Source organism: Pseudophryne corroboree, chromosome 1 (assembly GCF_028390025.1).
Source record: "Pseudophryne corroboree isolate aPseCor3 chromosome 1, aPseCor3.hap2, whole genome shotgun sequence".
Lineage (NCBI taxonomy): Eukaryota > Metazoa > Chordata > Amphibia > Anura > Myobatrachidae > Pseudophryne > Pseudophryne corroboree.
The window spans coordinates 68,998,818-69,070,906 of record NC_086444.1 but is presented as its reverse complement, the minus strand read 5'-3'; the positions used below and the strand labels follow the sequence as shown (position 1 = coordinate 69,070,906).

Sequence of the window (72,089 nt, the reverse complement as noted above, 5' to 3'; positions counted from 1 at the left end):
TTTATACGGCAGTACCAGTAGACATATACGGCAGTATCAATGGACATATACGGCAGTATCACTGGACATATACGGCAGTATTGCTGGATTTATATGGCAGTACCACTGGACATATATGGCAGTATCACTGGACTGGATTTATTCGCCAGTACCACTGGACTTATACGCCAGTATAACTGGAATTATAAGGCAGTGTAACTGGAATTATACGGCAGTACCACTGACATACAGTATATGGCAGTATCACTGAACTGGATTTATACGACAGTACCGCTGGATTTATACGGCAGTACCACTGGACATATATGGCAGTAGCATTGAATTTATACACCAGTACCACTGGACATATACAGCAGTATCACTGGACTGGATTTATAGGCCAGTACCACTGGAATTATATGGCAGTACCACTGGATTTATACGGCAGTATCACTGGACATATACGGCAGTACCACTGGACATATACGGCAGCACAGGGACATCACCACTGGACTGATGCAGGATAACACAGCACCACTGCAATGGACTGTACTTATACAGCAGCACTGGACATATGGCAGCAGAGGACACCAGCACTGTGACTGGACTGATGCAGCACAAGACACTACCACTGAACTGATGCAGGACACTGAGGACGGAGACCCTTTCCACCCTCCAATGTCGGAGTGAAAATGGCGGCAACGCGCGGCTCCGTATATGGAATCCAAACCCCGCGAGAATCCGACAGCGGGATGATGACGTTTTCCCTCGTTCTGGTTTCCGAGTCGGGCGGGAAAAGTGAAGTTCGGGGGAATTAATTTCTCAGGGAACCGAACCCGCTCATCTCTAATTTTTGTCCAAATGTAAGAAAAAAATATTTTGGTATATTTTTAGAATGCATTTATTTATACAATAAAACATGTTTCTCTATCAGTTTAAGTATCACCACCAGTGGCGTAAGTTCGTCCCAGTTGCCCGGAGGCAAGATAAATATTGGTGCCCCCCTATTTACTATATTAAGATTAATATATGTATGTAGATGTGCATGTATATATATATATATATATATATATATATATATATATTTACACGTATGTGTGTGTGTGTGTGTGTGTGTGTGTGTGTGTGTGTGTGTGTGTGTAGTGTTCTGAAAAAAATGTATAGACTGTATTTATACATTTAATTGCCTTTTATTTTAAATCACACATTTCTTAGCAGTCATACCCAGGATTAGAACCCATGACCTGTTACACTAACAGCAGACACTTTACTGATGGAGTTCTTTGCTCCTGTAGAGGAAGCATGAGAATTCTAACTATATGAAGTTACATGTAATTGTCAGAGAAGTATCTTCATATAGTTAGAATTCTCATATTTCCTATACAGGAGCAAACAGCTTCATCAGTAAGGTGTCTGCTTCCAGTGTAATAGGTTGTGGTTTGTATGACACTTGTAAAATGTGTATATTCAGTATAATAAAGAGGGTGTGATTTGTAAGGTGCAGGGACTAGTGAGGAAGTCGGCCACTGAAAAGACAGTGGCAGCTATCAATTAACTTAATTCAATGGTGTCACAGAATGGGAGGAGAGGTGCCCCCCTTCAGAGCAGGAGCCCAGCGGCAGATGACTCCGTTGCCTCCCAGACTTCTGCCTCTGATCACCACTATGTACTAATAGCCTAATGCAGGAACTTTCACAGAAATGTTCTGCAGATGGCTAATTAGCGCTTCAGATTGCAGTCACCCTTATTGTCAAGGGGAACTACAGCCTGACCCCTATGTACCAAGTTTAGTCGTGTTGGTTTCATCCTCAGATGGCATAAACTGCTTTATGCCTCTGGAAGCAATATTACAGGAGAGGGATCTTACACTTCCTCTCATTCAGCCTCCGCCCAGATCCCGAATCTGGCACTGTGTGCATGCGCCAATGTGAAAGATTCCTCCCCTATCCCCATGGATGTACATCGCAGGGACTTTGGTTGTCGCTGCTGCTGTCCCTGCAAGTTACATTTAGCACATGTAAAAAATTATTATCTTAACTGTCCTGATTTTTGCTGGACAGTCCCAAACTGAGGCATTGTCCCGTTTGGTTGGACAGTTGGGAGGTAAGTATTTTCAGGTTGAATAGGTGTCCGTTATCAAAAAGTAGAGAATAGGTGTTAGCAATGCATGTCAGAAGTGTGTCAGAAGTATTGGCCACGCATCAATGATCAAGTCTGCTTATCATGGCAGTACACACCACATTGCCCTGGTTCATCTGGACAGCATGTTGGGAGGAATGGTGCTGCATTAAACAAATTGTGTTACCACCTTGATGATTGAAAATTAGTTACTCCCAATCGGGTTACTTAAGGAGGGGCTTTAATCGTGGGCGAATGCTTGGCGCATACCATCCAGGCTAAAATTTGCCAGCCAGACCCTGACTGGGTGGCTGCTGGAAGAGCATCTTCAAACAGCAGCCACTCTTAGAGGGACTTCCCGGCCCCTCTGCTTCCTTTTTCCCTCCTCCAGTGCCTGCCTGCAACCGATCACTGCTGATCAGTCAGCCCAATGGCCAGTGTCAGACTGGGAAGTGAAGGGACCACCAGGGGAATGCAGTGGTAGAAGCCCATATTTAGGGGTGTGGCCAGTTTACAGAGGGGGAGTGTCCAAATACCACATTGGTTTGCCTAGCCATTAGAGAGTGCATGTGCTGGACCCACTGATAGCTATATATAGTAAATACTGCTAGGGCATGCATGATAACGTACCAGATTAATAACAGGAATGCACTGTAGAAACATATATATATATATATATATATATATATATGTGTGTGTATATATATATAATTCCAGTATGTGACTTGATCCCTAGAGAAGGGGGCCCCTTGGCAAGTGGGGCCCCCCTGTACCCCTGTGGGCCAGTCCAACCCTGCTGGTGGCACCCCCTCACCTTGCGGCTGCAGAGAGGAGCAGCTGACAGGGAAATGTAAATGAAATGGCTCTTACCTTCCCTGTGTACACCCCACTGGGGAAAAACAAATTATTTGCTGTGTAAGGTTTTTTTTTTTTTTTTGTGGTCCCTAAACTACATTTAATGGACATTCAAAGATCACAGAAAAGGGTTGTTTTAGATAAAGCCACCTGGGGGAGCATCGTCTCATTCCAAACCAAACTGCAGTTTTACATAAAAATTTTATATTATTAATTTATTTCTAAGATACATTTAATAGTGTACACAAGCATGTAATGTAAAGAAGCATGACATACACCAGAGAGAATAGTGATAGTGTCTTGACGATTCTTAAAATATGTCAAAATGTAAAATGTTATAATATAAAATGTAATGAAATACAAACACCCCCGCATCTATTGTTTACCAGTTTAAACATCCAGTATAGGCAGCTGTGATTCCATGTAACCTAGCCGCCATGCTAGCACATGCTAATAAATGCCAACAAATGTAGTACTGTCAGCTGGAGAGATCAATAGTTAGTTAGCCAATCAGAAGCAGCTACAGTAGGTGGCGCTGCTGAGTGGCATCATTTAATTGCGTATTGCTGCACCACCAGTAGCTAAAAACACAGGCTGCTGTGGAGGGATCCAAAGTTCTGTAGCCTACAGTCAGTGTAACTGGGAAGGGGGTAGTGGATAGTACTGTAATTACCCGTGCCCGAGCCTGACGGATGGGCCCGGGTCCATAGTCCAACTCACTGCTTGGTGAGATCACATATGATGCGTTAATAAAAGCCACATGACAATATTTGCTGGAGAGGCAAATGTGCACTGTAGTCAGATGTGGCTACTCAGTATGAGTTGCTGATAGTCATCATCAACTCGTATATTTGCACCAGCCCTCCAGTAGTGGGGAGGCAAGAGGTGGCGAAACTGTGTTGTTCGGTTTAGGTACCACCCGGGGAGGGGGGAGGGGTTAGGGTTAACATTGATTCCTTTTTCCGCATCTATACGGCTTTGATTTTATATTTTATATGTTATATTTTTGGTGTGTTTTTTATTGTGTGTTTTGTGTTATTCTATGTCTAGGTGATTTATTCACCATATTGCCATATTGATTGTTTAGTATTAAAATTTGCTGAACTGAACAGCGCTCCCAATACTTTTTCTTGGGGTTAGGGTTAGGCTGTGTCGGGGGAGTAAGGGGTAAGGCTGTGAGAAGGGGGAAGATGGGGGAAGTTAGAGCTAGGCACCACTGGGGGGAGATTACAGGAGATTGAGGGGGACATGTACAAGCAGTGATAAAAGTGGAGAAGTGAGCCAGTGGAGAAGTTGCCTATGGCAACCAATTAGCATTGACGTAACATTTATAATTTGCATACTATAAACATATACAGAGCAGCTGATTGGTTGCCATGGGCAACTTCTCCACTGGCTCACTTCTGCACTTTTATCACTGCTTAGTACATGTCCCCCATAAGGAGATAAACAGGAGAGAAACAGAAGGACAGCAGACTATCTTCCCCACCTCTACAAAAGACCTGCAATCAACATACTACAGTGAGTTACCAAATCCACTACCACCACTTTTATCACTGCTTAGTACATGTCCCCCTTAGGCACTGAGGCGGGAGGGTTAGGATTAGGCTGCGGGGAAGGGAGGTTTGTGTTTAGGCACCACCTTGGGAAGTTTTAGTTCAGGCACTAAGGGGGGAAGTTAGGGTTAGGCTGCTGGAAGGGAGGGTTAGGGGGAGGGGAGAGGGGGGAACACTCTTACATCCCCTTGTCGGAATTTCAACTATTGGGATGCCGGCATCGGTATTCTGACCACCGGCATCCTATGCACTGGCAAATCATACTGAACCCTCTTCAGATGGCACAAGTATTCATAATGGTGCAATGGTTGCAACCCCATACTTAACCAGCACTTGTGACATACATACTCTGCCTCTTGGAAGGTGCATCTGCATCCACATTTAATTGATTCACAATTAGATGAACCCGCGGTGGAACTTGTGAGTAGTGGGCCCGGGTGCAAAAATATAATTAGGGCCTCCTCCTTCACCCCAACTCAAGTTCACAATATGCCACACGGCAGTGGGTGGCTGGGAGAGGGTGAGCGTAAGGCAGGAGGAGGCAGAGGGTGACAGGGGGACCCTTGCAGCTTCTAAAACAGGTATTAAAAATGTCAGGGCAGCTTGAGGTAAAAAAATAACTGCAGGTTGAGTATCCCATATCCAAATATTCCGAAATATGGAATTTCCGAAATACAGAATATTTTGAGTGAGACTGAGATAGTGAAACATTTGTTTTCTGATGGCTAAATGTACACAAACTTTGTTTAATTCACAAAGTTATTAAAAATATTGTATTAAATGACCTTCAAACTGTGTGTATAAGGTGTATATGAAACATAAATGAATTGTGTGTATGTACACAAACTTTGTTTAATGCAACAGTTGTTAAAAATATTGTCTAAAATTATATTCAGGCTGTGTGTATAAGGTGTATATGAAACATAAATGCATTATGTGCTTAGATTTAGGTCCCATCACCATGATATCTCATTATGGTATGCAATTATTCCAAAATACGGATAAATCCGATATCCAAAATACTTCTGGTCCCAAGCATTTTGGATATGGGATACTACTCAACCTGTATTTATTAAATATGAGTACTATTTAATGTATACTGCTTGGTGGGAAATAGGACTTTATCAAATTAGAATACTATGGTTCCCATTTATTAACAAACGTGAATACCAGTGGCATATATCGTTTAGTATCACTGTGATACTAATAAATATGCTGTTGGTATGTGCATGACAGTTTCACCTGGCAAGGACCTATCAATGCCCGGAAAGGTTTCACTGAAGATGTAAAGGCAGTGCTGGGTCCCCATTGCCGGCAAACAGCGGTGAACGTAGTTTACCACGGTTTTATTAATACTGAAACAAGGACATAACTCCGATGGTGAGTGCTAAAGGGGTTATGTATTGTTGATAAATTTGACCCTATTCACTTTTTACGACAAGTTAGGTTGCGCGGGGGGCGGGGGTTATTGATTTAACAGCAAGTATGATTTGGGGAAGGGGAGGCCTAATGTGTTTTCTCATTGCTACCCTTTCCATATGTACTTATTATTTTCCCAAAAAGAGCTCCACCAGAATCCATCCAAGCAGCACTTAACACACAACTGGCAATCAAGCCTGTATCCCTGTTCGCATGTATATTTAATCAGTACATATTTGGCTGCAAGCCTCTTGGCTGCAAAGCATCTTAGCTGTTAAGTATGTTAGTGCAAAGTATGCAGATATGGATTTTGTAGATTGAGGGGGACATGTACTAAGCAGTGATAAAAGTGGAGAAGTGAGCCAGTGGAGAAGTTGCCTATGGCAACCAATCAGCATTGACAAAACATTTATAATTTGCATACTATAAACATATACAGAGCAGCTGGTTGGTTGCCATGGGCAGCTTCTCCACTGGCTCACTTCTGCACTTTTATCACTGCTTAGTACATGTCCCCCATAAGGAGATAAACAGGAGAGAAACAGAAGGACAGCAGACTATCTTCCCCACCTCTACAAAAGACCTGCAATCAACATACTACAGTGAGTTACCAAATCCACTACCACCAACGCCTGCAGACTGCACAGCCTAGCACTGAACTACCTGTCTGATTAAGTAACAACCCTACTGCTCAGTGTCAGATTAAGGTCCTGATGGGCCTGGAGCTGAAATTAATAAAGGGCCTATTATGCGCCGCCTCAGGGGATGTAACCAGCATGGTGGGGGGGTGACTACTGATATGGGGGTGTCGTCTATGCCATGGGGTGTGGTTAGCACCATGGAGGGCATACCTACCAGTTCACCCACCTCAATCTCCCTCCCCTCATTGCTTATATGAAGCATACACCACCTATTATATTATAAACCACTGAATAAAACCCCCCCCCCCCACAAACTATGGTTTATTAATAAAATTAATGTTATTGAGGTTAGTAGTACTCTAGGAACAAAAAAAGGCCCAATTTATGTGATTGCAGCTTTTTTGACAATTTTTGTAGAAAATGCAAAACCAAAAGTCATGGTGTTTTCGCATAACCAAACCCAGACGACAAATGAGAAAACCAAAACCAGGAAAAATGGTCCGATGCACACCTCTAATCCATACATATATACATGCACACACACATATATATATATATATATATAGTGGTCAAAGTGGAAATTTTGAAGTGGGGATATGGAAAAGTGAAGGTAGTAATTATGCGTGCGCGCACAGTCCAAAAAAGGGGGCATGGTCCCTGAAAAGGGGGTATGGCCTTCCGGTTAGTTTACCAGCCCTTATACACATTTTGCACAACAACAGTAGGACCCCATACTACACGGTTTTAGCCGAAATTCACATTAGAGCATACAGAATGAGCCGAAATTCACATTATAGCACACGGTATGAGCTGAAATTCACATTATAGCACACGGTATGAGCCGAAATGCACATTAGAGCACACGGCATGAGCCGAAATTCACATTATAGCATACTGTAGGAGCCGACATTCACATTAAAGCACACAATAGTGGCCGAAATTCTCATTAGAGCACACAGTATGAGCTGAAATTCGCATTAAAGAACACCGTATGAGCCGAAATTCACATTATAGCACACGGAATGAGCCGAAATTCACATTAGAGCATTAGAGCACACCGTATGAGCCGAAATTCACATTATAGCACACAGAATGAGCCGAAATTCACATTAGAGCACACCGTACGAGCCAAAATTCACATTATAGCATACAGAATGAGCCGAAATTCACATTATAGCACAGTTTTAGACAAAATTCAGATTAGAGCACACCGTATGAGCCGAAATTCACATTATGACACATGGAATGAGCCGAAATTCACATTATGCCACACACATAGCCACATATATACATAATCACAGCCACATACAGTATACACACACAAACATATATACAAATGCACACATATACACACACACATTTACACATAAAGCCACATATACTGTATACACACATACACACACTGTCCCCACCATGACACTCTATTCTATAAGTTCCCCTCTGCTCACCAGTTGCCAGAGTATCACCATACGAGAGCCGGGCAGCTGCGCTGTGGAGCGGGAGCCGGCCTCTTGAGTTGTCATCTGGAGAAAGCCGGAGCTGTCAGGGAGGCGGGAGCTGGAGCCTTAGCGTAATCATGCCTCACACCGGGGAGCCGAACATTGCAGCCGCACTTGTCATGGGGGCCCAGGGACGGGGGACGGGCACTGTACTATTTCAAATCTGCCGCAGACCAGCAGCCGGTCAGCGGCAGATTTGAAATAGTAGCACCGCTGTCAGCTTCATGCAGCGGCGGCCCGGACGCAAAATATGCAAGGAAGGCCGCATTTGGGTACAATCAGGCCCAATTAAGAGGGATCGTATTCGTACCCCCCTCAGCTGACCCTACCCCCACATCAGACCGCACCCCCATTAGGGCTGGTTCAATGAATTTCCCGGGCTGGTTTTCCATCTCGATCCGCCCCTGTATTTATATCTATCAGACAGAAGTAACTACAGACACAGGTGGATAGCCCTGATGCCGGATCCTTATCCCCCGCCACTCTTCGGCAAGATGCTTTGCGAAGCATAATCCGGAAATGTAGCAGCAAAAACACGTGTTATCACGCGATTGCCAGTATAATTTCGGCCATTAAAAAATGGCCTCAGAAAGTTGTAACAATCAAAATCACATATGGGCTAATAGAGCACCCCCCACAGTCTTTTCTACTGCCAACATTTCTTTAAAAAAAGGGATTAGGTCCCTGAAACGTTGGCAATATAAAAGACTGTGCCTGATTTTACTTCTGCCTGAGATACTCTAAGTGACGCCACCATTTCCCCATTTCCATATGCTATATCAATTATATATATAATATGTATATATATATATATATAGGTTGGGTATGCAATCCCGGATGTTGGGACGCTGCTGGTCAGGAGACCAATAGCGGCATCTCGATAGTCGAAATCCTGACAAGACCTGTTAAGTATTCTAACCCCCCCCTACCCTACCCTAATCCTTTTAGATGTTTCACCCTAACCCTCCCCCCCTTCTTTCGCAGCCTAACCCTAACCCCCCCTCTCTAAACCTAGCCCTCTCCCCCACTCTTCCCCATACATACACACCTGCACCATAACCCTAAGTCCCCATAGGGGTCACCACCTAAAACTATCCCCCCACCCTCTGCATAGTATTTACCCGCCGCACTCTTTTGACGATCGGGAACCTGGAGGTCGGGATTCCGAAGTTGGTGTCCTGGCCCCTTTCGGGATTCTGGCGTCGGCATTCCGATGGTGTGTTGGCATTCCGGCGCCGGAATCTCATGCATCGGGATTCTGACTGCGCTGGGATTTTAACCACATCATATATATATATATATATATATATATATATATATATACAGTATCAGTGGTGCAAGTGGAAAAAAAAGTTTTACAGATACTGTGTGATCGCGCCAAAAAAATGGGTGTGGCCAAATGCCACATGTGGCATGGCCAATGAAAATGGGGGTGTAATACACATATGGGGGGGCGTAATACACATATAGGGGGGCGTAATACACATATGACCTCAATAAAGACAGAGACACGTTGCCCCACAGTGCCAGATATACATTGCCCCAGAGTGCCAGATACACAAATGCCCCCACAGTGCCAGATACTGAAATGCCTCCACAGTGCCAGACACATATTGCCCCACAGTGCCAGATATACATTGCCCCACAGTGCCAGATGTATATTGCCCCAGAGTGCCAAATACACATTGCCCCAGAGAGCCAGATACTCAAATACCCCCACAGTGCCAGACACACATTGCCCCAGTGTCAGATACACAAATGCCCCCACAGTGCCAGATACTCAAATACCCCCACAGTGCCAGATACACATTGCCCCAGTGTCAGATACGCATTGCCCCCCAGTGTCAGGTACACATTGCCCCAGTGTCAGATACACATTGCCCCAGGGTCAGATATACATTGCCCCACAGTGCCAGATACACAAATGCCCCCATAGTGCCAGACATACATTGCCCCAGTGTCAGATACACATTGCCCCAGAGTGCTAGATACACAAATGCCCCCACAGTGCCAGATACACAAATGCCCCCACAGTGCCAGATACACATTGCCCCACAGTGCGATACACATTGCCCCACAGTGCCAGATACACAAATGCCCCAGTGTCAGATACACAGTGCCCCAGTGTCAGATATACATTGCCCCAGAGTGCGCCCCCCCTGCTCACCGCTGCCTCTGTTGTTGCTGTGTGAGGGTAGGAGAGCACAGCGCAGCACCTCTCCTGCCCCTCAATGCTTGTAAAGTCCAGTCTCCGGCAGGGGGTATCTCAAATGAGGCACCAGTTTGTTAGCGAATCAGAGCTCGCGGACCGACAGCCAATCAGGAGCCGCGGCTGCCGGTCCGCGAGGTGTGATTGGCTAGCAAAGTGGTGCCTTATTGAGATTCACCCCGCCGCCACACATCACAGAGAATTGAGGGGCAGGTGAGGCGCTGTGCTACGCTCTCCTCCCCTCACACAGCACACATCTGTATTATCTGCCCATGATATGGAAAAGTCTAGAATCCTGCAAGATCATAACTCATGTGAACAATGTAATTTTTGTCATGTCATGTAAATAATATAAGATGCATTATGCATCATAACTGTTGTGTAATTCCTGTCAGCAGTGGGAACCTGAAAGGAGGGGGCATTTGCTGGCCCAAGAGTTAAAGGGAAAAAGGACACAAATTAAACATGAGAACTCACTAATACTTGTGTGCAGCATCTGCAGCAGCAACAGAATATCCAAGCGCAGAAAGTGCCACTGCACTGATGGGAACAGCCTGGTGCAGGGTGCTTTGTGGCATTAGGTCCAGCCCATTTTGACGCGATTCGCGGGTCACGAAATGGGCGTGGCCAAGCGTGGATGGGGGCGGGGCTTAAAACAAGGACCGCGGTGGGGGCTCCAATACAAGAAAAAAAAACAAGAAGGTGATCTGGCAGTGTCGTGCTCCACTTGAGGGAGAGGTGGGGGTCGGAGAGTTGTTGATGCCGGAGGGGGCGGGGCTAAGGACGCTGTAGGCTGCAGTAGCAGGAATTTCTTTTTTCCTGTCTACAGCAGCTGCATGGACATATGCAGATGGTGTGGGCCTGTTTTAGAGGGTGGGTCTGGAGCTGCAGCTCCATCAGCCTCATTGTTAATCCGGCCCTGCTACTGCTGTCACACATTGCTCACACTCCTCAGTTACACAATCTACAACCACTGTGTATCCATCTCAGCCTTTCCGTTCCTTCCATTATTTCTTAAAATCCTGTTTGCACTGTATTTGCCTTCACTACACTCCACCTTCTACTTGTTCATTCTATATTACACCCACACCATTCTATTCCTCAGAACAACACTACTGTACTGGAATTATGGCTCCTCGATCCTGTCCCATACCAATCCTCACTGCCAGGTCTCACCCCCTAAATTCCAAATCACCCACATGCACTCAGAACCCAGCCAACCTTATCCCTATCTCCCCTGTCCCCTCCCTTCCTTTCTCCTGTGCACTCTGGAATGCTAGATCAATCTGCAACAAGCTGCCAACTATCCACTACCTCTTTATCTCCCACTCTTTTAACCTTTTCGCCATCACTGAAAACTGGCTTTCCTCCTCTGACTCCACCTCCCCTGCTGCCCTCTCCTACGGAGGCCTCTCCTTCACGCACACGTAGACCTGATGACTGCCAGGGTGGAGGCGTGGGCATCCTTCTCTCCACAAACTGCACCTTTTGTGTCATCCTACCTGAGCCCTCCCTCACCTTCTCCTCCTTTGAGGTCCACACTATCCACCTCTTCTACCCATTCACCTCCTTGTGGCAGTGATCTACCGCCCCCCTGGCCACTGTTCATCTTTCCTTGACAACTTTGCTGCCTGGCTTCCCCATTTTCTTTCCTCCGACCTCCCCTCTGTCATCCTCGGTGACTTTAACATTCCTATTGACATCACTAATGCTGCTTCCACTAATCTTCTCACCCGTTCCACCTCCTTTGGACTTTCTCAATGGACCTCCACCCCTACTCATAATCTCGGCCACTCCCTCGACTTTATCTTCACCCACCGATGTGATCTCTCTGATTTCTCAAACTCTTCCTTCCCTCTCTCTGACCACCATCTGCTTTCTTTCACCCTCTCATCCTCCTTCCTCCTCTCCATGCCCAGACCCACCACCACCAGACGCAATCTTGGGTCTCTCGACTTCACTTTCATGTCCTCGCTCGAGACTTTCCTATCTCCTCTTTCAACTATGACCTGTCCCAACCAGGCAGCCTCCTTCTATAACTCTTCCCTAACCGCTGCTCTTGACTCTGTGGCCCCCCTCTCCTCTGTCTTCCTCCGCCGCTCCAAACCCCAACCCTGGCACACCAAACTAACACGTTTCTTATAAAAATGCTCACGCTCCACTGAACGCTCCTGGAGGAAATCTCACTATCTGCCAGACTTCCTCCATTTCAAGTTTATTCTCTCCTCCTACAGCTCTGCTCTTTCCCTCGCCAAGCAATCCTTTTTCCAAGTACTCATCTCTTCTCAGTCCTCCTGTCCACGCCGTCTCTTTGAAACTTTCAACACTCTCCTTCGCCCCCCTCCTCCTCCCCTGCCATCCTCCCACACTGCCATTGACTTTGCCTCCTTCTTCATCTCCAAAATTGAGGACATCCATCACGACATCTCCCACCATCACCCCCTCTGTTACCCCCCAGCCCTCATCATTCCTCCCCTCCATCTATCCCACCCTGTCCTCCTTCTGTCCCACTTCAGACAAGGATGTCCACTCCCTCATCTTATTCTCTCCTCTACCCCCTCCACCTAACCCCCTGGACCCCCCTCCCTCCCATCTTCTCTACTCCCTCTCCCCCACTGCCTGCTCCCACCTTGCTCACCTCTTTAATCTATCGCTCTCTACCGGCATTTTCCCCTCACCATTCAAACATGCTCTGGTCTCACCTATCCTCAAAAAACCCAACCTCGACCCTTCATCACCCACTAACTACAGCCCCATCTCTCTCTTCTCCCTGTCACCTCCAAATTACTTGAACGACTGGTCTACAGCCATCTCACAAGCCACCTCTCTGACAACTCCATCCTTAATCCACTACAATCTGGCTTTCGCCCACTCCACTCCACTGAGACTGCCCTGGTGAAAGTCACCAATGACCTGCTTTCGGCCAAATCCAGGGGCCACTTCTCTCTGCTCATCCTTTTGGACCTCTCTGCTGCCTTTGACACCATGGATCATCCTCTTCTCCTCCGCACACTCCAAAACGCTGGCCTCTGTAGCACTGTCCTTGACTGGTTTTCTTCTTACCTTACTAACTGCTCCTTCTCTGTGTCTAACTCCGGCACCACCTCACACCCTTCCATCCTTCCTGTTGGTGTCCCTCAGGGTTCTGTCCTTGGCCCCCTTCTGTTCTCCCTGTACACCTCTTTCCTGGGTGCGCTCATTAACTCCTTTGGCCTTCAATACCACCTCTATGCTGATGACACACAACTCTACCTCTCCTCTCCTGATCTGTCCCTCTCTATCCTCTCTCAGGTTTCCAGTTGCCTCTCCGCAATCTCCTCCTGGATGTCTGAGCGCTCTCTGAAGCTCAACATGGACAAAACTGAACTCATCATCTTTCCCCCATCCAGAGTAACACACCCGACCAATACATCTATCACTGTTGACAATACCACCATCTCCCCCATTCCCCAACTCCGCTGCTTGGGCGTCACTCTTGACTCCTCCCTTTCCTTTGCACCCCACATCCAAGCTCTGGCACAATCCTGTCAGTTCCAGCTACGCAACATTGCTCGTATCAGGCCATTTCTCTCCCAGAGTGCAACTAAACTTATCATCCACTCACAGGTCATCTCACAACTTGACTACTTCAGTGTTCTCCTCATTGGCCTCGCTTGCTCCCATCTTGCTCCCCTTCAATCTGTCCTGAACACCGCAGCTAGGTTTATCTTCCTCTCTCACTGCCCCACATCTGCCACTCCCTTTCAACAAAATCTACACTGGCTCCCATTCCCCTACAGAATCCTCTTCAAACTCCTCACCCTCACATACAAGGCCATCTCTAATTCCACTGCTCCCTACATCTCCAACCTCCTCTCCCTTCATACTCCCTCCTGCCCCCTACGGTCGACCAATGACCATCGCCTCTCCACTGCCCTGGTCACTGCTTCCCATGCTCGAGTTCAAGACTATGCCTGTGAAACACACTCCCCTGCTCCATTAGACTCTCGACAAGAAAAAAAGCAATATGTCCATTAGACTCTCCCCTACCTTGCAAAGCTTCAAACGGGCACTAAAAACCAACCTATTCATCACAGCATACTCTCCCGATGCATAACCTACTCCTGAGGCCGCTCCTTCATCCCCCTGCCTCATGCCTTGATCATCTCAGCTTTGCTTGCATACTGCCATCAGGCTACCTCCCGCTTGCTTGCACCTCATGTCATCTGCCTGTCGGCCCTTCCCACTAGATTGTTAGCTCTTCAGAGCAGGGCCCTCTTTCCTCTTGCCATCTAAGCCCTCTTCTCAACACATTTCACTCGCAGCTCTCCCATACTCAGCGACCATCTTTACCCTCTTCTTCTCCTGCTGGTAAAGGCTCATCTCCATCTATGGCCACCAGCCCCAAGTAGTACGATGATCACTCCCTCACTACTTACAGCTGTATTATGTCTTGAGAATGTGTGGTGCTCCGTGTTACCTGTACTATATTTTTGTTATTTATTTGTAATGCTAAGTTTGTCTCCCTGTACTGTCCTTTGTACGGCGCTGCGAAACACTTGTGGCGACTTATAAATAAAATGTAGTAATAATAATAATAATAATAATAACTAGCAGCAAAAGTTGCAAAAACACATTGGAGGGAGTGGAGAAATCTACCGACTGTCCTTATTCTGGTGGAGCAGTCACAAATATAAGAAATGTGTGATTGCCCCACATATACATATATAGTACCAGGGGCGGAACTCCCGGAGACAACGGAGTCCGCTGCCGCCGGGCTCCTGGCCCTGAAGGGGGTACAGCACCTATTCCGTTGTCCCCTGTTCCGTCCACACATGATTAATTTTTGCAGTGCAGCAAGAGATGCTAGAGGAGCTGACGAAAGAGCGAGCGTAGCGCCTATCAGCATCAGCGACGCTCGCTCCTCCTCTCTGTGCTCTCTGCTGCTGTGCTCTGGGTCACGGATGTCATGTGACATCCGACTGCAGCCCAGAGCCGTCGCACGCCAGGACACATAGCAGCTGCCAGGATAGAGGGCGCAGTGCGAGGAAGCGGGGCTGGCTGTCACAGTCAGGAGCGTGCACTCCTGAAAACTGTACACTATGTAAGTGCAAGCCCTATTGGGAGAGGGGTGGTCTTCTGTATGCCGGCGGTCGGGCTCCCAACGCTCAGTATACCGGCGCCGGGAGCCCGACAGCCGGCATACCGACACTTATTTTCCCTCGTGGGGGTCCACGACCCCCATAGAGGGAGAATAAAATAGTGTGGCGCGCGTAGCGCGCCACCGTGCCCGTAGCGTGGCGAGCGCAGCGAGCCCGCAAGGGGCTCATTTGCGCTCGTCCCGCTGTCGGTAAGCCGGCGGTCGGGCTCCCGGCGCCGGGATGCTGGTCGCCGGGAGCCCGACCGCCGGCCAGCCGTAGTGAACCCTTGGGAGAGGGGACATGTGAGAGGGAAGACACAGTGCTACAAAATATTTTTTTTTACCTATATAATATAATTTAGATATATAATATATGCAATCATCTGAAAATGCAGCACAACAAATAAGACACAGTCACAGTGGCATACTTAGCACTTTGACAGTGTCTTATTTTGAGTGCTGCATTCTTAGACGATTGCTAGTATTTTGCTATAAGCGGATCCCCAACTACTTTATCCCATTACAGCAAGAGTCGGGCATCAGAGTTTATATATATGTGAGTATATAGCAAACACACCGATATACAACAACAGGAGAACGGGCGGCACTCAGAGTCTGGACAATCCGTTAAAGTGCATAAAAACCCCTAAGGGTATATTTTTATTGCAAGTGACGTTTCGGAAGGGGCAAGACCTGTTGTATCTCCTGTTGTTGTATATATATATATATATATATATATATATATATATATTATATGCAGTGCTCAAAGTGGGCCGGTATACAACGGTATGGCATACCGGCACTTCTTCGAGCACTGACCGCTGAAGTCCCCCGTCGCCGCATTGAGCTCTCGCTCCTATGACCACACCTTGAGTCCTGTTGGAGAAAGAGCATTATATAAATAAAATTATTATTATTATATTAATTATTACTATTTCAAATCTTCTGCTTCTGATTGGCTGCCAGTCCGCATCAGATTTGAAATAGTAGCGCCACGGTCATAGGAGCCGCAATGTCGACGACCACAGCCTCCTCCTCCTTGCACTGACGCCACCCTCTGCCGCCTCCTCCGCTATCCTCCGCAGCCTTCAGCCACCCCACCGCCGCCCTCAGTCCTTCTATGCACCTCCGCACCACAGCCTCCTCATCCATCGCACCGCAGACCACAGCATCCTCAGCACCGCAGCTTCTAAATAGGTAATCTTACCCTGCTGCCTTTCTCTCTCATTAGTCCCGACTGTATGTCCTTGCTGTCCCTCTCTCTGTCACTCTCCCTGTCCTTCTGTCACTTTCCCTGTCCCTCTGTCACTCTCCCTGTCCCTATGTCCCTGCGGTCACTTTCCCTGTCCCTCTGTCACTTTTCCTGTCACTCTCCCTGTCCCTATGTTCCTGCTGTCACTCTCCCTGAATTTTGTCTCTTTCCATGTGGCATAATGTGAATTTCAGCTCATTGTGTGCTATATTGTGAATTTAGGCTCATACTGTGTGGTATAATGTGAATTTCGGCTCATACTGTGTGGTATAATGTGAATTTCGGCTCATTCTGTGTGCTATAATTTGAATTTCGGCTCATTCTGTGTGCTATAATTTGAATTTCGGCTTATTCTGTGTGGTATAATGTGAATTTCAGCTCATTCTGTGTGCTATAATGTAAATTTCGGCTCATTCTGTGTGGTATAATGTGAATTTCGGCTCATACTGTGTGGTATAATGTGAATTTGGGATCATTCTGTGTGCTATATTGTGAATTTCGGCTCATTCTGTGTGGTATAATGGGAATTTCGGCTCATTCTGTGTGCTATCATGTGAATTTCGGCTCATACTGTGTGGTATAATGTGAATTTCGGCTCATTCTGTGTGCTATAATGTGAATTTCGGCTCATTCTGTGTGGTATAATGTGAATTTCAGCTAATTCTGTGTGGTATAATGTGAATTTCGGCTCATTCTGTGTGGTACTGTATAATGTGAATTTCGGTTCATTCTGTGTGGTACTGTATAATGTGAATTTCAGCTCATACTGTGTGGTATAATGTGAAAGGGGCACCAGTACTAGATAGTATAAGGGGTCCTACTATTGTGGTGCATAATGTGTCTAAGGGGTATATGGTGTGGTAAACTACACTTAAGGACACCCCCCCTTTTAAGTGGCCATGCCCCCCTTTCTGGAGCACTTACGCCTTCGGTGCATGCATAATTGCGACCTTCAGTTTTCCATACCCCAACTTAAAAATTTCCACTTCGACCAATGATTATATGTGTATATGCATATATATATATATATATATATATATATATACAGAGGCGTAACTGTTGGAGGTAATGGAGTCGGCTGCCACTGGGCTCCTGCTCTGTAGGGGGGCTGTTTCCAGTATAATAGGTCGTGGGTTCTAAACCTGGGTATGACTAAAATAATTGACTAAAATAATTAGAGAAATAATCAGCATTGAGAGGGACTGAGCAGATCTATGTAGTGTGTGGCTGCACAGATGCAATGGTTTTGAACTAACAAGTCTAGCTTCATATAGTTAGAATCTGCAGTCTTGCAAAGCAGGAGCAAATAGTTTTATTAGTAAGGTGTTTGCCTTCAGTGTAACAAGACATGGGCTCTAATCCTGGGTATGACTGCTAAGAAAGGTGTGATTTAAAAGAAGTGACAATGAAATGTGTGTGTATATATATATATATATATATATATATATATATATATATATATACATACAGTATATTAGAGATGAGCGGGTAACCGTAACGAACATCACGTCCCATGCCCTCATCCGAGTCCGGCTCGGGACTTCCTGCCAGACTCGGAAACCAGAACGAGGCAAAACCGCTGTTGGATTCTCGTGGGTTTTGGATTCCATATAAGGAGCCGCGCGTCGCCGCCATTTTCACTCCAGTCCTGGAGAGTGTAGCGAGAGGACGTGTCTCTCTCCTCAGTGTCTGTCTGTGCGGGAAAGTGGTGTGGCAACCTGCTCTGTCTTATGTGTGTCATTCCAGTGCTGTCTTGTGCTGCATCAGTCCAGTGGTGGTGTCCTGTGCTGCCATAAGTCCAGTGCTGCTGTATAAGTCCAGTGGTGGTGTCCTCTGCTGCCATATGTCCAGTGCTGCTGTATAAGTCCAGTCCAGTGGTGGTGTCCCTGTGCTGCTGTATAAGTCCAGTGGTGCTGTGTTGTGCTGCATCAGTCCACTGGTGGTGTCTTGTGCTGCATCAGTACAGTCAGAGTGGTGGTGTTCTCTGCTGCCATATGTCCAGTGCTGCTGTATAAGTCCAGTCCAGTGGTGCAGTGTTGTGCTGCATCAGTCCAGTGGTGGTGTCCCTGTGCTGCTGTATAAGTCCAGTGGTACTGCCGTATAAGTCCAGTGATACTTCCGTATAAATCCAGTCCAGTGGTACTGCTGTATATGTCCAGTGGTACTGCCATATATGTCCAGTGATACTGCCGTATATGTACAGTGGTACTGCCATATATGTCCAGTGATACTGCCATATATGTCCAGTGATACTGCCATATATGTCCAGTGGTAATGCCATATAAGTCCAGTGATACTGCCATATAAATCCAGTCCAGTGGTACTGCCGTATACGTCCAGTGATACTGTCGTATATGTCCAGTGGTACTGCCGTATAAGTCCAGCGATACTTCCGTATAAATCCAGTCCAGTGGTACTGCCGTATATGTCCAGTGGTACTGCAATTTATGTCCAGTGATACTGCCGTATATGTCCAGTGGTACTGCCATATAAGTCCAGTGGTACTGCCATATAAGTCCAGTGACACTGCTGTATAAATCCAGTGATACTGCCATATATGTCCAGTGATACTGCCATATATGTCTAGTGGTACTGCCAGCGGGGGAGTGCGGGGGGGGGGGATTTAACTGGCACTGAGGGAGCATATTCGGCACAGGGGGAGGGGGAGCAACTCGGGGGGCATATGTGGCACTGAGGGGGCATATGTGGCACTGGGGGGGGTATATGTGTACCTGGCACATGGGGGTGCGGGGGCTATATTTGGCACTGGGGGCATGTGAGTACCTGGCACTGTGGGGAAATACTGGCACTGGAAGCATATGTGGCACTGGGGGGGTATATGTGTACCTGGCACATGGGAGGGCTATATTTGGCACTGGGGGCATGTGAGTACCTGGCACTGTGGGGGAATATCTGGCACTGGGGGCATATGTGGCACTGGGGGGGGGGTATATGTGTACCTGGCACATGGGGGGCTATATTTGGCACTGGAGACATGTGAGTACCTGGCACTGTGGGGGAATATCTGGCACTGGGGGCATATGTGGCACTGGGAGCACAGCCCTAGCAACAAGCACTACCCCCTAGCAACGAGCATTACACCCAGTGCATGAAACCCCTGGCAACGAGCATGACACCCTGAGCATGAAAACCCCTGTCACCGTGCATGGAACCAAGAGCATGAAACCCCTGGCAACGAGCAGGTAATTTAAAAGTAATTATAAGCCTTACTGTAGGACTTAATGTGTAATGGGCATTACGGTGTGTGGCATAATGTATCACGGACATTGCGGTGTGTGTCATAATGTGTCACAGGCATTACGGTGTGTGGCATACTATATCACGGGCATTATGGTATGTGGTATAATGTCTCAGGGGCATTTCAGTGTGGCATAATGTATAACGGGCATTGCGGTGTGTGGCACAGGGTATAACGGGCATTGCGGTATGTGTCACAGGAATTACGGTGTGTGGTATACTATATCACGGGCATTGTGATATGTGGTATAATGTCTCAGGGTCATTGCAATGTGTGGCATAATGTATCACGGACATTGCGGTGTGTGTCATAATGTGTCAGGCATTACGGTGTGTTGTATACTATATCACAGGCATTGTGGTATGTGGTATAATGTCTCAGGGTCATTGCGGTGTGTGTCATAATGTGTCACAGACATTGTATGTGCTATAATGTATCAGGGGCATTGCAGTGTGTAGCATAACGTATAACGGGCATTGCGATTCCTGTCATAATGTGTCACAGGCATTACGGTGTGTGGCATAATGTGTCGGGGGCATTACGGTGTGTGCATATTGTGTCATGTGCATTATTGTGTGTGGCATAATGTCTAAGGGCCATTGCAGTATGTGGCATAATGTATACTGGGCATTACTATAAGGAGGAAAAATGACAAATAATGTAAGGGGCATGAATCAGGATTATTTTTCTTTCCTGTGGTGGCTAACGTCTGGGCGTGCAGGTTGCAAAACTGGGGTATTAGTCTTTTCCTGCAATGCCACGCCCCTTTATGCAAAGCCACATCCATTTCAACAAAGCCACGCCCCCTTTTGCGGTGCGCGCATATTTGTCCTTTTACTAGTACCAATTATAGGGGATGGGGGGGGGGGGTGCCGAAGAATTTTTTGGCTTGGGTGAGAAAAATTTCTAGTTACGCCACTGGTGTTAGACATGCGTCCGGTATCCTCCATTAGTGCAGTGGGACTCCAGTGCCACTCCTAGATGGGCCAGGTGTTTCTGCTGCACACTGTGTTGCTTAGCTTAGTCATTAGCTACCTCATTGCACCTCTTTTACTTCTTTGCATGATGTGCTGTTTGGGGCTGAGTTTTTTTAAGTGCCATCCTCTCTGCAACTGCAGTGCCACTCCTAGATGGGCCATGTGTTTGTGCCGCACACTTGTGTCGCTTAGCTTAGTCATACAGCTACCTCATTGCACCTCTTTTACTTCTTTGCATGATGTACTGTTTGGGGACTAGTTTATTTAAGTGCCATCCTGTCTGACACTGCAGTGCCACTCCTAGATGAGCCAGGTGTTTGTGCCGCACACTTGTGTCGCGTAACTTAGTCACACAGCTACCTCATTGCACCTCTTTTACTTCTTTGCATGATGTAGTGTTTGGGGACTAGTTTTTTTAAGTGCCATCCTGTCTGACACTGCAGTGCTACTCCTAGATGAGCCATGTGTTTGTGCCGCTTAGCTTAGTCAAATAGCTACCTCGACACTGGCGTTTCTACCATGGGTGCAATGTGTGCAGTGCAAATGGGCCCCTGGGTCCAGGGGGGCCCACACTGCACACACTTCACCCATGTTGTGTTAAAACTTACCTTCTGGAGTCCCGCGTCGGGTGCTGAATCCGCAGCAGTCGCAGCAGAAACCCATCCAAAAATGTCCGCTGTGCATGCGCAGTAGCAAATTAGTCTCCGGAACATGGTGGGCACGCACATTGCCAGAGCCTACGGCGCTGTGGAGAGGAGGGGGCCCACCCGGAGTCTGCACATGGGCCCCCTCCTCTCTTAAAAAGCCCCTGTACCTTGGTGCAACTTTTAGGCCTTGAAACAATATTGTGAGGTGTGAGGTGTTCAGAATAGACTGGAAATGAGTGGAAATGAATGTTATTGAGGTTAATAATACCGTAGGATTAAAATGACACCCAAATTCTGTGATTTTAGCTATTTTTATGTTTTTTTCAAAAATCATCCAGATCCAAAACCAAATCCCAAAAGTGTGGTTTTGGCAAAACCTACAGTATCCAGATCCAAAACACGAGCCGGGATCCAGATTCAAAACCAAAACACGAAAAAAAGTGCCCGCCGCACATCTCTAATACACACACACACACACACACGCACATATATATATATATATAAAACAAGAGCAGTCTACGGCACTCCAATGTCCAAGATGATGGTGGTACACTGTGAAAGTCGGTGCCCTCCAAGGGAAACAGCGACACTGTGTCCTGCAATATGTAGCTTGGTACGGCAACACTCACGGCATAAAGGAAGACAGACAGCCAGTCTGATGTGTTTCCACAATAAAAAACACATCAGACTGTCTGTCTGTCTGTCTTCCTTTATGCCGTGAGTACCGCCGCACCAAGCTACATATATATATATATATATATGTATATATATATATGTAGTGTAGTGGCGGCACTCCCAGACTTCCATTCAGTAGAAAAGATGCTTTTATTTCAACGTTTCGGGAACCTGTCCCGTCGTCAGGAAAACAAGTATACAACAAAACTTAAACATATGTATACCCATGTGCAGCCCCCCCTGTGATTACCTGAGTGGATTCCGCTGTGTGCGCGCTCCCCGTTGCCATCCCGGTGTCCGTGCCGCAAGAACGCGGCTTTGGCGCGCCGGTGACGTCACTGGGCCGCGTCCACCAGCGGAAGTCACTGTCTGTGTATGGTTGCCGTGGTAACCATTCTCTAGCGCTAAAATACATATAAACAATGGTACATTTAAAAAAAGTCTGCTCATTCACTTATATATCAATGTGGCATGGTTTACATGACAGTCCCGAATATAGTGAATATATAATATATTAATTTGTTATTTAGGCTTCGGTCAGTTATATGCAATGTATCCCAAATGCGCATCACTACTTAAAAGTCGGGATAGTTTGTTCAACCGTGTCAATCACTGATAATACTTCATTCTATAATGCTTACACTTATTATTTTGAAGGATTCTATTGGAGGATTATTAAAGGAAACATTGCAGTCCCAACATTTCGTTGAGGACTTTAGGGGCTAATGCGTCTAATTGGAATATCCACCTGCTCTCAAGTTGTAACAATTTTTGTCCCCTATTACCACCTCTCCCTTCATTGGGCACATGATCCATTATTTTAGATCTAATACTTGCTATGCTGTGCTTAGCCTGAAGACAATGGCGTGCCATAGGTTGATCACTGTGTCCTCTTTCCAAGGCTGTTCTAATAGCAAATCTATGACGCGCCATCCGCTGCTTGAATTGCCGTTCTGTCTTGCCCACGTAAATTAATCCACATGGGCAAGACAGTACGTAGACTACAAATTTTGTCATGCATGTCAGTGGATAATTGATGATATATTTCTTACCGGAATATGGATGAGTAAAGATACTATCTGTTATCATGGACGGAAAATAAGAAACTAGAAAACTCGGCAGCTTAGTAAATTACCGTATATGGGCCCTCATTCCGAGTTGTTCGCTCGGTATTTTTCATCGCATCGCAGTGAAATTCAGCTTAGTACGCATGCGCAATATTCGCACTGCGACTGCGCCAAGTAATTTTACAATGGAGATAGTATTTTTACTCACGGCTTTTTCATCGCTCCGGCGATCGTAATGTGATTGACAGGAAATGGGTGTTACTGGGCGGAAACAGGCCGTTTTATGGGCGTGCGGGAAAAAACGCTACCGTTTCCGGAAAAAACGCAGGAGTGGCCGGGGAAACGGGGGAGTGTCTGGGCGAAGGCTGGGTGTGTTTGTGACGTCAAACCAGGAACGACAAGCACTGAACTGATCGCACAAGCAGAGTAAGTCTGAAGCTACTCTGAAACTGCTAAGTAGTTAGTAATCGCAATATTGCGAATACATCGGTCGCAATTTTAAGAAGCTAAGATTCACTCCCAGTAGGCGGCGGCTTAGCGTGTGTAACTCTGCTAAAATCGCCTTGCGAGCGATCAACTCGGAATGAGGGCCATGGATTCAAAAAGTTGCAGTAAATTACATCTGATAAAATTCGAGATCAGACTCCCTTAAAAACGGCACAAACACGAATATTAGTAAATAAACCCCCAGGTCTATTTTTTGCTGCTTTTTTTAACGAATCGCAAATAAATACACCCGCAATTGATCATTCAGAGACAAACACCCAAATACGAATTAATAGTAAATTCCTGTGTTTTATGTACAAACAGCTGCGTTTGACCGATGGTCTATTCATTCGTATTTCTGATCTCTGACATAAAAACCATTACGAATAGACCCAACACTGCTGAGATTTGGCCTTAGTAAATTCCCGTGTTGTCACTTAGAAAAAAAATAAAAATCGGACAAAATCGGAACTTTAGTAAATAAACCCCCTGGTCTGATGCAGTTTGGTGGTATCCCTTTTTATTAACTTATCTGCCAAATTGGATCCCCTAGTATAGCTAGGCATTAATTTACTATCAAATAGTAGTGGGAGATCTTTATCAGTATTGACCAAAGGCCAAAATCTTTTTGCTAATGTTTGCGTTGTTTGGCTATTGCTCATGTATTTATTAACCCAGGGTATCACCATATCTGGCAAGCCTTTTATGTGGCGTGGTTTAAGGGTTTCTGCTCTAGGGATATTAAAGACCTTATCCTTAATCTGTTTCAAATCATATCGATTATATCCTCTTTCCTCAGATATATCAACCATTTTGGCTAGATCAATGGATGTTTGGTCAGGGTCACTAGTGATTCTCCTCACTTTCAACATTTGAGAGTCGGGTAATCCCTTTCTCAACGGGAGCGGATGGTGGCTGTCATGTCATTGTACTGAATTTCTATCAGTCTCCTATACATATATAAAAGTGAAGCGCTGTGAATACTTTCAGAATGCACTGTACATATACAAATTGTTTCTTTTTTTATGAAATGCAAGATTTATCAACACTGAAGAAATATTTTTATACAATTATGTAAGAGCTTTTGGCTCTTTAAATAATGTACCAGGGAGCCAAGACTGCACTCCAAACACTCCCTTCCTCCCTATCAAAAACTGTATATCACACAACGTTCTCATTTTTAGACTATACACTCATGTGACCAGTTCCGGACATGCTCCTGTGTTTCTGGTATTTTTCTTACCATACTTAAAACAATGGGGGTCATTCCGACCCGATCGCTCGCTGCAGTTTATCGCAGCACTGCGATCGGGTCGGGATTGCGCATGTGCCGGTGCCGCAGTGGGCCGGCGCATGCCGGATGGCCGAAGGCCGTCATTCAGTAGCGATCGCCTCTGCCTGATTAACAGGCAGAGGAGGTCGCAGGGCGGGAGGGGGCTGGACAGCGGCGTTAAGCCGCTGTTTATGGGGCGCGGTCTGGCCAACGCAGGCATGGCCGGACCATTGGGGGGGCGGGCCGCGGTGGATGTGTGACGTCTCACGCAGCTGCTGCGGCCAGTGGCAGCGACGATCAACTCCCGGCCAGCCGCAGGAGCTGCTCTGGCCGAGAGTTATTCCACAAATACAAAAGCATTGCCGCTGTGCGATACTTTTGTATTTGTGCGGGGGGGGGGGGCAGCGGACTGGCATGCGGGGCGGTCTAGCCCTGTACTGGGCGTCCCCCCGCATGTCAGGGAAGATGATCGTAGCTGTACTAAATTTAGCACAGCTACGATCAACTCGGAATGATCCCCTATATCTTATCACATACGGTATGCGGTCAGCATACCCCTCGTTGGGATCCCGGCTGTCACATTACCAACGCTGGGATCCCGCCTGGGTTACCATACTGCTGCCGGTTTACAGGTGAGGTAGGTGATTCCCACTCTATGGGTGTACACTTCACCCATAGAGGGAGAATAGAACCTGTGGTGAGCTTAGCTTACCACCAAGCCCGCAGCAAGCCTGCAAGGGGCTTCGTTGCGCTCGCCTCCCCCTGCCGGCATTCCAACGCTCGGGTTGCCAATGTCGGTATAATGACATTCAGCATCCCGTGCGACGGGATACCATACCGATCCCTCACATACTATGGATAGAATTCTTAAATATACGGCGGGATGTAAAAAAGTCAGCGTTCTGCAGCCGTGCGGGATGCCGGCTGAACTCGGGCATTTTTTTTTAAAGGGGCAATCATGTACATGGCTAAACCACACCTTGTACACGATTGCCCCTTTAAAAAAAAAATGCCCATCATATTTTATCCTTGCATCAATGTGTTGATATGGAATTCTAGCTTCTCACTGTTCAAAAATATTCTCAATAACATGGTATGTGATTCACTAAATCATGCTTCTAGTTTTTTACACTATGACACGACAAAAGTTTTATTCTGATTACTGCTACTATATCTGCCAAATCATAAATCTGTCTCTTTTTTATCAGTTTTATTATGATTTTTCCTAGAATTACTCAAGTTTTTGTTTTCCTAGAACTGCGCCCTTTTGTTTATCATAGTCTTGCTAAATATAATAAGAACATCCATTGTTATTTTTTGAACAGATAAGTTATTTTCATCTTTATTTTTTTTCACATCCTTACCCATTGTTATGTTGTTGTTGTTGTTGTTGTTGTTGTTGTTGTTGTTTTTTATTGGATTACGCAAAAAATTATGCAGGAAAACAAAATATTAGTTTTAAACAATATTCCTCAACATTGCATATACAGCACTATAACAGGCTTTCTCTTAAATACAACCTAAATGCTGAGTAATTTTGTTTACTGTTGCAGGCACCTACAGTATTAAGCTAGGTGCACACTGTCCAATGTTATGGTTGTTCCGACAATTGGCGGATGCTTTGGCAAACCATAGGCCCCAGTATTTGAATAAATGTTTTTAAATAACTGATTTTCTGCCACACTGCACTAAATTTGCATATGTCCGCCCACAAGGAGGATGACGTAGTCATGGAAACATGGTCAGATTATCTAAAATGCCCACACACTGCAGGATATCGGGTGACTGAGGATGAGACTTTCTTGGCTTGGCTGATCCAATAATCAAAGGAGGGTGTTTGTAGCCATGATTTCTCTGGTGCATCTGTGAAACACAAATACAATCATTCATACACACTATACAATAAAACCCAATTATTCCCAAATGTATCAGAATATAGTATCGCATGCACCTAGCTTTAGTGGACACAATGGTAGAGCTTTTATAAAAAGTTGCAAGCTGTAAACTCTTGGAAAGCCTTTAAAATACCACTTCTCAATTTTTTAGATGTGCATATTTGGAAAAATGCATATTTAGAACCCCTGGTGTTTGTGTGGGCAAAAAAGTTAGTTTTAGATTAGGTACCCTGGGAGTTTGTGTGGGGACAGAAGTTTGGTTTAGATGGTACCTTACACACAGTAAACTGATATAACATGACAGCCTTAATAAATAGAATAATCAAGTAGATGTATAATACGGGATGTAAAGGACATGAGTCCAGGGCAGGTCATTTTATAGAGAAAATAATGATTACCATACATATTACAGGCAATTCAGTACAAATGGAATATGACAAATACAGTATGAGACAGTGATATGGTAGTTTACAGAGACAATGGACAATAACTCCTATGGTTAAATAAGCTTCTTTATCATAATTGCTGCAGCAGCTCCTTGGCTATAATTAAGGAAAAAGCAGTTTCTGAATTATTTCAATAGACTATTCTCTGAGCACACATAACCTTCATAACACATACAGTATATGAAATAACAAAAAAGATTATTACTCAGCAGACTTGCAAAACCACAGATTGATCAGTAATTTACTTTAAGGTGAACACAAAGTTATTTTGTTGAGTAGTCTCTTGCTAGGTGGTAACTGTCCTATTACATGCATATATTTGTGATACACAAAAAGCAGAGGTAATAGAATTAGCATCTAATGCTGGTCTTTCTTGATTCCATAGAACAATAGCTTTGACTTTCCAGTGATAAAGCTCAATAAAAACAGTTCCACTTTTAGTAGATTAGTTATATTCAGCACTCAGTAGTATTAATAGCTCAGTCCTAAGTGCTGTCAGATAATTATAAGTATAAGATGATTATAAGTCCAGCTTATAATTATCTGACAAACTTGCTTCCTCTCTTGGGGGGGAGGGGTAATTCATAGTTGATCGTAGCAGCAAATTTGTTAGCAGTTAGGCAAAACCATGTGCACTGCAGGGGGGGGGCAGATATAACATTTGCAGAGAGAGTTAGATTTGGGTGGGTTATTTTGTTTCTGTGCAGGGTAAATACTTGCTGCTTTATTTTTACACTGCAATTTAGATTACAGTTTGAATGCACCCCACCCAAATCTAACTTTCTCTGCACATGTTATATCTGCCCCCTCTGCAGTGCACATGGTTTTACCCAAATGCTAACATATTTGCTTCTGCGATCAACTCTGAATTAGGCCCTTTATACTAATAGAAAAACAGAAGAAAACGTGGGCGCTACTTAATAGAATAGATGGTTAAATAGAGCAGTTAATATTTTTAATGTTGCTCCACTTTTCTAGCTGCCCACAATTGGGGATCTGGGCATCCACCAAGGCTAGGATACAACCAAAAAAATAATAATAATGTAGGCGCTCCAAAAAGATATATTTGCAACAGCTGCTGGTTTTGTAAATACAAATTTTAATTATAATATTCCCAGGTAATTGCTGTACAACCTAGATCCTATATATATCACAGTATAAAGACAAATAAACAAATTAATAAAACATTTAAAAAACAATTGTCCTAGAACTCAGAGCTTGCTGGCAGTCATGGAAATAGCCTATTGGATAACGTGGTTAGTATGCATAAGCCGGCTGTTAATAATCATTAGTGATTTAGGCACATTGAGCTCAATAGCGAATTAATAGAAGCAGTTCATTGCTTAATATAGCCTGTTATACGTCACCAAGTCCTGGCAAACAAGCGGCATAGTCGGTGCAGGCCACCACCAACGAGGCAGAAGCCCCCAATCCTTGGGGTACTGTCGTCGAGCGGCCTGTTTTCAAATCAGCCAGCGGAGTAAGTGAGATCCACTCACGGATGTAATACAGATGTGGACAGTATCCGTTTGCAATCACTACATGCTATACATCACTGGACTTACACATGATCAGCCCGGACTTGGTGAAGTATAACAGGCTATATTAAGCAATTCTATTAATTCGCTATTGAGCTCAATGTGCCTAAATCACTAATGATCATTAACAGCCGGCTTATGCATACTAACCACGTTATCCAATAGGCTATTTCCATGACTGCCAGCAAGCTCTGAGTTCTTGGACAATTGTTTTTTAAATGTTTTATTAATTTGTTTATTTGTCTTTATACTGTGATATATATAGGATCTAGGTTGTACAGCAATTACCTGGGAATATTATAATTAAAATTTGTATTTACAAAACCAGCAGCTGTTGCAAATATATCTTTTTGGAGCGCCTACATTATTTTTTACTTTATACTAATAGACACAGTTCAATAGTAACTTAAACAGCACATATTACACAATCAGCACATTTATATTTCTAACAGTGTATTTGCAGTTACTGAGACATCTTCCTTAATCAGTTTAACTCCCACTTCCTCCATTTATCTCTGCTTTCAGTTCCAGCACTGTCACACTGTCTCTGGATCTCTCATAGACACTGATGGTACTTCTGCTGCAGTCCCAAGCACAGTGGGTACTCAGTGGCCCTCGGAACTTTGCACCACTTCAGCGTCATTGCTTACCCAATCCGGAATTACAGACCTGTGGCACCTCACTCCACTCTCCAAGTTTGCTCCTTTGGGAATACATACTATATCCCATCAATCGGGATGCCGGTGGTCACATGACTGACTGTGGTATCCCAACATTAAAGATCCCAACAATGGAGTGGTTATTTTTACCCCCCACTTTGTCCCCTACCCTAGCTAGAGCTACCCCCCAGTGCCTAACCCTAACCCCTGCTACTGCCTTACTCTCCCCCCGGGCCCTAACCCATACCCCAATACTCACTTTCAGGATGTCTGCTGTTGGTGATCTTGTGCCGGTCTCCTGAGTGATGTTGGGATTCCAGAGTTGGTCACATGACCGCCGACATCCAGAATGCTAAATGCATCCCATCCTTGGCATCCACTGCGCATGTTTCACCAGTGGATCTCGTTCTTTGTGCTGACTTGTCCATTTTTTGTGCTCTACCTAGTGCCAACCTCCCGTATTACAGTGTCCATTGGCTCCTATTAGATCCAGAAGAACTACAATAAGAAAGGATAATTTACAGATGTGTCCTTATTCCCTTAGCCTCAAATTGCACCAATTAGCCCCACTTGGTGCACCACGAAAAATGTAACTAAGCAGCTCCATTATTTCTGTTGCTCAATTATTATTTTTTTGTACTGAAGCTGCATGTTTTTTGACACTACAATGCAGTAAAAGCAAAGAGTCTGCGTACTTTGTATAGCGCTAGTGGATTTGTATGCTATATCAGTGCAACAAAGATGATAATCTTGTTGAAGAATGGAGTGCACCCCCATAGGTTTCTATGTGATGCTATCAGATTTACCAAGCTTCAGAATGAGAAGCATTCCTGAGCTTTGTCCCCGCAGCTATCACTGTATGAATATGGCATTAGCCCATTGTAGCCTATAGGCTACAGGCCACAAAAGTAACCGGCAGAGGGGTCCTCTGTAACCCTCCCCATGCAGTGGCACCCGCACATGCGTGGTCAGTGGGACCACACATCCACATGAGTTCCACTACTACTCTGAACACATTACAGTGATGGGCTCCTACAGGACTAGGACTGTTTATTTATACATCTGCCTGATGGGGTGTAGTATGTGTTACCAGCGGTCGGGGTCCCAGCGACCAGCATACCAGCGCTGGAATCCCGACCGCCGGCATACCGACAGCTGGGCGAGCGCAAATGAGACCCTTGAAGGCTTGAAGCGCTTGCCACGCTGCGGGCACGGTGGTACGCTACGCGCGCCATGCTATCTATTCTCCCTACAGGGGGGTTGTGGACCCCCAAGAGGGAGAAAAGATGTCGGCAGTCGGGATTCCGGCGCCGGTATGGTGGTCGCCGGGAGCCCGGCCGCTGGCAACCTGAAGACCACCCGCCTGATGTAATCGCATACTGCAAAGTGATTCTGGGCACCAATATCACATGCAGATCGCATTGTGTATTGATTAATTGATAAATTGACCGCTACGTTTCCTCCCAGTACTTATAACTGGGTAATTTATTCAGAAACCACCTTGTAACTATTTGAGTTGAATCCCATGTATATACTGGGCTTGATCATTTATATGAAGGTGGAAATTGTATTGGAAACATTAAGGACAAATATCCTTCGCATAGATTGCAAATGAATGTGACATATATCCAACATAGGGTCAGATTTAACAACAAGTAATATTCTTGTTATTAGTAGTTATGAATGATAAAAAGTGCTAAAGCCAATTGTTTCCTAACTGCCCTGTATTTGAAAAATGACAGGAGCTGATTGACTGGAGCACCATCTGTCATTCGTAACAGGAGATAATTAGAATATCAGTCATTGTTAAATCTGCCGCAAAGTTTTAATCAGTGTTTGTGATGCTAATGTGTTTTCTAACAAGCATTGTGCTTGCTATTCTGGCTGTAACTGTTGTTGTAACAGTGTTTAATTGATATGATTAAACGTGATACAATGTTGCAGGCTGCTAATGTATCTGATCACGCTCTCTCTGCCATTGTGTCAGCCTCTGACAGTCTGTTAATAGCAGATACATGAGACTTACCCAGGTGGAAATGCTAAGTGATAAAAGATAGGTTGTCTGTATTTACATATGGTGAAAAAGATTTCCTTTTCTATGTCACAAATAACATGCTTCCTAATATGGACATAGTATCTGCACTATCTCAAAGCAGAAATTAGCGTGTCCATTAATATTAAGCCTTTATTTTGCAGGCACAACTCTCATAAGGGGGGTCATTCCGAGTTGATCGCTCGCTAGCAGTTTTTAGCAGCCGTGGAAACGCTATGCCGCCACCCACTGGGAGTGTATTTTGGCTTAGCAGAAGTGCGACCGGTTGTATCGCATGGCGGCTACAACATTTTTTTGTGTAGTTTCAGAGTAGCTCAAAACCTACTCAGCGCTTGCGATCACTTCAGACTATTCAGTTCCGGATTTGACATCACAAACCCGCCCAGTGTTCGCCCAGCCACGCCTGCTATTTTCCTGGCACGCCTGCGTTTTTCCGCACACTCCCTGAAAACGGTCAGTTGCCACCCAGAAACGCCCACTTCATGTCAATCACTCTGCGGCAAGCAGTGCGACTGAAATGCATCGCTAGACCCTGTGCAAAACTACATCATTCGTTGTACCCGTACATCGCGTGTGTGCATTGCGCCACATACGCATGCGCAGAACTGCCATTTTTTTAGCCTGATCGCTGCGCTGCAAACAAATGCAGATAGCGATCAACTCAGAATGACCCCCATAAGCACTGTCAGGGCTGCCATCAGGGCGGGACTCCCTGACAGAGAGTGGGCCCAAAACTTTCTCTGCACTATGGAGATTATGGGGGTAATTCAGAGTTGATCGCAGCAGCAAATTTGTTAGCAGTTGGGCAAAATCAGGTGCTTAATTCAGACCTGATCGTAGTTGTGCTAAATTTAGCACATCTACGATCAGTCACACAGACATGTGGGGGGACACCCAGCACAGGCCTAGTCCGCCCCGCATGTCAGGCCCTACGCACAGCACCGATCATATCTGAATTAGGCCCCATGTGCACTACAGGTGGGGCAGATGTAACATGTGCAGAGAGAGTTAGATTTGGGTGGGTTATTTTGTTTCTGTGCAGGGTAAATAATGGCTGCTTTATTTTTACACTACAATTTAGATTTCAGTTTGAACACACCCCACCCAAATCTAACTCTCTCTGCACATGTTACATCTGCCTCCCCTGCACTGCACATCGGGGGTCATTCCGAGTTGATCGTAGCTGTGCTAAATTTAGCACAGCTATGATCATGTTCCCAGACATGTGGGGGGACGCCCAGCACAGGGCTAGCCCGCCCCGCATGTCTGTCCGCCCCCCTGCTGCACAAGCACAAAAGCATCGCACAGCGGCAATGCTTTTGTACTTGTTGAGTAACTCCCGGCCAGCGCAGCTCCTGCGGCTGACTGGGAGTTGCTCGTCGCTGCCCCTGGTCGCAGCGGCTGCATGTGACGTCACGCAGCCGCTATGGCCAAACCCCCGCACAGCCCAGCCATGCCTGCGTTGGCCAGATCACGCCCCCAAAACGGCTGCCAAACGACGCCGTGCCGACCCCTCCCGCCCAGCGACCGCCTCTGCCTGTCAGGTCAGGCAGAGGCAATCGCTCGGGAATGACGGCCTTTGGCCGTCCGGAATGCGCAGTTCCGACCCGATTGCTGCACAGCAAACAACTGCAGCGAGCGATCGTGTCGGCATGACCCCCATGGTTTTGACCAATTGCTAACAAATTTGCTGCTGCGATTAACTCTGAATTAGGTCCTATGTAAATTGAATTGTCACCAGCCTCCTCTGATCCATCCTAGGATCCTCTACTTATCTGACTTAAACCCCTTTTACACCAACCAGCATATAACATGGGTTATTGCACATGAACGCGCATAACCTGTGTTGCTGGTTAATGTAAAAGTTGGAATAATCCAGGTTGAGTGACCCGGTATTCCATCTCAGGTAGTTGGCAGGGTTGAACACGGGTTCAACGCGGAAAACTCTGCTATGTAAACGTAAGCTGCGTCGATGCGCCATGGCTCCTGTTCACAGTGTATGGAAAGGCGGCGCTGGGAGATCATGTGCCAACCCCGCCGCATCACCGGCAACGTCACCAACCTGGCAATATGCCGGGGTTGGTGACTGGTGCAGGAAAGGGGGCTGACGTGGGTCCCATGTCAGGATCCTGGCTGCGACCCGCTTAGGTAGGTGTAAAACAGGTTTAACGCATGAATCTAATCCTTTTTATACACCACTTTATATCATAAACCATTAAGTTTAGGGAGACTATATCATTTATATATATTTTTAACAGAGTATTTTGTTTATAATAGTTACAATATGCCAGTCAGTGACCACTGAATACTGTATGTCAACTATGTAGGCCGATAGGGAAAACAGTACATCATTTACATCCACAATGGGTAAAATGCACAAGAATTTGCCCTGGGGGGGGCCTGCCTATTCCGTCAGTCCTGGGCCCCGCAATTTCTGATGTCAGCCCTGACACTGTACAGCAGCGTGACTGTGTGATAGCAGACCCACTGCTGAATAAACTAGAATGAATCACATAAATGGGGTAAATGTATTGTAACAAGCGACCTTCCACCAGACAACACGCTGACACAATTGTAGGGGAAAAGCAGCCTGTTTATTTCCACAGCACAGTAATCAGGTCTTTATCACAGCAAGTTTACCAGTTATCTTAAACAGGCATGGGTCACAAACAACATGTACACAAATCTCAGGCTCCCTGTCTCTATCCCACTGGCCCGCCCTCTATCACCTGGCCACTTGTTGGCATCAGGAGCCCTGAGACCTTACCCTAACAAGCTTTATAAAAGTATGGCACAGGTGTGCCTGATTGCTGGGAGCGCTTGCTCCAAAACCTGGTCCGGATCTGCATGGATGGGATCCCGGCAACTCTCTCTCCCATCCAAACCCCAGAGACCCAAAACCAGCCGTGCTAAGGCCGAATAACAACCTGCTTGTCCTAACATCTCTCTGGGGCTTCCTCTTGGTCCAGTCCTAAACCCAGGTCGCTTTTGCCCAGGGCACCCAAACTGTTGTGCTCTATCCTGCAAACATCCAAGGTGTCATCCGGGCTGGACTACAATAGTATGTTAAATATAGTGTCAGTGCCTATACTGTGTATCCCCTAGCAACCCACCAATGTGCATTTCGCCCATAGCTTAATCATGCTGTCAACCCGCTGATTAAATAGGTTTCTCTTACCCCTGATTATATCACGGGCAATGAACACGTCTCCCTATTCTTGCAGATAAGGAAGCACTAGCCGATTCCCCATAGTATAGTTGGGTCTATTCCTTTTAGCAAAATAATAAAGGTAATATAAAAAGTTTCATCACTGTAGTCAGAGGTTTAATTTTCCCCTGATCAGATTCATAGTTCTGGATGTTACCAATACCAACATGTTCAAGAAGCCGCTTTGCATGGCTAAACCCAGAGCTGTCAGGCCCCTTAACTACTAATGGGTGTCTGATTGGTGCAACAATTGAATAGCTCTGATAGATGCCCATTCTTATAGATGCCTAGTAGGGGACGCAAGAAACAATTGAATCGGGCAATTAGTGTTTTAGCAATAAGAACACAGACTATGGATCTACAACTAGCAATGAAACACCTAATTTGGAAAGTGAAATGAGTTAATAAATAGTCTAGCTCAGTGGATTTAAAATTGTGTGCCTAGGCATCCCGGGGCGCTGCAGGAAACTTGCGGGGTGCCTTGGATTGGTGGTCCAGGATCCATTCAAATTATTTATGGTCAATGTAATAGGCAAAACCAGTGCTGGTGGCTGCTAATCACAAATTACATTGTGTGGACAAACAGAAGCAAATGTTGTCACTCACCATACAATTGAACATAAGTATAACCCCCTTTCTTAGGTTGAGATTACTATCACAGCTAAATGAGAGGTGCCTCCACCCAAGCTATGAGAATTTTATGGGACTTGCTTGGGTAAGCCTCCTACCTGAATGTGTTTTATGTTGCGTGTTTTCCTTTGAATGAGATATTACTCTTTATGAGTTACTTACCATAATTTTGCTTCTTTTTTGGAACTTACAGAGACCACGTCTCACAAATGGCCACCTTCCAGTAAGTATATAACATTTAGTAGCAAACTTTATATAATTCATAGTCTTAATGCCTTGTTATGGCACTACTCCTCCGCCAATACTCCTCTAACCCTTATTACCCACCTATACAATGTATATTGCATGCAGTTACACAAAAATTACCTTGGTACCAAAAAGTTTACCAGTACAGCATGTACATGCACTCTTAACCTTGAATACCCGGGTATTCCAGTACCTAATTTTAACTGCAGTAGCTAGGTTGTTAGGTCCTTAAGTGTTTCTTTATTTGTATTCCATCTGCTAGAGTTAACCAAATAGACTGCGGTTCCACAATTGTTACTATTACCAGGGGAACATCCCCTCCCACCGTTCTTGTGTGATGCAAGATGACAGCCGAGTATACGGTGGAATATACTATACTAACGAGTTGTATCCAACTTCTTCAAGTGAGCTGGTGAAATGGATAACTATCTCCGTGCAAGCTGTAGTCTGTATGTGATGAATTGTTCACTTGAAACTCTGGAGTGTCCTTAGTAATTATTTGCTCCCAAAGGACTCCAGGTACCCTCTAACTTTACATTAAGTCTGTACAGTTATAAGTCTATGAGGAGGGTTGGCTAGCTATCAACTCTCCTACTTAGCAATAGCAGGACAATCCCACTTACTGTCCAGTTACAATGGGACTATTTATAATTCTCCAGTAAGGTACATATAATAGAACATTAATAACTTGTCCGCCTGGTAAACAACAATCCGAACTTGGATAAGAGGGGCCCAAGGAGCTATGCTGGGCTGTATAAAAGAAACCTCTAGCACTGTTCAGGGTAGTTGGTAGTGCTCTGTCACACTCGCCCAGCCCTAGGGTCGGCAGCTGTCTGTCTGGTGCGATCACAACTGTCTGCAGCAAACTGTCAGCAGGGACTGGTTAACAGCCATTTACTCTCCCCTAGTCCCTATGTGAGTCTGACAAGCCAGCACTCTGGTTTACAATATCAGTAGGGGTTACATGAAACCGAGTACTCGAAGGGTTATAGGCAGGGCTATTCTGATCAGCAATGCCCCCTGCTGTGCCTATTGGCCGGGATACTCCTCCTCTCTCTGACCACTCCTACCACTACCTTACTGGCTTAAGCCGGACCAGAAGGCAGCGCTGCATTCCATCATTCACTCTCCTGCAGATTCGGCTAGTCGCGATGAGCGCTGTCCGTTCCGGTCCCTCAGTTACCAGACACTCCTGCTCTCCTGCTCTTTCCTCCGCAGTCACACTGGCTCTATCCCTACTATTTCTTACTGCCTCCTCAATACCTCCATCAGAAGCCCGACGCCACTCTACTGCGATCCCTACTCAGCTGCGGATAGGGTAAGGGCTGCTTTACCCAGTCACTCCTTGCACAAGAGTGATCTCGCTCTCCCCCCAGTCCTTCCAGACCCTTCGACCACTGTCCACCAATTATGTCAGCTGGCTGCCCCTCGCGCTATGCATAACTATGCATCACAAAATACAATTACAATATCTGTACATTGAGCATCATTACTCGAAAGTGCCCTCCCAGAGTCCAAGCACCGGGCCTGTTATATTTATATATTAACTATATATATAACAATATCTAAATGATAAAACAATCAAGCTACAATGTACCATATAAATTCATTAAGGGATTACACTCTCCCCCTGATGATTCCACCATTTGCTAAGGTGGATATCATCATCTATATACTTTAATCCCAAACTTGTGCTAGCATGGGTGTTTCCTCACTATAGCTCCTTTTAGCCTTTCCCATATCTAAACCAGGTTCTTAATATCTAACTCCTGGCTCAATCGGTAACAAGTGTTGTCGATGATACATCAAGATGGGTCCTTGGTCATTCTCTGGCTTTAATTGATATTGTCACAATCCTGACTGTAGTTTTCATATTTGGTGACTTACCACTGCCATCTCTGTCTTGGATCCTGCATCTTTCTGCTCACTCGGATAAACAGCTTGCCAATACCATGAGTTTCCTGAGTTCTCTGACTGGAAGGTAATAGTTAACAAGCTCCACCTGTGGTGATCTCCTGTGTGAGTTTGAATTCAGCAATCTGAAGTTTAGGCCTAAAAGCCAGCATCCTATGTTTTGCAGAAGTTCAGGCTTCAGTGTTCTCTCGGCCTGCTAGGCCTCACTCCACATCACAGCCTATGCTAGAGTACTCACATGACAGTGACTGTTCACCTGACCCAGAGCTGTCCAATCCTCTGCCAGCCTGAGACTCTCCATCACCTGACACTGCTCACCAATCACCAAGGACCAGGAAGTATAAGTCGGGAGACTGAGTTGGAAACTGGGCCAGTTCCTCGTGTCACACACAGCTCTGTGTGAGCTTTGAAGCTGAGCTCCCTAAAGGTAACCCTTGTACTTTGGTTCCTGTAAAAACTCTGTTTCTTTGCTACCCAATTTGGATTACATTTGTGTTGCCATTGATATCCAGTATTTCCACGAGTTTCAACTTAAAGGCACAGTACAGTATTCCACCATCTCCACTTAAAGGCACAGTTGCAGTGTTTCATCTTAAAGGCACAGTACAGTATTCCACCATCTCCACTTAAAGGCACAGTTGCAGTGTTTCATCTTAAAAGCCCAGTACAGTATTCCACCATCTCCACTTAAAGGCACAGTTGCAGTGTTTCATCTTAAAGGCACAGTACAGTGTTCCGCAGTCTCCACTTAAATGCACAGTTGCAGTGTTTCATCTTAAAGGTACGGTGCAGTGTTCCACAGTCTCAACTGGAAACCACAGCTGCAGTGTTCTACCGTCACAGCCGCAGGGTTCTTCAGCCTCGTATTAGAGTTATAGCCACAGTCATCGTCCTACTTTCAGTTGCGTTTCCAGTTATATCCGGTACCATCACGCATTACAGTTGCATCCCAGTCTCACCAGTAACCAGTCCGTCTTACCATCTTGCCAGTAACCTCGAGTACATAAGCACCTACTCCTGTGACACTATATCCAGTACAGTCTCACCTATACATTCATCCTGCTATCAAAGTCCCTGGTGATCCAGTGGTCAGGATACAGCTTCCTCTGCCGAGGCCCGGGTTCGATCCCCAGTCAGGGATTACTCCTTCTTCTCACTGATTCCTACAGACCAGCCTAATATTCACATAGTTCCCCAGTTGCCCGCACAGACTGCACTAACACCGGGTTCACAAAATCACAGTCATGACAGTAGGAACTGGCCCCATGGACCCAGCCAAAAGTGTTTGTCTCCTAAGCAATATTGCGGGACGATTGGAGGGTTTGGAGTTGACTCAGCATCAATTGGCACAGTGTCTGCAGCGGAATTCGTTCTCCAGAGATTCTCTGACCTTCTGCACTAAGACTTCTGACCAACTGCAGATTTTCTACCAGATGTTATTACAGTTACAAGAACTTTTGTCTAGTATTCTTTCTGTGATGCCTGATCTCTTCAGGAATACTACCAACGTTGTTGATCCTGTTTTGTCCCATCCAGTTAATAGAGTCTCTTCCTCTGTGTAAGGAAAAGTTGTTTATCAGAACTATCCACGGCCCAAGCTCTCTGAAGCTGAACATCAGCGGCGTAGGGAGCTACACCTCTGTCTTTACTGTGGAAATTCCGGTCATTTTGTTAAAGACTGCATTCTTTGCAAGCCAGGGAATGGTGACAAATCTCAGTATCATAGTGCTCATGTCTACAAGTCGTCCACAATAGCCGATCCTGCTACTGCTGACGGGGGTATCAAGAAGGCTACTCTGAAAGAGACTCAAATTTATGACTAGGGTCCGGTGATTAAAAGACCTTATCCCAAGTTGGGTGTCCAGAGAAGAATGTTCAAGCCATTTAGAGTCACAGAGGAGTCCGTGTCTACAGCCCAAGGAGGGGCGACCGTGTCTACAGCCCAAGGAGGGGCGTCCGTGTCTACAGCCCAAGGAGGGGCGTCCGTGTCTACAGCCCAAGGAGGGGCGTCCGTGTCTACAGCCCAAGGAGGGGCGTCCGTGTCTACATCCCAAGGAGGGGCGTCCGTGTCTTCAGCCCAAGGAGGGGCGTCCGTGTCTTCAGCCCCAGGGAGGGGTTCAGAGCGTCCTGCCCCAGTGAGGGGTTCAGAGTGTCCAGCCCCAGTGAGGGGTTCAGAGGGTCCAGCCCCAGGGAGTCTACAGAGTGCTGCCCAGCCAGAGAGTCTACAGAGTGCTGCCCAGCCAGAGAGTTTACAGAGTGCTGCCCAGCCAGAGAGTCTACAGAGTGCTGCCCAGCCAGAAAGTCTACAGAGTGCTGCCCAGCCAGAGAGTCTACAGAGTGCTGCCCAGCCAGAGAGTCTACAGAGTGCTGCCCAGACAGAGAGTCTACAGAGTGCTGCCCAGCCAGAGAGTTTACAGAGTGCTGCCCAGCCGGAGAGTCTACAGAGTGCTGCCCAGCCAGAGAGTCTACAGAGTGCTGCCCAGCCCCGTGAAGTGGGGGCTCTTGCCTTATCCCAGCCCCGTGAATTGGGGGCTCTTGCCTTAGCCCAGCCCCGTGAAGTGGGGGCTCTTGCCTTAGCCCAGCCCCATGAAGTGGGGGCTCTTGCCTCAGCCCAGCCCCGTGAAGTGGGGGCTCTTGCCTCAGTCCAGCCCCATGAAGTGGGGGCTCTTGCCTCAGCCCAGCCCCGTGAAGTGGGGGCTCTTGCCTCAGCCCAGCCCCGTGAAGTGGGGGCTCTTGCCTCAGCCCAGCCACGTGAAGTGGGGGCTCTTGCCTCAGCCCAACCCCGTGAAGTGGGGGCTCTTTCCTCAGCCCAGCCCCGTGAAGAGGGGGCTCCTGCCTCAGTTCAGCCCCGTGAAGAGGGGGCTCCTGCCTTAGTTCAGCCCCGTGAAGAAAGGGCTCCTGCCGGTCAAGCAGGCTCCACCTGGTCAGTCCGTCCCGGTTCCAGCCGGTCCAGCAATACTCCAGGCTCAGCCTGGTCAGCCCATCCCGGCTCCAGCCGGTCCAGCAATACTCCAGGTCCAGCCTGGTCAGTCCGTCCCGGTTCCAGCCGGTCCAACAATACTCCAGGCTCCGCCTGGTCAGTCCGTCCCGGTTCCAGCCGGTCCAGCAATACTCCAGGCCCTGCCTGGTCAGTCCGTCCCAGTTCCAGCCGGTCCAGCAATACTCCAGGCCCTGCCTGGTCAGTCCGTCCCGGTTCCAGGCGGTCCAGCAATACTCCAGGCCCAGCCTGGTCAGTCCGTCCCGGTTCCATCCGGTCCAGCGAGACTCCAGGACCAGCCTGGTCATTCTCCTTTGGCTCCAGCCAATTCAAGTATCCTCGGATCCAATCCAGTCCTACTCGTCCAGCCAAAGATTTCTCCAGTTTCAGTCTGTTCAAGCTCATCTGGACTCTAACCAATTCCAAGCATTGGTCCGAGTAAAGGACTTTCACCATCTAGTTCTAAAATTAGACTTCAGTCTGTCTCTGATTCTGTTTCCTCGTCTTCCAGCATTGAGTCCACAGCTTCTGCAGGGAAATCTAATACCTCTTCTCATCAATGTCGGAATAATTCTGCTGTAGCCTCCAAAGTCAAGAAAAAGCCCAAGGCTACTCACTTAAAGTCTGAACGTGCTACAGAGCTGGATACCGATCTGAGTACAGTTTTCTCAGCTTTGTCCCTAAGCTTGTCTGAGCAACCTAATGTTCCATCTGCTGATTCGGATAAAGGACTTCAGACTAATATTGCTGAGAAGGATACTGATGTTGCTTCCTCAATCCAGTCATCAGAGTCATTTGCCTCAGTCGCAGACGCGAGTGTCGCAGCTTCAGGGAAAATTACTAGCATCTCCATCCAGAAGGATATTTCAAGTGATTTCTCAGTCTTATTTGAGGATTTCAGCCAGACTACTTCAGAAAGGATAGTTTCTCATCAGCCTGACGTTCCACAAACTAACTCCAATCTAGCTTCTGAGAGTGCATCATTGGTTTCAGCCTCTAAGCTTTCGTCTGATGGTTTACCACCTATTTACTTTGATGGAGATTTATTGCAATATGCCGCACTGGTTGATCAATTTCTCTCTCTGATGGAGTCTGATCCTTCGGGTGCAGTAACTCCTTCCAACGTTACTCAATATCTGTTCCTGGCATTCAGAGGAAGAGCTTTGGAGTGGGCCAACACGCTTTTTGAGAGTAATGATCCTATGTTCCATGATTTACAGACTTTTAGTAATGCTGTGGTTAAAGAATTTAGTCCTAAACCTTTGGAATCTGACTCGGTAAAAGAATCATGCTCTAAAGGGAATGCAGAAGGAAGTTTGTGCTGTCCTCCCAGGGATAATCTAAGTATCTCCTTTGGTAAGAATCCGACCATTAAAATTGCTCATGTAGGAGTCTCTCCTAGCCCAGAGAATTTAAAACTCCAGTGCACTTCCTTTTCATCTGCAAACTGTGTATCTAAGGGAGATTCATATCTTCCATCAGACTTGGACTCAGACTCTGAATTTGATCCAGTTCATGATGCTACTCCTTTCATGGGAGGTCCCATGTTTTCTAAGGAAGTTTTTTCTTTACAGGAGATTCCGCTCTCCCTGGTCAAAACTAAATGTTCCCATAAGAAGAAGAGGCATCGACGAAGGTCCTAAGTTCTTCTGTATGAATTTCTCAAGTTCCTCTAAGATTCAAGATGGGTGTCAGGAGTCCACCCTTGAAGAGGGGGGTACTGTCACAATCCTGACTGTAGTTTTCATATTTGGTGACTTACCTCTGCCATCTCTGTCTTGGATCCTGCATCTTTCTGCTCACTCGGATAAACAGCTTGCCAATACCATGAGTTTCCTGAGTTCTCTGCCTGGAAGGTAATAGTTAACAAGCTCCACCTGTGGCGATCTCCTGTGTGAGTCTGAATTCAGCAATCTGAAGTTTAGGCCTAAAAGCCAGCATCCTATGTTTTGCAGAAGTTCAGGCTTCAGTGTTCTCTCGGCCTGCTAGGCCTCACTCCACATCACAGCCTATGCTAGAGTACTCACATGACAGTGACTGTTCACCTGACCCAGAGCTGTCCAATCCTCTGCCAGCCTGAGACTCTCTGCATCAGCTGACACTGCTCACCAATCACCAAGGACCAGGAAGTATAAGTCGGCACCAAGGACCAGGAAGTATAAGTCGGGAGACTGAGTTGGAAACTGGGCCAGTTCCTCGTGTCACACACAGCTCTGTGTGAGCTTTAAAGCTGAGCTCCCTAAAGGTAACCCTTGTACTTTGGTTCCTGTAAAAACTCTGTTTCTTTGTTACCCAGTTTGGATTACATTTGTGTTGCCATTGATATCCAGTATTTTCACGAGTTTCAACTTAAAGGCACAGTACAGTATTCCACCATCTCCACTTAAAGGCACAGTTGCAGTGTTCCATCTTAAAGGCACAGTACAGTATTCCACCATCTCCACTTAAAGGCACAGTTGCAGTGTTTCATCTTAAAAGCACAGTACAGTATTCCACCATCTCCACCTAAAGGCACAGTTGCAGTGTTTCATCTTAAAGGCACAGTACAGTGTTCTGCATTCTCCACTTAAATGCACAGTTGCAGTGTTTCATCTTAAAGGCACAGTGCAATGTTCCACAGACTCAACTGGAAACCACAGCTGCAGTGTTCTACCGTCACAGCCGCAGGGTTCTTCAGCCTCGTATTAGAGTTATAGGCACAGTCATCGTCCTACTTTCAGTTGCGTTTCCAGTTATATCCGGTACCAGCACGCATTACAGTTGCATCCCAGTCTCACCAGTAACCAGTCCGTCTTACCATCTTGCCAGTAACCTCGAGTACATAAGCACCTACTCCTGTGACACTATATCCAGTACAGTCTCACCTATACATTCATCCTGCTATCAAAGTCCCTGGTGATCCAGTGGTCAGGATACGGCTATCTCTGCCGAGGCCCGGGTTCGATCCCCGGTCAGGGATTGCTCCTTCTTCTCACTGATTCCTACAGACCAGCCTAATATTCACATAGTTCCCCAGTTGCCCGCACAGACTGCACTAACACCGGGTTCACAAAATCACAGTCATGACAGATATACAGTACTGGAATATTGGGAAGTTGTCTCACGATGATATATGGCTGAGATTTCCAGCGGTTACTGAGCTTATGGCATCTAAGGCAAACCTAGCAGTCTAACTAATAATCTATCCCCAGGTATTAACTTATTTTCCTTCACATGGGTGTCATATCTTTGTTTGTTCCTTTCCCCCAATTTCCTGGCTTTGAGCTGGGCAGTCTTATAGGCTTCCGCTAACTGTTGTCGTAATTGCCTGATGAATTGACTATGAGAGGACACAGTGTAACGGTTAATCTTGTTTCCAAAAATCACATCTATGGGAAGTCGTGCCTCCCCCCAAACATTAAAAGATATGGGGAGTATCCGGTGCTCTCATTCTAGGTGCAGTTATAAGCGTGTACCAAATGCAACAGATACTGCTTCCAACACTGTTTCTTTTCACTGATCAAAGAGCCCAACATGTTCAGTAGCATCTGGTTAAATCATTCCAGTTGAGGGTTATCTTGAGGGTGGTAAGGGGTTGTTCTAGACTTACAAATGCTGCAGCAGTCACATAATTTTCGGATTAACCGACTCTCAAAGTCTCTTCCTTGATCAGTATGTATTCAAGCAGGTAATCCATAATGGATAAAAACCTTGTCCCATAGGGTCCAAGCTACTGTTACAGCTTTCCGATTAATGGTCACGTAAGCCTGGAGTATCAGGTGAAGTTGTCAGTTATGACTAAAATGTTGTTATCCCTTCCCCCTGGACCTTCCAATAACAGAAAATCAAGGCATATTAAGTCCATAGGGCCATTGCTAACAATATTAACCAACAACGCCTCTTTCTCTGGCATTTTTTTCTGAACAATACAGTTTCCATAGGTCTTTCAGTACTCTTCAATATCTCTATTCATATAGAGCCAGTAGAACCGGTCCAAAATCAACCCCTGGGTTTTCTCATACCCCAAGTGCCCAAGATAGTCATGGAGAGATCTCATCACATTAGGAATGTATTTTCCTGGTAATACAAGTTGCAGTCTATAAGTACCGTCCCTGTTCCAGGTTTTTGAAACAATATTCCTTGCTTTAACTTTTGTTTCTACTTGGCTAACACTTTTGCCTTGGCAGTCATAGGTAAAGCCATGGTCTTACGCGAATATCGGTCTACTATCTGAATGATAGGATATATGTCGTTATCAGCACGTTGCTCATGACTCATCAGCTCCAGGTTCACTACATCTAGACCGTCCATGTCAGCATAATCCAGCCAGCAGTACATAGGGGGCAGGGCAGCAACCGAAGATCCCATAGAGATAATTGCGGGGATCAGAAAATACTGTAATTCACTAATTTGATAGCATAACCCTTTCACTGTTGCTGCCGGGACTTCTACCCATTCATTATGAGGGCTCTAATCTTCTTGACGTGGCATTCTGGATAACTCATGTATAAGAGTTATACCGCCCAGTTAATAAATAGATTAAACAGCAGATAATTTATTTACCAAGATATACTGATGAAAGAAAGAAAAAAATATTTTTTCTAATCAATCTAAATTTGGCGGTGCACCCAGAGTCAGTAACGAAACATACTGGACAAAAGGAGAAAAGAAGACTCTTTTGTGGGTGCACTCTTGTATAATTGTGAAAGTATCAAAGAAATAGATTAAAATTCAATATTTATTGTTGATAAACATAAAACACATAGTAGTTGAATGTGCAGGTAGAGAAAAGGGTAAAAAAATATAATAAACACTGGAACCGGTAATACAGATGTTAATGTCAGATAATGGTTCCAAGCTGCCTGGGTAACATCAATCTTTCAAATGTATGGTCAATCCTTAAATAGGTCTCAACTGGCTGCCTGAGCTGTATAATCTTGAAGTAGAGCTAGACACTTAGCGCCTCAGTAATAGTTTGGATTAATAATATGTATTACTTACAACTGGCCTTAGGATGGAGATAGAAAACAGATTGAATAAAGAAAAGATGAATCTGCTGTCGGTGTTAGACACTGAGCCTGGCCGCCCAAAATTTTCTACTAAACCGAGTATTCCTCAAGGGTCTCCCACTTGAGTACTGACTTGGCCCACACTGCTTAGCTTCCAAGATCGGAAGGATTCGGGCGTTACCAGTGTGGTATGATAGTAGAGAATTGATAAAGTTGCTTCTGGAATCACTGATGAGAGTTCATGATTGACATAAATTGTTAGAGGAAGTACTCAGTAGAAAGGGGAGTACAGTGAAAAGGGGGATCTGCTGCCAATGTTAGACAGAGGTAAACCCCTGAATCAATGGTGAGAGTCCCGAAATTATAGCGATAGTCAGAAAAAGAGGTTCTCAGAGAGACAGTCGTTCTTAATGATGATAGCTGCTCAATATGTTGGTACACGTATCAAATGTAAATACCGGATAGTGAATATAGTCGCCTATGAATCACTGAGTGCAAAGAGAAAATTCTGCAAATGGTGTCACAATGTTGATACTGATAGTAGATAATATCTCCCAAAGGAACCATACATATATGTCCTTAATTAGTTGATATAGATACATACACCGCTATAACGAAATGGATATACACAAAAGATAGATCACTAAAGTGTAATTATATAGGAAGAACAGAACAACATTCTGAAAGGAAGTTCAAAAATAAATAAAAAAATAAGAATTTACTTACCGATAATTCTATTTCTCGTAGTCCGTAGTGGATGCTGGGGACTCCGTAAGGACCATGGGGAATAGCGGCTCCGCAGGAGACTGGGCACAAAAGTAAAGCTTTAGAACTACCTGGTGTGCACTGGCTCCTCCCCCTATGACCCTCCTCCAAGCCTCAGTTAGGATACTGTGCCCGGACGAGCGTACACAATAAGGAAGGATTTTGAATCCCGGGTAAGACTCATACCAGCCACACCAATCACACCATATAACTTGTGATCTAAACCCAGTTAACAGCATGATAACAGAGGAGCCTCTAGAAAAGATGGCTCACTACAGCAATAACCCGATTTTTTGGTAACAATAACTATGTACCAGTATTGCAGACAATCCGCACTTGGGATGGGCGCCCAGCATCCACTACGGACTACGAGAAATAGAATTATCGGTAAGTAAATTCTTATTTTCTCTGACGTCCTAGTGGATGCTGGGGACTCCGTAAGGACCATGGGGATTATACCAAAGCTCCCAAACGGGCGGGAGAGTGCGGATGACTCTGCAGCACCAAATGAGAGAACTCCAGGTCCTCCTCAGCCAGGGTATCAAATTTGTAGAATTTTACAAACGTATTTGCTCCTGACCAAGTAGCTGCTCGGCAAAGTTGAAAAGCCGAGACCCCTCGGGCAGCCGCCCAAGATGAGCCCACCTTCCTTGTGGAATGGGCTTATACAGATTTTGGCTGTGGCAGGCCTGCCACAGAATGTGCAAGCTGAATTGTACTACAAATCCAACGAGCAATAGTCTGCTTAGAAGCAGGAGCACCCAGCTTGTTGGGTGCATACAGAATAAACAACGAGTCAGATTTTTTGACTCCAGCCGTCCTGGAAACCTATATTTCCAGGGCTCTGACAACGTCTAGCAACTTGGAGTCCTCCAAGTCCCTAGTAGCCGCAGGCACCACAATAGGTTGATTCAGGTGAAACGCTGAAAACCACCTTAGGGAGAAACTGAGGACAAGTCCTCAATTCCACCCTGTCCGAATGGAAAATCAGATGAGGGCTTTTACAGGATAAAGCCGCCAATTCTGACACGCACCTGGCCCAGGCCAGGGCCAACAGCATGACCACTTTCCATGTGAGATATTTTAACTCCACATATTTAAGTGGTTCAAACCAATGTGACTTTTGGAACCCAAAAACTACATTTAGATCCCAAGGTGCCACTGGAGGCACAAAAGGAGGCTGTATATACAGTACCCCTTTCACAAACGTCTGAACTTCAGGGACTGAAGCTAGTTCTTTTTGGAAGAAAATTGACAGGGCCGAAATTTGAACCTTAATGGACCCCCATTTCAGGCCCATAGACACTCCTGTTTGCAGGAAATGTAGGAATCGACCTAGTTGAAAATTCCTCCGTCGGGGCCTTACTGGCCTCGCACCACGCAACATATTTTCGCCAAATGCGGTGATAATGTTTTGCGGTTATATCTTTCCTGGCTTTGATCAGGATAGGAATGACTTCATCCGGAATGCCTTTCTCCTTCAGGATCCGGCGTTCAACCGCCATGCCGTCAAACGCAGCCGCGGTAAGTCTTGGAACAGACAGGGTCCTTGCTGGAGCAGGTCCCTTCTTAGAGGTAGAGGCCACGGATCCTCCGTGAGCATCTCTTGAAGTTCCGGTTACCAAGTCCTTCTTGGCCAATCCGGAGCCACGAATATAGTGCTTACTCCTCTCCATCTTATAATTCTCAGTACCTTGGGTATGAGAGGCAGAGGAGGGAACACATACACTGACTGGTACACCCACTGTGTTACCAGAGCGTCTACAGCTATTGCCTGAGGGTCCCTTGACCTGGCGCAATACTTGTCGAGTTTTATAAACATGTGGAAGACTTCTGGGTGAAGTCCCCACTCTCCCGGGTGGAGGTCGTGTCTGCTGAGGAAGTCTGCTTCCCAGTTGTCCACTCGCGGAATGAATACTGCTGACAGTGCTATCACATGATTTTCCGCCCAGCGAAGAATCCTTGCAGCTTCTGCCATTGCCCTCCTGCTTCTTGTGTCACCCTGTCTGTTTACGTGGGTGACTGCCGTGATGTTGTCCGAATGGATCAACTCCGGGTGATCTTGAAGCAGAGGTCTTGCTGAGCTTAGAGCATTGTAAATGGCCCTTAGCTTCAGGATATTTATGTGAAGTGATGTCTCCAGGCTTGACCATAAGCTCTGGAAATTCCTTCCCTGTGTGACTGCTCCCCAGCCTCGTAGGCTGGCATCCGTGGTCACCAGGACCCAGTCCTGAATGTGCGGCCCTCTAGAAGATGAGCACTCTGCAACCACCACAGGTGAGACACCCTTGTGCTTGGTGACAGGGTTATCCGCTGATGCATCTGAAGATGCGACCCGGACCATTTGTCCAGCAGGTCCCACTGGAAAGTTCTTGCGTGGAATCTGCCGAATGGGATTGCTTCGTAGGAAGCCACCATTTTTCCCAGAACCATTTCATTGATGTACTGAGACTTGGCTCGGTTATAGGAGGTTCCCGACTAGCTCGGATAACTCCCTGACTTTCTCCTCCGGGAGAAACACCTTTTTCTGGACTGTGTCCAGGATCATCCCTAGGAACAGAAGACGAGTCGTCGGAATCAGCTGCGATTTTGGAATATTGAGAATCCAATCGTGCTGCCGCAACACTACCTGAGATAGTGCTACACCGACCTCCAACTGTTCCCTGGATCTTACCCTTATCAGGGAATCGTCCAAGTAAGGGATAACTAAAATTCCCTTCCTTCGAAGGAGTATCATCATTTCGGCCATTACCTTGGTAAAGACCCGGGGTGCCGTGGACCATCCATACGGCAGCGTCTGAAACGGATAGTGACAGTTCTGTACCATAAACCTGAGGTACCCTTGGTGAGAAGGGTAAATTGGGACATGAAGGTAAGCATCCTTGATGTCCCGAGACATCATGTAGTCCCCTTCTTCCAGGTTCGCAATCACTGCTCTGAGTGACTCAATCTTGAATTTGAACCTCCGCATGTAAGTGTTCAAGATTTTAGATTTAGAATCGGTTTCACTGAGCCGTCCGGCTTCGGTACCACAACAGTGTGGAATAATACCCCGTTCCCTGTTGCAGGAGGGGTACCTTGATTATCACCTGCTGGGAATACAGTTTGTGAATGGCTTCCAAAACTGCCTCCCTGTCAGAAGGAGACATCGGTAAAGCCGACTTTAGGAAACGGCGAGGGGGAGACGTCTCGAATTCCAATTTGTACCCCTGAGATATCACCTGAAGGATCCAGGGGTCTACTTGCGAGTGAGCCCACTGCTCGCTGAATTTCATTGAGACGGGCCCCCACCGTGCCTGATTCTGCTTGTAAAGCCCCAGCGTCATACTGAGGGCTTGGCAGAGGCGGGAGAGGGCTTCTGTTCCTGGGAACTGGCTGATTTCTGCAGCCTTTTTCCTCTCCCTCTGTCACGGGGCAGAAATGAGGAACCTTTTGCCCGCTTACCCACGAAAAGTCTGCGCCTGATAATACGGCGTCTTCTTATGTTGAGAGGCGACCTGGGGTACAAACGTGGATTTCCCAGCTGTTGCCGTGGTCACCAGGTCTGAAAGACCGACCTCAAATAACTCCTCCCCTTAATAAGGCAATACTTTCAAATGCCGTTTGGAATCCGCATCACCTGACCACTGTCGTGTCCATAACCCTCTACTGGCAGAATTGGACAACGCACTTAGACTTGATGCCAGTCGGCAAATATTCCGCTGTGCATCACGCATATATAGAAATGCATCTTTTAAATGCTCTATAGGCAATAATATACTGTCCCTATCTAGGGTATCAATATTTTCAGTCAGGGAATCCGACCACGCCAACCCAGCACTGCACATCCAGGCTGAGGCGATTGCTGGTCGCAGTATAACACCAGTATGTGTGTAAATACATTTTAGGTTACCCTCCTGCTTTCTATCAGCAGGATCCTTAAGGGCGGCCATCTCAGGAGAGGGTAGAGCCCTTGTTCTTAAAAGCGTGTGAGCGCTTTATCCACCCTAGGGGGTGTTTCCCAACGCACCCTAACCTCTGGCGGGAAAGGATATAATGCCAATAACATTTTAGAAATTATCAGTTGTTATCGGGGGAAAACCACGCATCATCACACACCGCATTTAATTTCTCAGATTCAGGAAAACTACAGGTAGTTTTTCCTCACCGAACATAATACCCCTTTTTGGTGGTACTCGTATTATCAGAAATGTGTAAAACATTTTTCATTGCCTCAATCATGTAACGTGTGGCCCTACTGGAAGTCACATTTGTCTCTTCACCGTCGACACTGGAGTCAGTATCCGTGTCGGCGTCTATATCTGCCATCTGAGGTAACGGGCGCTTTAGAGCCCCTGACGGCCTATGAGACGTCTGGACAGGCACAAGCTGAGTAGCCGGCTGTCTCATGTCAACCACCGTCTTTTATACAGAGCTGACACTGTCACGTAATTCCTTCCAACAGTTCATCCACTCAGGTGTCGACCCCCTAGGGGGTGACATCACTATTACAGGCAATCTGCTCCGTCTTCACATCATTTTTCTCCTCATACATGTCGACACAAAAGTACCGACACACAGCACACACACAGGGAATGCTCTGATAGAGGATAGGACCCCACTAGCCCTTTGGGGAGACAGAGGGAGAGTTTGCCAGCACACACCAGAGCGCTATATATATATACAGGGATAACCTTATATAAGTGTTTTTCCCCTTATAGCTGCTGTATTTTTAATACTGCGCGTAATTAGTGCCCCCCTCTCTTTTTTAACCCTTTCTGTAGTGTAGTGACTGCAGGGGAGAGCCAGGGAGCTTCCCTCCAACGGAGCTGTGAGGGAAAATGGCGCCAGTGTGCTGAGGAGATAGGCTCCGCCCCCTTCTCGGCGGCCTTATCTCCCGTTTTTCTGTGTATTCTGGCAGGGGTTAAATTCATCCATATAGCCCAGGAGCTATATGTGATGCATTTTTTTTGCCATCCAAGGTGTTTTTATTGCGTCTCAGGGCGCCCCCCCCCAGCGCCCACCCTCAGTGACCGGAGTGTGAAGTGTGCTGAGAGCAATGGCGCACAGCTGCAGTGCTGTGCGCTACATTGTTGAAGACAGGACGTCTTCTGCCGCCGATTTTTCAGACCTCTTCTGTCTTCTGGCTCTGTAAGGGGGCCGGCGGCGCGGCTCTGGGACCTATCCATGGCTGGGCCTGTGATCGGGTCCCTCTGGAGCTAATGTCCAGTAGCCTAAGAAGCCCAATCCACTCTGCACGCAGGTGAGTTCGCTTCTTCTCCCCTTAGTCCCTCGATGCAGTGAGCCTGTTGCCAGCAGGTCTCACTGAACATAAAAAACCTAAAACTAAACTTTTCACTAAGCAGCTCAGGAGAGCCACCTAGTGTGCACCCTTCTCGTTCGGGCACAAAAATCTAACTGAGGCTTGGAGGAGGGTCATAGGGGGAGGAGCCAGTGCACACCAGGTAGTTCTAAAGCTTTACTTTTGTGCCCAGTCTCCTGCGGAGCCGCTATTCCCCATGGTCCTTACGGAGTCCCCAGCATCCACTAGGACGTCAGAGAAACACCAGATGTCAATTATTGCAGGTCTCTGTACTATTGAGACCTGAGTTAAATATATAGCTGAGACTGAATTAATAGCTATGAAAATAAATCAATGATGGATAATTAAAGTGAATTAAATAGATTAATGGATCCACAGTCAAAAATGAATAAATCTAAATCAATACAGCTACTGAAATAATATGCCTGATAAAGCTGATAAAAAGCTAAGGCTGAAGAAAAAAGCTGTAATAGCTATGATAATAGAACGAAGATAGATCATTCAGAAAAAATCAATAGAACCACTGTTGATAATAAATAGATCTAAATCAATGCAGGCTACTGAGATGAAATGTATTGTATACAAGAAAAAAAGACAGTATAGTAGCACGGGTTAACCTAGGTAATAAATAGGTTTAAATGCAGGCTACTGAAATAATATATATATATATATATATATATATATATATATATATATATATATATATACATTATATCTGGGTTCGGCACTCCACCTGTATACCTGGGATACTTTGCCTGGGTGCCTTCTATGAGAGGACAGCACCTCTCCGACATACACACCAACAGTAGCGGCACTCCAGGACAGCAAATAGATTTCAGAATATCTGTGTCGTTTTATTGCATATCATCAACGTTTCGGGGTGTTACCCCCGTCTTCAGGACGGGGGTAACACCCCGAAACGTTGATGATATGCAATAAAACGACACAGATATTCTGAAATCTATTTGCTGTCCTGGAGTGCCGCTACTGTTGGTGTATATATATATATATATATATATATATATATGTATATAATATATGACAGGAAGTGACCAAGCCCGGTGAACGGGCGAAACGCGTCTTCCGACCCTCAGCTACGCTGGGACCACGGATGTCTCCGCCTGCCTAACTGTGCTTCATTATGAGCTTAACGGTAACACAGCTTTGGAGACTTACAGCGCATCCTTACGGCATGTATGTCTGACACAATGCCGGGACTCTGATACGGCTGTCTACGGACATTCTCTACTGCTTCCCTGCGCCTCATCCTGCATCCACTGAACTGCTTCCGATTACTGGATCCACAGCGCACCCTGACTAACATCGGACTTTGATATGATCACCCTGTGACCACAGACCCTTTCGGCACTTTATTCCACGCCAGCCACGCGGCTTTTCAGCCCCCTGGATCCACAACATAGTCCTGCTACACGGCACCTGTTTCTCATAGACATGGGTAATATCTGTTTCCAGGTCACCCGTGTTACTAAACTGTCTTCTTTCTTATATGAAATATATATTATTTCAGTAGCCTGCATTTAAACCTATTTATTACCTAGGTTAACCAGTGCTACTATACTGTCTTTTTTTCTTGTATACAATACATATCATCTCAGTAGCCTGCATTGATTTAGATCTATTTATTATCAACAGTGGTTCTATTGATTTTTTCTGAATGATCTATCTTCGTTCTATTATCATAGCTATTACAGCTTTTTTCTTCAGCCTTAGCTTTTTATCAGCTTTTTCAGGCATATTATTTCAGTAGCTGTATTGATTTAGATTTATTCATTTTTGACTGTGGATCCATTAATCTATTTAATTCACTTTAATTATCCATCATTGATTTATTTTCATAGCTATTAATTCAGTCTCAGCTATATATTTAACTCAGGTCTCAATAGTACAGAGACCTGCAAAAATTGACATCTGGTGTTCTTTATAAATTTTTGAACTTCCTTTCAGAATGTTGTTCTGTTCTTCCTGTATAATTACACTTTAGTGATCTATCTTTTGTGTATATCCATTTCGTTATAGCGGTGTATGTATCTATATCAACTAATTAAGGACATATATGTATGGTTCCTTTGGGAGATATTATCTACTATCAGTATCAACATTGTGACACCATTTGCAGAATTTTCTCTTTTGCTCCCCTTTTATCAACATGGCTACCACTCAGTGATTCATAAGCGACTATATTCACTATCCGGTATTTACATTTGATACCGTGTACCAACATATTGAGCAGCTATCATCATTAAGAACAACTGTCTCACTGAGAACCTCTTTTTCTGACTATCGCTATAATTTCGGGACTCTCACCATTGATTCAGGGGTTTACCTCTGTCTAACATTGGCAGCAGATCCCCCTTTTCACTGCACTCCCCTTTCTACTGAGTACTTCCTCTAACAATTTATGTCATTCATGAACTCTCATCAGTGATTCCAGAAGCAACTTTATCAATTCTCTACTATCATACCACACTGGTAACGCCCGAATCCTTCCGATCTTGGAAGCTAAGCAGTGTTGGGACAAGTCAGTACTCAAGTTGGAGACCGTTGAGGAATAATCGGTTTAGTAGAAAATTTTGGGCGGCCAGGCTCAGTGTCTAACACCGACAGCAGATTCATCTTTTCTTTATTCAATCTGTTTTCTATCTCCATCCTAAAGCCAGTTGTTGTAAGTAATACATATTATTAATCCAAACTATTACTGAGGCGCTAAGTGTCTAGCTCTACTTCAAGATTATACAGCTCAGGCAGCCAGTTGAGACCTATTTATGGATTGACCATACATTTGAAAGATTGATGTTACCCAGGCAGCTTGGAACCATTATCTGACATTAACATCTGTATTACCGGTTCCAGTGTTTATTATATTTTTTTTACCCTTTTCTCTACCTGCACATTCAACTACTATGTGTTTTATGTTTAGCAACAATAAATATTGAATTTTAATCTATTTCTTTGATACTTTCACAATTATACAAGAGTGCACCCACAAAAGAGTTTTCTTTTCTCCTTTTGACCAGTATATTCTGGATAACTCATCTGCATCCAGGTTACTGCTTCCAGGTTCATACTTGATGGTAAAATCGTAATTGAATAATGCCGCTAGCCATTGATGTGTAGTGGCATCGAGTTTGGCAGTCGTCTGAACATATGTCAATGGATTATTATCAGTAAGTACTGTAAATGGTACACCATACAAATAGTCATGGGCCAAAATTTACTAAGAATTCGAGTTTGTCCGATTTGTGTTTTTTTTTCTAAGTCCCAATCCGGGAATTCACTAAGCACCAATCTCGGCAGTGTTTGGACTATTCGTAATGGTTTGATTAGCAAAGTTCAGAAATACGAATGAATAGACCATCGGTCAAACACGGCTGTTTTTTCTTACAATACGGGCATTCACTATTCATTCGTATTTGGGTGTTAGTTTCTGAGTGCTCAAGTGCGGGTCTGTTTTTTTTCGATTCGTTAAAAAAGCAGCAAAAAAATAGACCTGCTTTTTCCAGTCGAGTTTGGATAACCATGCACGGATCAGTGAGATCTGTGCATGGTTATCTATGGGAAAGGGTCTGTTTAGTGTAAAAACTGAAAGAAAAATTGCGTGGGGTCCCCCCTCCTAAGCATAACCCACCTCGGGCTCTTTGAGCCGGTCCTGGTTGAAAAAATATGGGGGGGAAATGACAGGGGTTCCCCCATATTTCATCAACCAGCACTGTGCTCTGTGCCTGGTCCTGGTTCCAAAAATACGGGGGACAAAAAACGTAGGGGTCCCCCGTATTTTTGAAACCAGCACCAGGCTCCACTAGCCAGGTACATAATGCCACAGCCGGGGGACACTTTTATACTGGTCCCTGCGGCCCTGGCATTACATACCCAACTAGTCACCCCTGGCCGGGGTACCCTGGAGGAGTGGGAACCCCTTAAATCAAGGGGTCCCCCCCTCCAGCCACCCAAGGGCCAGGGGTGAAGCCCGAGGCTGTCCCCCCCATCCAAGGGCGGCGGATGGGGGGCTGATAGCCTCTTGAAAAATGTGAATATTGTTTTTAGTAGCAGTACTACAAGTCCCAGCAAGCCTCCCCCGCAAGCTGGTACTTGGAGAACCACAAGTACCAGCATGCGGTGGAAAACCGGGCCCGCTGGTACCTGTAGTACTACTACTAAAAAAATACCCCCAAAAAAACAGGACACACACACCGTGAAAGTATAATTTTATTACATACATGCACACCACCAAACATACATACTTACCTATGTTCACACGAGGCTCTGTTCTGTTGTCCCTGTAGAATCCTTGGGGTACCTGTGATAAAAATTATACTCACATAATCCAGTGTAGAATCAGACCTTTGTATAATCCACGCACTTGGCAAAATAATAAAATGGAAACCCGACCACGCACTGAAAGGGGTCCCATGTTTGCACATGGGACCCCTTTCCCCTACTGCCAGGACCCCCCCTGACTCCTGTCAAAGAGGGTCCCTTCAGCCAATCAGGGAGCGCCACGTCGTGGCACTCTCCTGATTGGCTGTGTGCTCCTGTAGTGTCTGCCAGGCTGCACACGGCAGAGATACAATGTAGCGCCTATGCGCTCCATTGTATCCAATGGTGGGAACTTTGCGGTCAGCGGTTGACCGAAAGTAACCTCACCGCTGACCGCAAAGTTCCCACCATTGGCTACAATGGAGCGCATAGGCGCTACATTGTATCTGTGCCGTGTGCTGCCTCACAGACACTACAGGAGCACACAGCCAATCAGGAGAGTGCCACGACGTGATGCTCCCTGATTGGCTGAAGGGACCCTCTTTGACAGGAGTCAGGGGGGGTCCTGGCAGTCGGGGAAAGGGGTCCCATGTGTAAACATGGGACCCCTTTCAGTGCGTGGTCGGGTTTCCGTTTTATTATTTTGCCAAGTACGTGGATTATACAAAGGTCTGATTCTACACTGGATTATGTGAGTATAATTTTTATCACAGGTACCCCAAGGATTCTACAGGGACAAGAGGACAGAGCCTCGTGTGAACATAGGTAAGTATGTATTTTTGGAGGTGTGCATGCATGTAATAAAATTATACTTTCACGGTGTGTGTGTCCTGTTTTTTGGGGGGTATTTTTTTAGTAGTAGTACTACAGGTACCAGCGGGCACGATTTTCCACCGCATGCTGGTACTTGTGGTTCTCCAAGTACCAGCTTGCGGGGAGGCTTGCTGGAACTTGTAGTACTGCTACTAAAAACAATATTCACTTTTTTTTAAAAGGCTATCAGCCCCCCATCCGCCGCCCTTGGATGGGGGGGACAGCCTCGGGCTTCACCCCTGGCCCTTGGGTGGCTGGAGGGGGGGACCCCTTGATTTAAGGGGTTACCACTCCTCCAGGGTACCCCGGCAGGGGTGACTAGTTGGGTATGTAATGCCAGGGCCGCAGGGACCAGTATAAAAGTGTCCCCCGGCTGTGGCATTATGTACCTGGCTAGTGGAGCCCGGTGCTGGTTTCAAAAATACGGGGACCCCTACGCTTTTTGTCCCCCGTATTTTTGGAACCAGGACCAGGCGCAGAGCCCGGTGCTGGTTGATGAAATATGGGGGAACCCTGTCATTTTTCCCCCCATATTTTTTCAACCAGGACCGGCTCAAAGAGCCCGAGGCTGGTTGTGCTTAGGAGGGGGAACCCCACGCAATTTTTTTCAGATTTTTTAAGACTTTAATCAACTTTTTAAGGTACACAATGAAGCCCTGCACGGATCTCACAGACCCAACCGGGATTCCTTGTGTTTTGTCAGGCAGTGTTTTACTCATCACTCCCGTAAAACACTGCCTGATATTACGAATCACATCGACATCGGAAAAAACGATTGTGCAAAACTCGGCAGCTTAGTGAATGATCGTATCAGGATTCAAAAAGTTGCAGTAAAATGCACCCGATACCATTCGAGTTCAAACACCCTTCAAAACGGCAAAAACACGAATCTTTGTAAATATACCCCATGGAATTTGTCTGTTACAGCCCATTTTAATGCTAGAAATTCCAATTTATGGATAGGGTAATTCTTTTCACTAGCAGACAGTCCACGACTGACGTATGAGATGGGTTTGTATTCGCCATTCTGTACCTGATATAGAACTCCCCCGAGTCCTTTGTATGAGGCATCTACATGGATCTTGTAAGGAAGAGAAGGTTCAGCATAAGCCAGCACAGGGGCGTTAATCAAACTCCGCCTTAAGTTGTCAAAAGCCTCTTCACATAGCCCATCCCACCTGTCACCGAAGGGATCCTGCGGCCTTATCCCCTGTCCGTTTAAGTCATGTCCTTGTGTTATTTGGTGGGTATCCTCTGGTTAGCTCGGTAAGGGGTTGAGCCAGTTTAGAATATTGCTGAACGAACTTTCGATAACCACAGAATCCCAGAAAAGACCGTAAATCCTTCAGACTAGTGTGCCGTGGCCAATCCTTAACTGCCTGTTCTTTGTCAGGCTCAGTGGCAATTCCATGTCTGCTTACAATGTGTCCCAAGTATTTTACCACAGATTGACACAATCGACATTTCTCAACAGACAGTTTTAGCCCTCGAGCCTGCAGACGATCTAGAACCTTTAACAACCGGTCATTGTGTTCCTCGAGAGTTCTCCCAAATACAATTATATCATCAAGATATACCAAGACTTCCCGATAACACATATCACCAATTGTTTCCCATCATCCTTTGGAAGGTGGCTGGCGCACCCTTTATGGCCTGCGGCATCTTCAGAAACTCGAAGAACCTTATCGGACAGATAAACACTGTCTTGCACCTGTCATTAACACTCATAGGGATTTGATAGTACTCACTGCATAAATCAAGCAGAGAACCACTGACTCCTTTGCAGGCAATCCAGAGCCTCGTCAATCTTGGGCACTGTATACTGGTCAGTCACTTTCCAGTTATTCAGTGTGCGATAATCGATGCCCAGTCATATCTCCCCATTCTTCTTTTGGGCTACAACTATAGGTGATGCGTACGAACTTTCAGAATCGGCTATAACTTGATTCTCCAGCAGACCTCGCAAATGTTTTCGTACATCTTCATAATCAGCTAGCGCTAACCTTCTAGACCTTTCTCTAAAAGGGGTATTGTCTGTCAGTTTGATATTATGTTCCACATCTTTTACTGTCCCTACATCCCAATCCCCCTGGGCGAATACTTTCTCTCGCACAGATAACGGTTCCATTAACGTTAGTTTATCCCACTGTTCAATATCACTACCAAGAAAGTATCCCTCCAGAGCGAGAGGTTTGTTGAGGGGTTCGTATTCCAACCTTACATCATTCTTCTGTATAGCTAAATCACCACCGATCCTATGGCATCTTCAGCTATTGTCAGACGAAGGTCCTAGGTGGGTTTGCCCTTGCTTCTCACATCAATCCCAGAGGTTTCTAAACAAATTGATGTTACTTTCCACAGTCACAGGCAGCCTACTGTTGTCTCCAGGGGAGCCAGGACAAACTAGGGCCACTAAGCGGACAGTCTCATTAGTAATACCCAGACCAGGGTCAAAGGTTATCTTGGTGACAATATACCATAAATAAGGATACCTTTGCTTGCTAAGACCCCATATGGTGAGCCCAATAAGTGGTTTGATGGGGATATCTGCTAAATGAGTCTGGTACCATGTCTCAAATACAATGGACACTTGCGACCGACTGTCCATTAATACAGTGCATTCATGCCCATTTACCATGGCTTTCACTACTGGTGCAGGCCCCATCAGACTATCTGGAATATTGTCCAACCACTGAACACTCCCCATTGCATGTACAGTTATAGTTGGGGAGCCTGTGAGGCGGTCACAGGATTCCCATTGGGGTTTTCCAATGGTTCAGACCTCTGTTGATTATAGGAACTACTTCCTCGTCGACTATTGTCATTCATAGGACATTCAAATGAATGATGACTGAGCTGTCCACATGAATAGCATACCATGGGTGGTCTATTTTCTCCTCTACGCATCCTCCCTCATCCTATGCCCGAAGACATGAATGGCCTCACACTGCTGCAGAGCAATCAGCTGATCCATTTTCTTGTTTTGCTCTTCCAATAGCTTTATTAGTCTGTCATCCATAATGGTTTTCTCAGGTTTATCCGCAGCTGATAACACTACCTTTACCCGTTTGATGTATTTTTCCTGAGTTTCTATTTGAACCTCCTCCAATTTAACCGCTCTCACCAGCTCATTCAATGTGGGTGGGGTAGATTTGGATAACGTGCACCGTAATTTCTGTGCCACCGGGCTATTGGTAAGTGCACCTTTAAAGTAACTGTATAATCCACCTTTCATCCACCTGCTTTTTGATGATACCACCTTTGTCAACAATCTTGTATATCAATCAATCCACTCGGTAGATATAGTGCGTCAATGTATCCCCATACTCCTGGTACGTACTATTCAATCTGTATAAGAGATCGTCAGCGTCTTCCAATGTTCCGTAGGAGAAATCCAAAGCTTCAATATAATCCACTAATGTTGCCAGAGGATTGCTTCTCCGGGTAACTTGAATCACCCCCATGGCTGGCCCCCTCAAGCTCTCCACAACCCGTTGTCTCTTGATATGTTCGGGGCATTGCCACTTCTCTGAATGCTGAATGGCTTCCTCTCGCCACAATTCATAGGTCTCCTCACCCGCAGGCACGGGAGTAATCCCAGTGAATATGTGTAACCGCCGATATCCTATCTCTAAATGCCATCGTTCTAACTGACTCACGACTTTATCAACCACCACTTCAGCTTGAGACTCAGTTGATGCATCTTTACCAGTGGAACGTTCCTTATCAGAGTGGCTATTAATGGGATCTCCCTTGGAGTAGAGTTGCCCAGAACCAGTACTACAGTTTCTTCCAGAAGGAGCTGCCTCCTCTGCCTCATGACTAGCTTCTGGCCCTATCAACTGAAATTTTCTCCTGGAAATATTCTCTAAGATAAACATACTCAGGAGCAAGGTACAATCCAATGGGGTGCTATTGCTGATAAGCAATGCAAAGGTATCTCCGACGGGTCCTCTCCACCGATCTACCACATAAGGCTGTCTTACCCCATACACTTTAAACAAAGCTGTCATCACAACTTCGTCATTCACAGCATTAAAATTTCCCCCTAAGCCAAAACTACATGTAGCTTCTACTCCCTTCTCATTGCACCAGCAGTATATGTCCTGTCCGTTCACAATCTCCATCATAAGCTAATATATGTCAGGAGTTTTCTAGGGGTTCAGTATCTCAGAAGTGCCTCCATAAATGTAACTCCCTTTCTTAGGTTGAGGTTACTACCACAGCTAAATGAGAGGTGCCTCCACCCAAGCTATGAGAATTTTATGGGACTTGCTTGGGACTTGCTGAATGTGTTTTGTGTTGCGTGTTTTCCTTTAAATTAGATATTACTCTTTATGAGTTACTTACCATAATTTTGCTTCTTTTTCAGAACTTACAGAGACCACGCCTCACAAATGGCCACCTTCCGGTAAGAATATAACATTTAGTAGCAAACTTTATATAATTCACAGTCTTAATGCCTCGTTATGGCACTACTCCTCCACCAATACTCCTCTAACCCTTATTACCCACCTATACAATGTATATTGCATGCAGTTACACAAAAATTACCTTGTTACCAAAAAGTTTACCAGTATAGTATGTACATGCACTCTTAACCTTGAATACCCGGGTATTCCAGTACCTTATTTTAACTGCAGTAGCTAGGTTGTTGGGTCCGCAAGTGTTTCTTTATTTGTATTCCATCTGCTAGAGTTAACCAAATAGTCTGCGGTTCCACAATAGTTACTATTACCAGGGGAACATCCCCTCCCACCGCTCTTGGGCGATGCAAGATGACAGCCGGGTATATGGTGGAATATACTATACTATACTTGTTTCTGACTCCTTCAAGTGAGCTGGTGATATATGGATAACTATCTCCGTGCAAGCTGTAGTCTGTATGTGATGAATTGTTCACTTGAAACTCTGGAGTGTCCTCAGTAATTATATGCTCCCAAAGGACTCCAGGTTAACCTTTAACTTTACATTAAGTCTGTACAGTTATAAGTCTATGAGGAGGGTTGGCTAGCTATTAACTCTCCTACTTAGCAATAGCAGGACAATCCCACTTTCAGTCCAGTTACAATGGGACTATTTCTAATTCCCCAGTAAGGTACATATAATAGAACATTAATAACTTGTCCGCCTTGTAAACAACAATCCGAACTTGGATAAGAGGAGCCCAAGGAGCTATGCTGGGCTGTATAAAAGAAACCTTTAGCACTGTTCAGGGTAGTTGGTAGTGCTCTGTCACACTCGCCCAGCCCTAGGGTCGGCAGCTGTCTGTCTGGTGGGATCACAACTGTCTGCAGCAAACTGTCAGCAGGGACTGGTAAACAGCCATTTACTCTCCCCTATTCCCTATGTGAGTCTGACAAGCCGTGCACTCTGTTTACAATATCAGTAGGGGCTACATGAAACCGGGTACTCAAAGGGTTATAGGCAGGGCTGTTCTGATCAGTGACACCCCCTGCAAAGCGGCGATGCTTTTGTACTTGACAAGTAGCTACCTACCAGCGCTGGCAGGGAGCTACTCGTCACTGTCCGGATCGCAGCGGCCGTGTGTGACATCACGCCTAACCCTAACCCCCCTCCTCACAGTCTAATCCTAAGGCCCAAACCCCCCCCCCCCCCCCCACCCCCCCACCCATACACCAAGAAGCAGCCTAACCCTCCCCGGCAGCATAAACCTAAAAAAAAACCACGGCTCACCCGCTTTGCGCCGCGGCCTCTCCTCGTTAAGGATACTGGCTGTTAGTATTCCGGTGCAGGTATGGAGCACCCATTCTGGATGACGGTGTCGGCATTCAGAATAGGGTCAGTGTTCCGGCGTCAGTATTGGAACTGCGGGGATAGCGACAGTCAAGGAACCTAACTGCTTCCCTTTCTGACCATATGTAAATATTGACAACCTATCTATTAGTACTCAGCAATTTCTACCTGGATAAGTCTCATGTATCTGCTGGCTGTCAGAGGCTGACACAATGACTAATTTGAATTGGTCCTGAACCACCAATCCAAAGCAACCCTGCAAGTGTTCTCAAGCTCTCCAGGGTGCCTAGGCACACAGTTTGAGAACCACTGAGCTAGACTATTTATTAACTCCTTTCACTTTCCAAATTAGGTGTTTCAATGCCAGTTGCAGATCCATAGTCTGGTTCTTATTGCTAAAACACTAAAGGGCCGATTCAACTGTTTCTTGCACCTCCTACTGAGCATCTATAGGAATGGGCATCTATCTTGATCATGTTTAGAATGACAATCAGGAAGCAGCTAGTGCTTCTTTATCTGCAAGGAGAATAGGGAGACGTGTTGATTGGCTGTGATGTAATCAGGGGTAAGGGAACCCTATTTAATCATTGGGTTGACAACATGATTAAGCTATGGGCAAAATGCACATTGGTGGGGTGCAGTGTAGGTACTGTCACTAGCAGGGATGTATCTAGGGATCCAAGCGACCCTGGCAAATTTAAAGGACTGGTGCCCCCCATATTTGAAATAGGGAAGGTGTGTGTGCCAAAAAGGGACGTGGCTACTCAGTGCCGTAACTATGTGTGTGCCAGGTGTGCCTGGAACACAGCGCAGTTGCCCTGAGGGCGCACGGCCAGTGGCTTGTAATGAGTCAAATTGACTCATTACAAGCCGCCTGTTCTGTGATGTGTGCGCCCGTGCGCCATGCTGGAGGAGAGCAGCAGCGCCGGAGGCAGGGAAGGAGGTGGAGGGAGGGGGACTGGAGCCGCAGCTGCGCTATGTACTTGGTAGAGGCGTGCTGCAGCAGTCCCCTCTCCTTCCGCATTGGCTGCCCGGCGCTGCTGTGTATGCTGGGATGCGCTTCCCTCATCCCAGCATTACAGCGGTGGCCAGCCAATGCGGAAGGAGAGGGGACTGCTGCAGCGGTGCCTCTACCAAGTACATAGCACTGCTGCAGCTCCAGTCCCCCTCCCTCCTCCTCCTTCTCCCCTGCGGCTTCCCGGGATCTGCCAGCTCGAGGAGCCTGACTGCCAGTGGGAAGAGATGGTAAGTATCTCTCTCTCTCTCTCTATTCTGTCTGCCAGAATGTGTAAAAAGGAGGACTGGCTGCCATAATGTGTAAAAAGGGGGACACTGTCTGCCGTAATGTGTAAAAAGGGTGCGCTGTCTGCCGTAATGTGTAAAAAGGGGGGGCGCTGTCTGCCGTAATGTGTAAAAAGGGGGGTGCTGTCTGCCGTAATGTGTAAAAAGGGGGACGCTGTCTGCCGTAATGTGTAAAAAGGGGGACGCTGTCTGCCGTAATGTGTAAAAAGGGGGGCACTGTCTGCCGTAATGTGTAATAAGGGGGACGCTGTCTGCCGTAATGTGTAAAAAGGGGGACGCTGTCTACCGTAATGTGTAAAAAAAGGGGGCGCTGTCTGCCGTAATGTGTAAAAAGGGGACGCTGTCTGCCGTAATGTGTAAAAAGGGGGGCGCTGCCTGCTGTAATGTGTAAAAAGGGGGACTGTCTGCTGGAATGTGTAAAAAAGGGACGCTGCCTGCTGTAATGTGTAAAAAGGGGGACTGTCTGCCGTAATGTGTAAAAAGGCACGCTGTCTTCCGTAATGTGTAAAAAGGGGGACGCTGTCTGCCGTAATGTGTAAAAATGGGACGCTGTCTGCCGTAATGTGTAAAAAGGAGGACTGGCTGCCGTAATGTGTAAAAGGGGCTCTACCTGGTGTAGTGGCGCTACTGTGCAGCTTAATTTTAATAATGGAGACTACTGTGCACCGCAGTATGAATTAGTATTATTTTGTGGCCATGCCCCTTCCCCATGAAGCCACGTCCCTATATATTTTTTGCCCCTGTCTTGCATGGGGGGGCGCCAATGCCGTTTCTTCCACACAGCGCTAAAATGCCTAGTTACGGCACTGTTGCTATTCAATAGTACACCATACAATTTACACCACACAGTAATGTTCCTTACTCACATTTACACAGCAGAGTAATGTCCATTATTCACGTTATGCCACACAGTAGTGCCCATATATATGGGAAGGCACACATGCTCCTGAGAAAGTGGGTGTGGCCTCACAATTGTATATTATGATATCAAACTATAAATATATAATCACACACCCCTACAAATGCACACACACAATAAGCAGCCTTATACAAAATGCCCTGACTAGTGCTCCTTACATAAAATGTCCCCAGTATAGTGTCAGATACACATAACAATCCTGTATAGTGCCAGATGCACATAATGTCCCCAGTAAAGTGCCAGATGCAGATAATGTCCCCCAGTATTGTGGCAGTTACACATAATGGCCCAAATAGTGCAGTGCCAGATACACATAATGGCCCAAATAGTGCAGTGCCAGATACACATAATGCATCACAGTATAGTGCCAGATACACAAATGCCCCCATAGTGTCAGACACACATATGTCCCTTCAGTGCCATACACACATATGCCCCCATAGTTCCAGGCACATATATTGTCCCCATAGTGCCAGATACACATAATGTCCCTAGTGCCAGATACACATATGCCCCACCAGTGCCAGGTACACATATACCAGAACAGTGCCAGATACACGTATGCCCCATAGTGCCAGACACACATATACCCTCACAGTACCAGACACACGTATGCCCCCACAGTGCCAGACACATGTATGCTACCACAGTGCCAGAAACACGTATGTCCTCACAGTGCCAGATATCACTGACCTGGTTTGGGAGTGTTGTGGACTCAGGGTTTCTTCCGGTGACCGGGAAGAGGAACCGCAACTGGGTCGCAGCAGAGATGGCCGAATGTAGGTTTTCCTCATGCAGGATTTGGACGGCAGGCAGGAGGCACGTGTGGACGCTGGAGGTCTCCTGAAAGACAAGACTTGAAAAGGCGCTGATGAATTGGTGAAGAGTACCGTAAGCTCACTGAGAGCGATACTGAGGTGCTTGAGGCACTGAGGTGCTTGGAGGCACTGAGGTGCTTGGCGGCGCTGAGGCGCTTGGAGATGCTGAGGTGCTTGGAGGCACTGAGGTGCTTGGCGGCGCTGAGGCGCTTGGAGATGCTGAGGTACTTGGGGGCACTGGGGTGCTTGGGGGCACTGGGGTGCTTGGAGGCATTGAGGTGCTTGGCGGCGCTGAGGCGCTTGGAGATGCTGAGGTACACGGTGACTGATGCTTGTGAGCATTGCAGAAGCACACGGTGACGGACGCTTGTGAGCGTCGCAGAAACACACAGTGACAGACGCTTGTGGGCGTTGCAGAAGCACACGATGACGGATGCTTGTGAGCGCTGCAGAAACACACAGTGACGGATGCTTGTGAGCGTTGCAGAAACACACGGTGCTGGGAGCACAGAAGTCCGTGCAGCAGAGAGGCACGCTGAATGCTGAAGCACAGGAAGCTAGGAGCACAGAAGTCCATGCAGCAGAGGTAGGAAATACTTTAGAGAACCGGAGTGCTGGAGTTTCACTCTTCTGGGAGAGAGAAGATACTCAGGCGCCGGAGCTCTGCCCGGCATCTGAATTTGAACTTTCCGCCTCTCTCTGATTGGCGGGGAGCGCCGATGACGTCACCCGCCCATCCGACCCTCGTGGACGCCGGGCGTACCCGCGGCGCCCGCCCCCCCGAACGTCCGCCGGGACCAGCGCCAACGGAGCACCAGGAGCCGGGGACGGCCACCAGGAAGCCCAGCGCACCCGGAGGGGTAAGCGCGGCGGCCGCGGCGGCATGACAGTACCCCCTCCTCTAGAAGTGGCCTCAGGACACTTTCCTAGTTTTGTTGGGTGTCTGGAATGAAAGATACGAATTAGTCGGGGAGCGGTGACCTCAGAAGCCTTTATCCAACTTCTTTCTTCAGGTCCATAACCCTTCCATTCCACCAAATATTGTAGATTCTTGTGATAGTAACGAGAGTCCAGAATAGTTTTGATCTCAAATTCTGTCCCAGTTTCAGTCTCTACTGCGGCTGAACTAGAAGGCTCTGAATGGAAACAATTTAGTACGAGGGGACGAAGGAGAGAGACATGGAAAGAATTTGGTATACGAAAGTGAGGAGGCAAACCCAATTTGGAGACCACAGGATTCAGGACTTGTAAAACAGGGTAAGGACCGATGAACCTTGGAGCAAATTTCATAGTGGGTACTTTTAGATGGAGGTTGCGGGTGGAGAGCCATACCCTATCGCCAACTTTGTATTGAGGAGCGGCCCACCGTTTCCTGTCCGCAAAGAATTTGTATCGGACGGAGATTTTCTTGAGGTTAGCATGAACCCTACTCCAAATTTGACTGAAGTGTCGTAACGTGGAAGTTACAGACGGAACCTCCTCCGACGGAAGGATTGGTAATTCTGGAACCCGTGGATGGAACCCGTAATTGATGAAGAACGGAGATTCGCCAGTGGAGGTATGAAACAAATGGTTATGGGCAAACTCTGCCCAGGGTAACAGTTCCACACAGTCGTCCTGTGAAGGAGAGAGATAAACGCGGAGAAAAGTCTCCAAATCCTGGTTGACTCATTCGGTTTGCCCATTTGCTTGGGGATGATAGGCAGACGAGAATTTGAGTTTAATTCGTAAGGCAGAACAGAGAGCTCTCCAAAACCTGGCGGTGAACTGAACCCCTCGATCTGAGACTACCTCCAGAGGTAAACCATGTAACCGAAAGTGCTCCCGGATAAATAGCAGAGCCAGTTTGGGAGCTGTCGGTAGACCTGTTAACGGAACGAAGTGTGCCATCTTCGAAAAACGGTCGACAATCACCCAGATGGTATTGTAATCTTTGGAGCGGGGCAACTCGGTAATGAAGTCCATAGAAATATGGGTCCAGGGTTTCCTTGGAATGGACAAAGGACGAAGCAATCCGGCAGGAGGCAGACGAGGAATTTTGTGCTGTGTGCATTGAGGACAAGAACTAACATAATCCTGTATATCCCTCCTCATGGTATTCCACCAGTAAGACCTTCGCAGGAATTCGAACATTTTTTGGACCCCCGGGTGACCGGAGAACTTGGAGATATGGGCCCACTGTAGTATTCTTGGTCGGAATTCAACTGGTACTGACATTCTTCCAGGAGGAGGATCTAGAGAAGTGGGAGCAGCGGAAATGGAGATTGGACTGAGGATTAAACTCCTTTCAAAGGAATTCTCTTCAGTTAGGGAACGAGACAGAGCGTCAGCTTTTGTATTGAAAGTTCCGGCCCGGTACTTAATAACAAAGGAGAATCGAGTAAAGAAAAGTGCCCATCTGGCCTGATGGGGATTCAAGCATTGTGCGGTCTTGATGTATAATAAGTTCTTGTGATCGATGTAAATAGTAATCAGATGTTTGGCACCTTCTAACAAGTATCTCCATTCTTCCAAGGCGGATTTTATTGTCAACAGTTCCTGATCTCCAATAGTGTAGTTTTGCTCAGCAGGCGAGAACTTACGAGAATGGAACCAACATGGATGCAATTTCTTGTCCGAAGAATACTGGGAAAGAACGGCTCCGACTCCGACTGAGGAAGCATTGACCTCCAGGAATAACGGTTCTTCGAAATTTGGTTGTTGGAGTACTGGAGCTGATACAAAAGCGGATTTCAACCAGGTGAAAGCTTCCACAGCTTCGAGAGACCACAAACTCGGGTTGGAACCCTTTTTGGTCAATGCGGTAATGGGTGCAACAATGGTGGAAAAACCCTTAATGAATTTCCTGTAGTAGTTTGCAAAGCCCAAGAACCTTTGTACTGCTTTCAAAGAGAGAGGCTGGGGCCCTCATTCCGAGTTGTTCGCTCGCAAGCTGCTTTTAGCAGCATTGCACACGCTAAGCCGCCGCCTACTGGGAGTGAATCTTAGCTTAGCAAAATTGCGAACGAAAGAGTCTCAAAATTGCGAATAGAAATTTCTAAGCAGTTTCTGAGTAGCTCAACACTTACTCTGCCACTGCGATCAGTTCAGTCAGTTTCGTTCCTGGTTTGACGTCACAAACACACCCAGCGTTCGCCCAGACACTCATCCGTTTCTCCAGCCACTCCCGCGTTTTTCCCAGAAACTGTAGCGTTTTTTCACACACTCCCATAAAACGGCCAGTTTCCGCCCAGAAACACCCACTTCCTGTCAATCACACAACGATCACCAGAACGAAGAAAAAACCTCGTAATGCCGTGAGTAAAATACCAAACTTTTTAGCAAATTTACTTGGCGCAGTCGCAGTGCGGACATTGCGCATGCGCATAAGCGACTAATCGCTCCGTTGAGAAAAAAAATAACGAGCGATCAACTTGGAATGACCACCTGAGTCCAATCACGAATGGCAGTGAGTTTCTCCGGATCCATACGAAGCTCCGTACCCGAGATGACATAGCCAAGGAACGGAATTGACGATACCTCAAAAGTGCATTTGGAAATCTTGCTGTAGACGATTCTTTCGTAGTCGGAGAAGTACCTCTTTGACCTGTGTCCTGTGTTCTGCAAGATTTTTGGAAAAAATCAGGATGTCGTCTAAATACACCACTACACTTTGGTATAATATGTCTCGGAAGATTTCGTTAACGAATCCCTGAAAAACGGCAGGAGCATTGCTAAGGCCGAACGGCATCACCAGATATTCGTAATGCCCATCTCGGGTATTGAAGGCGGTCTTCCATTCGTCCCCCTGCCGGATACGTATAATATTATAGGCTCCTCTCAAGTCGAGCTTCGAAAAAACGTGGGCTCCACGCACCTTATCAAATAGCTCCGTGATTAGCGGCAAGGGCAGGCTTGGATTGGCCCACAGGGGTACAGGGGAAACCACCGGTGGGCCCCTCTGCCTTGGGCCCCACCTCCTGCTCTAAGGATCAGGTTCCAGACTGTGCACTTGAATTATACATTATACATATGTTACCTTATACTAGACTATGGTGTATTTTCTACAGTGCATTACTGTTATTAATCTGGTACATTATAATGCATGCAGCAGCTAAATTTACTGTATATATTTATGAAGGGGGTCCAGACGTTGCACTCTCTATGGTTAGTCAAACCAATGAGGTGACAGGCCACGCCCCTTCTGCAGACTGTCCACACCCCTACCACAGGCCCCTACCACTGCATTCCCCCGGTGGGCCCTACATGCCCCAGTCCGACACTGGGCAAGGGATATTTATTTTTGATGGTGATATCGTTTAGGCCACGATAATCGATACATGGTCTCAGCCCCCCATCCTTCTTCTTCACGAAAAAGAAACCTGCTCCAGCCGGAGAGATAGAGGGGCGAATGAATCCCTTAAAAAGATTAGATTTAATATAGTCCGACATAGCTTGGGTCTCAGGTAGAGACAGGGGGTAAGTGTGACCCCGAGGCGGCATCTTCCCTGGGATGAGGTCAATGGGGCAGTCCCAAGGTCTATGGGGTGGTAACTGATCAGCCGCCTGCTCAGAGAACACATCCGTGAACTCCCGATAAGCCTCCGGAATGAGCTCCTCGTCCGACCTAGAAGATGCACGGAGCGGACAGACGGGAGTAAGGCAATTAGTGAGACAGAATGAACTCCAAGACAGAATTTGTGAAGACCTCTAGTCGACGTTTATGGGTTTTGAGCCAAGGCAACCCGAGGACAAGGTCGTGAGGCATCTCCGGAATCACTAGGAGCTCCAGATGTTCTTGATGTAGCGCTCCGACCTGCAGCCTAACGGGCTCTGTGCGATATGTAATGAGGCCATTGGATATTCTGGTTCCATTAATAGCAGTCAATGAAATAGGCCGTTTGATAGACCGCAACTTTAAATACAGACCTTGGGCACAGGAGAAAAACGAAATTCCCAGCAGCCCCAGAGTCCAATAGGGCATTAAAAGATTTGGCAACTGACTTGGAGGTCAAAGACACGGAAAGTAAGCAATCCAAAGTCGGAGAAGATTTGGACGCGACTCCCAACTTGACTCCTCCGGAACAAGCTAGACATGCCCGTTTCCCGGACGGGATTTACAAAACTTGAGGAAATGATCTGCGGCTCCACAGTGAAGGCAAAGTTTACCCTCACGACGACGCTGTCGTTCCTCCGGAGACAGTCGGGACCGGTTAATTTGCATGGGTTCGTCCGGACTGGGTACAGCCGCCGGCCTAGGAGGAGGAAGCCGGAACCTGGAACGATCTGAACGACTACGTTCTCCTCCACGCTCCTGCATCCGAAGATCCACCTTGACGCAGAGGGAGATCAACTCTTCTAATGGATCCGGCAGATCCCTAGTGACCAACTCATCTTTCAGCCGGTCGGAGGGACCGTTCCAGAAGGCAGCCCTCAGGGCATCATTATTCCAGCAAAGTTCAGAGGCAATGGTCTGGAAATGAACCACGTACTGACCCATGGAGCGGGAACCCTGACGGACACGTAGCAAGTCAGAAGAAGCAGTGGTCATCCTGCCAGGCTCGTCGAAGATTCTTCGAAAGGACGTGATGAAGTTGGTGTAGTTGGAAACCACGGGATCAGATCGTTCCCATAACGGAGACGCCCAATCCAACGCTGACCCTTCGAGCAGGGAAATAATATACGCCACCTTAGACCGATCCATAGGGAAATTATGAGAGAGAAGCTCGAAGTGCACCTCGCACTGGTTTAAAAAACCACGGCAATTATTTGGATTCCCATTATAGCGGGAAGGAGTAGGAAGCTGAAGGCATGACCTGGTACCGCCGGAGGTTGGACGTTACTGGAAACGGCAACTGGAGCAGTTACGGGAACTGAAACCGGAATTACAGAAGCTAAGGATGCTTGAATTTGATCCAATCGGCCGGACAATTCCTGGAGATATTGCATCACCTGGCCCTGTGTCGCCTCCTGAGTCTGAACTCGGGAAGCCAAACTTTGGATGGCGCTCGACTTTGTGTTCCGATCCCCCGGGTCCATGAGGCCTGAGTATACTATCACTGACCTGGTTTGGGAGTGTTGTGGACTCGGGGTTTCTTCCGGTGACCGGGAAGTCACAACTGGGTCGCAGCAGAGATGGCCGAATGTAGGTTTTCCTCATGCAGGATTTGGACGGCAGGCAGGAGGCACGTGTGGACGCTGGAGGTCTCCTGAAAGACAAGACTTGAAAAGGCGCTGATGAATTGGTGAAGAGTACCGTAAGCTCACTGAGAGCGATACTGAGGTGCTGGAGGCACTGAGGTGCTTGGAGGCACTGTGGTTCTAGGAGGCACTGAGGTGCTTGGAGGCACTGAGGTGCTTGGCGGCGCTCAGGCGCTTGGAGATGCTGAGGTGCTTGGAGGCACTGAGGTGCTTGGCGGCGCTGAGGCGCATGGAGATGCTGAGGTGCTTGGGGGCACTGGGGTGCTTGGAGGCACTGAGGTGCTTGGAGGCACTGAGGTGCTTGGCGGTGCTGAGGCACTTGGAGATGCTGAGGTACACGGTGACTGATGCTTGTGAGCATTGCAGAAGCACA

The 72,089-nt window shown here is 46.4% G+C and overlaps 1 long non-coding RNA gene and 1 pseudogene across 4 annotated transcripts; both read right to left on the bottom strand.

The window, feature by feature from the left end:
* Positions 1–26,295: 26,295 nt before the first annotated feature.
* LOC134927026 (uncharacterized) lies at positions 26,296–62,012 on the bottom strand. Of its 4 annotated transcripts, none has more exons than XR_010177585.1 (3): positions 61,368–62,012; positions 29,829–30,067; positions 26,296–26,894 (listed from the first exon to the last, which is right to left on the bottom strand). It is a non-coding gene; the product is annotated as an uncharacterized LOC134927026 (long non-coding RNA). The 4 variants fall into 4 exon arrangements; XR_010177639.1 differs by having other exon boundaries at positions 29,829–30,049; XR_010177681.1 differs by lacking the exon at positions 61,368–62,012 and adding an exon at positions 35,900–36,532.
* On the bottom strand, positions 45,670–45,787 carry LOC134950689 (5S ribosomal RNA; annotated as a pseudogene).
* Positions 62,013–72,089: the final 10,077 nt, after the last annotated feature.